Source organism: Lithobates pipiens, unplaced genomic scaffold, assembly GCF_037356315.1.
Source record: "Lithobates pipiens isolate NorthernLeopardFrog02 unplaced genomic scaffold, aLitPip1_a1.2 Scaffold_30, whole genome shotgun sequence".
Classification (NCBI taxonomy): Eukaryota; Metazoa; Chordata; class Amphibia; order Anura; family Ranidae; genus Lithobates; species Lithobates pipiens.
The window spans coordinates 148,538,043-148,610,131 of record NW_027507791.1 but is presented as its reverse complement, the minus strand read 5'-3'; positions in this window follow the sequence as shown (position 1 = coordinate 148,610,131).

The window sequence follows — 72,089 nt, the reverse complement described above, 5'->3', positions numbered from 1 at the left end:
CATTAAATCAAAGCACATGGAGCAGTATGAAAGCAATAATAATAATATGAACACTTGAAAAATACTTACTTTTTTTGAAGAACTCACTTGATCCTTCTGCACTGATCGTGCTCCCTCAGTTTCAGGTCTGACCAGCGTTTCCTCAGTTGATCCATGGATCGTCGTACCCCAAAATTCTTCTGAAGACTCTTCACAACTTTAGTCGTGATCTTGGCCTTTCTGATTTTTGGGTTTGGGTAAGGTCCATACTTCCCATCATAGTTGTTCCTCTTCAATATGTCCACCATCTCCAACATCTCTCCAAAAGACATATTTGAGGCCTTAAATCCTCCGGGATCGGACATTTCTGGCTCCAGCTTTCCTTGTCCCCCTTCTTAGTGGAATTATCATGCCCCTGCTGTGTCTCCGCCATGTGCTCTCCCCACTGCACTGAAAGAGAAGGGGCAGGGAATAGACTAGAAAGAACGTCAGGGGTGGGCAGAGTTTCACGCATGCGCACTATATATAAAACGCAACACGCGTGCGACGTAGGTACGATCTGTAAGTGCAGGAAGAAGCTGAAGCACCGATCATTAGAATGAAGGTACAATTTTAACTTGGTACATCACTAGCCTATAATGCTTCTAGATTGAGGCTTATATTGGGACAAAATTAGGAGAGTTTAGCCTGACATTAGGCCAAAATGGCCCTGGAGCCACTGTTGTCCACTGGGATTTGAATATTCAAGTAAGTTATTCGTATATTGATACTAGTTGCTCTCTCTGGGATAAATCCCAACTGGTCGGGGTGAACAAGCTTATAGATACATCTATTTAGATGGGCTACTAACACTTTTGCCAAGATTTTTACATCAGTGCATAATAGCGATATCGGGCGGTACGAGGAGGGGTCCATAGGATCTTTTCCCTCTTTCAGAATAACGACAATTGTAGCCTCTCTCATCGACACAGGCAGAGTCCTCATGGGCAATGCCTGACTTAGTGTTTTTAGCAATTCAGGCAATAAGATCTCACCATACCTCTTAAATATTTCAATTGGTAACCCATCAGGGCCTGGTGGCTTTGAGTTTGGCATCCCAGCAACATGCAACTCCTCAAGGGTAATTGGAGCCTCCATTATCAATTGATCGCTCGCTGGCAAGTTTGAAGTTTTTATATTGTCAAGGAAAGCTATGAATGAATGAATGAATGAATGAAATACTTGTATAGCGCACAATGCGAACTGAATCGCCTCTAGGCGCTGCTATAGTTTTTCTCTTCTCCACCCCCTCCTTGGACTTATATAGGGAACTATAGTATTGCCCAAATACTTTCGTTATGTCCATAGGGTGAGAGGAAATCTCCCCCTGTAGGGTCCTGACCGCCAGAACCGTTGAAGGAGGCGTATTCGCTCTGATCAGTAGGGACAGCATGCGGCCCACTTTCTCACCTTCTCCAAAATACAGTTGCTGCTGGAATATCTGCTTATCCTCCATCTTTCTCCTAATAATCATTTTATAAACTTGCTGTTTTCTAGCCACTTCTCTTGTGTCGCTGAAGTTGGATTACTAATATACTATTGTTCAGCTAACCCTGCTGCCTTTTTAGCTTCCCCCCCCTGTCCCTCATCTTGCCTTTTGATTCTTGCGATTTGCTGAATAAGGAGTCCCCTAAGGTAGGCTTTTAGGGCATCCCTGACCACTCCCTCTGGTGCCATGCCTGTATTAAAATTTATGAACTCTTTTAATGCACTCGTTAGTTCCTCAGGGTTATTAATTATCTCCAGCCAAGATGGATCAATTTTCCACTCTCTAGAGTGAGACTTCTTCCCAATGTTTAATACCAGCATCAGAGGGCTGTGGTCGGATACCCCCCTTGGGCGTATTCTATATTATCTATCCCAGCGAGGACATTGCTATTGACTAGAGCCATATCAAGTCTGGATAGGGTAAGAAAAGAACTTGAGAAACAGGAGTATTGTCTTTTCAGCGGGTGTCTTGTACACCACGCATCGATCAGCCCCATTTCTTGTAAGAAACCAGCTAATCTACCTTCTTCTCCAGTGACTGGCCGATTTACTGGTGGAAATCTATCAAGAGACCTATCCAAAACTTCATTGTAGTCCCCCACCGCTATCACTGGGACTCTGACTTTATCAATTGTAAATGCTATTAACTCATATAATATCTCAAATTTAAATGGGGGTGGGACATAAAATATTTGCTATCACATATGGTTTGTTTTCTATTGAACAGCATAGAAAAATATAGCAACCCATAGTATCTATTTGGCTCTTATAGCAAGAAAACACCACTTCTCTACCTATCAAAACATTCACCCCTCTTGAGTATGCTGAGTATACAGAATGGAATTGGGTTTGGAATTTCCGGCAAAGAGGCAGTGGTATCATCTCGGTAGTCAGATGTGTCTCCTGGAGACATAACACTCCAGGCCCCTTACGCTCCAAAGAAGACAGCACCAAGGCTCTCTTGGCCGGATCTCCCAAACCTCGAACAATCCACGATGTTACATTAATCTTTTTAGCCTGCATCGGATCCTACATAAATACAATATAGTTAAATCAGACAAAAAAGAAGAAAAAAAAAACAAAGAGAAAGTATATAAAATGCACCCAACTAGTGACGGTAAAAAATAAAACAAAATTTCCAAAAAAAAAAGGAGAAAAAACCCCCAAAGCACTAATGGACAATACCCCCTGCTTGTTTTTGGTGATTACCCCAGTATGTGTAGTTCCCTCTCATCTCACATCTCATAAAGTGACTATTTGGTGACATAAACATTTCTAATATCTGTTCATTATCTTCAACCTTAACCACCCTCCCACCCTTATCCCCTGATCCACCCAAATCCCACCCTCCCCACTCCCTCCCTTCCTGCCCATCAGGGCTTTCCCATAGGGGTGCGCCCATGGCATTTCCCACTCCCACCCACCTCTTACTTGAAAATGTCTTTCTTAGTGTACATAATACCAATTTGAACAATAATAGGAAGCTTAACTGCTCCCTTACACTCATACCTACATACATATAGCCTCACCTAGTGCTATTGGGCCCCCTCTACTCTTACCACTAATAATATTGTCACCCGTGCTTATATAATTATATCATTTAAGACCCCCTAGGAAAAAGAAGGAGAAAAAAAGGGGAAAAAGGGAGGGAGGAGAGCTGGCACGAGAACCGCAATGCTGGCTGCTCTCGACCAGCCCCCCAACCCTTCATATCCATAACCCCTTCAAAACATTAATGATCGCATATTTATCTCAGGGAGTGTCTCAATACAATAAGTTTATAGGTTCTTTTTATTCTTTTCAAGCCATTGGCTGCATCAGTTGGAGAGTTAAAGAAAAAAGTCCTGCCTAGTGCAGACACCCTCAAACGGGCCGGGCACAAGAGGGCATATTCTATCTTATAGTTAGTCATACTGCATTTAATTGGAGTAAATTCAGTTCTACGTTTCTGAAGATCAGGCGAAAAGTCAGGGTAGAGGGAGACCCTAGTACCCTGGAACCTAATGTCCCTGGCCCTTTGCAGCAAAGTCAGTTTGTCATTATAATTGAGGATTTTTATTAATATCGGCCTAGGATGATCCCTCGTATGTTGGATTCTTCATAGGGTTTGATGCGCTCTTTCAATTGCAAATAAGGGGCTAAAAAAAAGTACCCCCAAAAATTTCCCTAAACCACTCCTCTAAAAAATAATGTATTAGATTAGGACCCTCGCTTCGCTCAGGGAGGCCTATTATTCTGATATTATTTCTACGATTCTTGTTTTCCATCTCGTCCAGTTTGATAACTTGCATATTTATTGTGTCTTTAGGCAATTTAATTTCACGCTTTACTGTGGCTCAACTCGTTCTCAATAAGGCTTACACGCTCTTCCAGTTCGGAGGTTCTTTGTACCATTTTACATAAATCTTGTCTCATTGATAGTAATTCTTCTTTAATGAAACTTAATTGACTATTGAAACTGGAGATTGAGTCTTTACACTCATTGATTGCGTTCAGTATCTATCTTAGTGTGGGTCCCCCTTCGTCACTGCAAGGGCTGGAGTAGAAGTTGGTATAGAAGATGGTATAAGGGTTGATGTTAATGTAGGGGTTAATGCCATACTTGCAGCAGTGTTTAAGGTAGCAGGCTCGGTTTTACCTCCCTCCGATCCCTTGGTGCTTGCACTTTTAATGGCAGAGGGAGTAGGTGGGATGGAGGAAACACCCCCTTGGCTCTTTCTGTCTGCTGGAAGATTTTTCTGGTCCTTAAGCTGTGAAATCAGTTGTTGAGAACTCGATTTGCTGGGCGACCCTGATGCCAAGTGAGCGTATTTCTCCAATTTAGTAGCAGCAGCAGATGCCATCTGGTTATTTTTCTCTTTTGCGGAGCGGGTATTTTGGAGCCCTTCCTGGGGTAGATACTCCTCTGGCTGCCTTTTCCTAGTTATAGCAGCTTTGCTATGCAGATTGAGTGTCTCCTTTGCTCGTGCGATACCTCGACCCGGTTGTCTCTCCAACAATAGTGTACAGTGGTGTGAAAAAGTGTTTGCCCCCTTCCTCATTTCCTGTTCCTTTGCATGTTTGTCACACTTAAGTGTTTCGGAACATCAAACCAATTTAAACAATAGTCAAGGACAACACAAGTAAACACAAAATGCAATTTGTAAATGAAGGTGTTTATTATTAAAGGTGAAAAAAAATCCAAACCATCATGGCCCTGTGTGAAAAAGTGATTGCCCCCTAAACCTAATAACTGGTTGGGCCACCCTTAGCAGCAACGACTGCAACCAAGCGTTTGCGATAACGTGCAACGAGGCTTTTACAGCGTCCTGGAGGAATTTTGGCCCACTCATCTTTGCAGAATTGTCCTAATTCAGTTACATTAGAGGGTTTTCGAGCATGAACGGCCTTTTTAAGGTCATACCACAACATCTCAATAGGATTCAGGTCAGGACTTTGGCTAGGCCACTCCAAAGTCTTCATTTTGTTTTTCTTCAGCCATTCGGTGGTGGACTTGCTGGTGTGTTTAGGATCATTGTCCTGCTGCAGAACCCAAGTTCGTTTCAGCTTGAGTACACGAACAGATGGTCGGACATTCTCCTTCAGGATCTCTTGGTAGACAGCAGAATTCATAGTTCCTTTTATCACGGCAAGTCTTCCAGGTCCTGAAGCAGCAAAACAGCCCCAGACCATCACACTACCACCACCATATTTTACTGTTGGTATAATGTTCTTTTTATGAAATGCAGTGTTCCTTCTACGCCAGATATACTTGGACACACACCTTCCAAAGAGTTCCACTTTTGTCTCATCGGTCCACAGAATGTTGTCCCAAAAGTCTTGGGGATCATCAAGATGTGTTGTGGAGAAATTGAGACGAGCTTTGATGTTCTTTTTGCTCAGCAGTGGTTTTCTCCTTGGAACTCTGCCATGCAGGCCATTTTTGCCCAGTCTTTTCCTGATGGTGGAGGCATGAACGTTGACCTTAACTGAGGCAAGTGAGGCCTGCAGTTCCTTGGACGTTGTTGTGGGGTCTTTTGTGACCTCTTGGATGAGTCGTCGCTGCGCTCTTGGGGTAATTTTGGGCGGCCGGCCACTCCTGGGAAGGTTCACCACTGTTCCATGTCTTCGCCATTTGTGGATAATGGCTCTCACTGTGGTTCGCTGGATTCCCAAAGCTTTGGAAATGGCTTTATAACCCTTTCCAGACTGATAGATCTCAATTACTTTCTTTCTCAATTGTTCCTGAATTTCTTTGGGTCTCGGCATGATGTGTAGCTTTTAAGGATCTTCTGGTGGACCTTACTGTGTCAAGCAGCTCCTATTTAAGTGATGCCTTGATTGTGAACAGGTGTGGCAATAATCAGGCCTGGGTGTGGCTAGAGAAATTGAACTCAGGTGTGGACAACCACAGTTATAGTATGTTTTAACAAGGGGGGCAATCACTTTTTCACACAGGGCCATGATGGTTTGGATTTTTTTTCACCTTTAATAATAAACACCTTCATTTACAAATTGCATTTTGTGTTTACTTGTGTTGTCCTTGACTATTGTTTAAATTGGTTTGATGTTCCGAAACACTTAAGTGTGACAAACATGCAAAGGAACAGGAAACGAGGAAGGGGGCAAACACTTTTTCACACCACTGTATAATTGCGTGGGAAAGTAAAATAAAGATGTGTATGCGTATAGCTATAAAGACATAGATATACAGTCAATACAGCTGGCAGGTAAGGAGTCTAGATATCAGGCTAAGTTGTCCAGGCTTCTGAGAAAAAAAGACCCCAGAAGCAGAATATAATAAAATATTATTTATTTAAGCCAACTCTCCCCTCTTCTCTAAGGGGGTTATACTGCTAACCAGCTCTTTTGCAAGCACTCAGCATACCAATGGCACAAATATATCCTGTAGTGTTATCCAATACTGCCATGGCTCTTGAAGCAGCCTGCCAAGCACCAGCAATAATACAGGGAGTATTAACCCATTGTGGTATTGCAGTCTTATGTACTAATCCTTCCAATAAATAAATATAGCAAAATGGTGTAAACAGTTAGTGCACAGTGCTATCTACAGATGCCGCAAAAAAAAAAAATTGGCATACCCAGCTCTAGACAATGACTATATTTAGCCCAGCACACTTAGTTGACATATCATGCAATCCCTTTTTATTTATTTATTTATTTATTTATTTCTATTTCCACTTCAGCGAAATGCTGCAAGAGACTTATTTCAACTTTCTCAGTTCAAATTTTGGTCTCTTCTCGTTTTCACAACATTGTGGGTTCTCTTCCTTTATAACTTTATTAATCTTTCTTATTTCAATTAGAGTATTTTCAGTTTTTCATATAAAACAAATGGTGTTTCTCTTTTAGTTTATCTATTTCCCCAATTTGCCCTTACCCCACCCTCCCCATCCCAACCCCTGTTCCTTGTGCTCTCCTTCGTTCTACTTCCTTCGACCACTTTCTTTAATAATTCAATAGTTTTCTGTATACTTAAATATTTCCCAACTTTCCCATTTTTTGTTATTAATCCCCACTGTTCCTTTATCATTTCTCTCCAAGTTCTCCATTTTATTTTTTATGGTACTCGATTTTATCAAACCAGTCTCTCATCTCCGTTTTTTTGGGGTTCAGCCAGTTTTTGGAATCAGTCCTTTTGCCGCGCTAAGAACTATCAGTATAATTGTTTTCCCAATCTCCTTCTTCGAAGCTTTGAAATCTTGAAACAGGCATGTCTGTGTTTTATATTCTATACTTTCCTTTGTTAACTCATTTATAGTAAGCAGTACCTCTCGCCAGTACTCTTCTATCTTCGGGCACTTCCACCATTGCCTTTTGATTACATTTTCTCCAGCATAATGGTGAGCTCTCTGGTTGGTATCGATTCATTCTTACCGGCGTCAAGTACCATCTGGCTAATAGTTTATAGTTCATCTCAATGGAATTTATATCCCAGGGACCATCGTATACTGACCTTATTCGCTTGTTCATCATCTATTTTTGAGTTCAGTTCTTTTTCCCACTGATCTATATATGCCAGTCTTCCTTGGCCCTCTATTTCAGTAAGTATTTTATATATTTTAGATATTCCTTTCCTTACTGAATTTTGGGTATAGCAGAGCTTTTCCAAAGGCCTCTTTTCTCCTTCTCCTCTTATTGGCTGTGTGAGTGATTTTACAAAATGTGCTAATTGCAAATAATTGCAGTCATTTATTCTCCATCCAGTGTCATTTTCTATTTTGTGTCTTGTTTTTACTTTACCCTTCACCACTACATCCTTCAGTTGCAAGGTTTTAGTTACCAGGTGTTAAAAAATTTGGTCCCTGAGAGTACCATTAAAGGGGAGTTGTGATCCCAATTCTCTTATCGATTTATTGTATCCCAGACTTTAAACACATTTTAAACACATTTTTGGTTATAACATGTGTGTCTTATCCTAGTGACCTATATTTTTGTGGTACCCAAATGTTATTATGCAATGTGCAATCACTTAATGTGCTTTCAATCTCAACCCATTTTTTCTCAGTGTTCGCCGTCGTCCATTCTATCAACCGTGTCAGTATTATAGCTTTATAATACCTCTTTACGTTAGGTGTTACCAGTCCTCCATTTAACCTTGTCCTTGTGATTAGTGCATTTTTTATTCTCGACTTCTTATTCTGCCAGACATAGATTTTTTTTTATGATCCGAAAGAAGCTCTGCGGTACCCCTATTGGAAATCGATTGTAGTATATATATTATTTTTGGTAAAATTACCATTTTATACCAATTTATTCTGCCTATCCATGTCAATGTTCTATGGCCTATCTTTGTCAAGTCCGTTTTGATTTAATTGATCAGTGGATGTAGTTCGCCGCATATAATTTTTCTACGGTAGGGGTTATTTTTATTCCTAGGTATTTTAGTTCTTCCTTTACCCATGTAAATGGCAATGTTTTTTGAAACTTGCGTGCCTCCTCTTCCTCTACGTTTATATTTAAGATTTCTGTTTACACGGGATTTATTTTAAAGTTTGATAGTTCCCCGTATTTTGTTACCTCTTTCAAGATATTTCAAGATATTTGGTAAAGTCACCTCTGGGCTTGTCGGATACATCAGCACATCATCTGCGTATGCCGTTATCTTATGGATCTTTTCTCCCACTCTCACCCCTCCTATACCCTTGTTGTTTCTTAGGGTTGCCAACAATGGTTCCATTGATAGGATGTATAGGAGGGGCGAGAACGGGCAACTCTGTCGTGTACAGTTTCTCATCTCTATCCATTTCATTCTATTTCATTTATTCTAACCATCACAGATGGCCCATTATACAAGTTCTTGATCCATTGCATATATCTTGGTCCTATTCCCAAGTAACTAAGTGTTTCCATTATGAATCCCCAGTCTACCCTATCAAATGCTTTTTCCACATCTAAGGATAGGAGTAGCACTGGGGACCCATTCCTCTTTTGCTTACTTAACATAAGAATTGTGTTTAAACTATGATCTCTTTCTTCTCTTCCGGGTACAAACCCGGACGAATCAGGATTTTCCCAGTGTGGTATAAAAAATTGTAATCTAGTGGCCAGGATCTTAGCATAGATTTTGATATCCGTATTTAAAAGAGCAATAGGTCTATAACTATAACAATTAGTTTTATCCTTCCCCTCTTTTGGGATTATCGTGATATATGCCAATAGGGATTCTATCCTAGTCTTCTCTTTTTCTCCCAGATTGTTGAAATATTCATACATTCTGGGGGTCAGGGATTCTTGGAATTGCTTATAATATTTTATTGTGTAGCTGTCTGGTCCTGGGCTTTTTCCAGATGGAGTTTCTTTTAATGCTTGTTTTATCTCTTGTTCCGTTATATTTTTTTTTTTTCAAGTTCAAATAATTGCTCCCTTTGAATTTAGCTTTGCTTCTTTCAAGTAGTTTTGAATCTTCCTTCTTCTGGTTTCCCATTCATGAACCGACTCTTCTTTTCTTATTGTATATAGTTCACTATAGTAACGATGGAATGCTGCTGCAATCTGAGGTTTTGTTAACTATTTCCCCCTTTTCATTTTTGATCTTGGCGATAAAATGTATTGTCTTCTTTTTTCTTACTATATTTGCGACATATTTCCCTGGTTTGTTCCCCCATTTGTATCTCTCCTGGGCTACCCTGTAATAATTACTTCTTTCTTCTTCTTCTAGTATGGTCTTTAGTTTTCGTTTTCTCATCAGATCTTGTAATATCGCCTTTTTCCCTTGTTTTTTGTGTTTTTTTTTTTTGTTCTAATTCATGCAATCCCTTGATGCCAGGTAGCTGGGTTGCCTAATGCCGCGTACACACGGGCGGACTGTATGGCGTACTTAGTCCGTCGAAACACATTTCAGCGGACAGTCCGCTCGTGTGTGGGCTTCAGCGGACTTTTTCAGCGTGCAGTCTGGCGTACTAAGTATTTCGGATTTTTCGAAATTCTGTCCGTCGTACTTTGGTTTCAGCGGACAATCCGCTCGTCAGTAGGCTAGTTCGACGGACTAAGAATGGCGCATGCCCAGAAAGGATTTACACGGCGGAAGGGTGCTTTGCTGTGTATTGGACTTCCTATTTATAGTCCCGTCGTATGTGCTGTACACGTCATCGCGCAAGCTTTCGACGGACTGTTTGTGCATCCGTGTGTGGTCAAGTCCGTTCAGTCGAAAGTATGACGGACTGTCCGTCGGATTGTATGACGGACTAAGTACGCCATACAGTCCGCCCGTGTGTACCCGGCCTTATTTGCCTAGAAAGACAATATTTAGTATGCCAAAAAAAGAGGTTTATAGTCCAAAAATAAAAATAAAAACTTGATCAGTATACTCATTCTTGCACCTAGCACTTGCACATTTCAACTGCTGTGTATCCAGGCCCGGATTGGCCATAGGGCAAACCGGGCACTTGCACGGTGGGCCGCGGCCGCCAGGCTGCATGTCCTTGTGAGCTCATCCAGCCTCTCCTTGGCCGCCCGGCTGCCAGTTAAGCTCAGCCACTGGTGCCAGGGGGGGGGAGCTAGAAGAGACTCCTTCGGCGGCCTCTGAGCGGCTGCGCGTCCGCCCGTATAGGTCAGCCATCAGTGCTGGGAGGAGCCAGAGCAGACACCTTCGGAAGTGCCCCAAAAACCGTGAGTTCAGCCCCCCTGTAAACTGCATAGGAGGAGCGGTGGGGGCGGCTGCATATAGAAGAATAATTCTCTCCATCTTCCTCCTGCAGTAGCTGAATGCCTGCGAGAGGTAGAGGAGAAGCATTCAGAGACTGCAGGAGGAGGATGGAGAGAATTATTCTTCTATATGCAGCCGCCCCCACCTCTCCTCCTATCCTGCTTCTCTCTGCTGCTTCCCATGGACTCTCCACCGCACCCATGCTCTCTGCCACCCCCCCATGCTCTCCGCCTCCCCCCATGCTCTTTTCCATCCCCCCATGCTCTCTGTCACCCCCCATGCTCTCTACCCCCGTGCTCTCTGCCACCCCCCGTGCTCTCTGCCACCCCCCCGTGCTCTCTACCATCCCCCATAGTCTCCACCTCCCTCCCATGCTCTCTGCCACCCCCCCATGCTCTCTGCCATCCCCCCATGCTCTCCACTAGGGATGACCGAACACCCCCCGGTTCGGTTCGCACTAGAACTTTCGAACGGACCCCAAATTCGTACGAACGTTAGAACCCCATTGAAGTCTATGGGACTCGAACGTTCGAAATGAAAAGTGCTAATTTTAATGGCTAATATGCAAGATACTGTCCTAAAAAGGGTTTGGGGACCTGGCTCCTGCCCCAGGGGACATGGGTCAATGCCTAAAATGTTTTCAAAAATTTCCATTATGGCGGGAGCACTGATTTTAACCACTTTCAGACAGGACCATTTTGCTGGTCAAAGACCAGACCACTTTTTGCGATTTGGCACTGCGTCACTTTAACTGACAATTGCGCGATCGTGCGACGTGGCTCCCAAACAAAATTGACGTCCTTTTTTACCACAAATAGAGCTTTCTTTTGGTGGTATTTGATCACCCCTGCGTTTTTTATTTTTTGCGCTATAAACAAAAATAGAGCGACAATTTTGAAAAAAACACATTTTTTTACTTTTTGTTATAATAAATATCCCCCAAAAATATATAAAAAAACATTTTTTTCCCTCAGTTTAGGCTGATACATATTCTTCTACATATTTTTGGTAAAAAAAAATCGCAATAAGCGATTATTGATTGGTTGCGCAAAAGTTATAGCGTTTACAAAATAGGGATAGTTTTATAGCATTTTTATTAATAATTTTTTATTATTATTTTTTTACTAGTAATGGCGGCAATCAGCGATTTTTATTGTGACTGCGACATTGTGGGGGACCCAACGGACATTTTTGACACATTTTTGGGACCATTGTCATTTATACAGTAATCACTGCTATATAAATGCAGTGATTCCTGTGTAAATGACACTGGCAGTGAAAGGGTTAACCAGTGGGTGGCAGTGTAGGGGTTAAGTGTTCCTAGGGGTGTGTTACTAACTGTGGGGGGGTTGGGCTTTCATGTAGTGAACACTGATCTCTGCTCCAATCACATGGAGCAGAGATCAGCGTCACTAGTTGCTAGGCAGAATGGAGAAATGCTGTTTACACGGCATTTCCTCCATTCAGCCGTCTCGTGAGACGATCGTGGGTATACCCGCGGCGATCGAGTCCGCGGGTCCCGCAACCGGACTCACGGGGGTCCCGACCAGCGCGGGAGCGCGCCGCCGGTGGCGCGCTCCCGATGGCAGGGCGGCATTGAAGATTGGACGTACATGTACGCCAATAAGCCTGCCTGTGCCATTCTGTCGACGTACATCGTCGTGCGCTGGTCAGGAAGTGGTTAATGACAATTAAAGTGAAAAAAAAGTGAAATATTCCTTTAAATATCATGCCTGGGGAGTGTCTATAGTATGCCTGTGAAGTGCCACGTGTTTCCCGTGTTTAGAACAGTCCCTGCACAAAATGACATTTAACGGAAATAACGTCATTTAAAACTGCTTGCGGTTTTAATGTTGTATCTGGTTCCTGCAATATGGTTGAAAATCATTGAGAAAAATGGCATGGGTAGCCCTCCCTGCCCATTACCAGCCCCTTTGGGTCTTGTACGGATATTAAGGGGAACCCCATACCCATATTAAAAAAAGGAAATACGTGTGGCCCCCAGGCCCTATATACTCAGAACAGCAGTATACAGGCGGTGCAAACAAGACAGGGACTGTGTAGGTTTGTTGTGTTAAGTAGAATCTGTTTGTAATTTTCAACTGGTACATTTTTAAAGTGTAGCTCCAGTCAAAAAAACTATTTTTAAGCTTTTTGGAAAACATAGGGAAGGGTTATCACCCCTGTATAATTTGTTTTGCCGTCCGTCTTTTTTCATCTCACTTGCTGTTGTGTCCTTCCGTTTGCAAGTAGGAGATGTTTGTAAGTTGGATGTTTAAAAGTAGGGGCCTGCCCTATATGCTCTGCAGAAATGGTGGAACAAGGTGTTGGTTTTGCCACAACATCGTAAGCCCTCAAAGTGACTCTTGGTGGGCGCTGGAGCGCCCTGTTGTGAACGATTATATCAAGAATTGTAATTACATGCCATTGTTGAACAGTGGTTGAAAAATTGACATTTGGTGATTGTGGTGCTGGTGCCACAACACTATAAGTCCTCACAGTTACTCTAGGTGGACACAGGAACGGGCCCTCCTGTGAAATATAATATCAAGAATTGTAATTACATGCCCCTGTTAAACAGGGGCTGAAAAATTGGGCTGCTGGTGCTGGTGCCACAACACTGCAACCTTTCCCATATACTCTAGTTGTAGTGCAGGAATGAGCCCTGCTGCAAAGCATTGCATCAAAAATTGTAATTAAACGCCCCTGTTAAACAGGGGCAGAAAAATTGGGCTGATGGCATCACCCAGAACCAAAAATGTTCTTCCAACATATCAGCGGAGGAGGAAGAGGATAGACAATCAACTTAACAGGACAGTCACTCAGCATCAGCAAAGGCAGTCTTGAAGGGATGTGATATTTAAAAAAAAATTATTCGGTTACATCAGCTTCAGGTGCTTAGTAGCTGTGGGTGATCCAAGACTGATTCATCTTGATGAAGGTCAGTCAATCAACTGATTCGGTGGACAGGCGCACCCTGTGATCGGTAACAAAGCCACCAGCAGCACTGAAGGTGCGTTCCGAAAGAACGCTGGATGCAGGACAGGTCAGTAGCTCAATTGCATACTGTGCAAGCTCTGGCCAGTGATCCATCCTCAAGACCCAGTAAGCCAGAGGATTTTCGGTGGGAAAGGTGTCCAAGTCTGACCTTGCCCCTAGGTATTCCTGCACCATGTAAATCAGACGCTGGAACCGATCATACCTTGGGGCTGCGGACTAAAAAATTGTCTGAAAGCATCGGTCAGACGGCCACCTTCTCCACCACTCCTTCTGACCGATGCCTCAGCAACACGTTGTCCAGGACCAGGAGTTTGTAACCTCCCAGTCTCTGGGAACGCGTTGCACAGACCTTTCTGCAAGGCCTCCCGGAGATGTCTCATCCTCTGCTCCCTCTGCGACGGGAAGATAAGGTCGGCAACCTTACCCTTGTACCGTGGATCAAGGAGAGTGGCCAGCCAGTAATGGTCCCTCTCCTTGATCCGAAGAATACGAGGATCCTTCCGCAGGCTTTGCAGGATCAGGGAGACCATGCAGCGTAGGTTAGCTGAGGCATTCGGTCCGGAGTCCTCTGGGTCACTAAGGACAACATGATCCACAGCTACCTCCTCCCAGCCACGTACAAGTCCTCGGGTTTCTTGGGACTGTAAATCATTCCTACAAGACTGCTGCTGCTGCTGATGCTGAGTGCCAGCCTCCACCTCCATGCTGACACAATCATCCTCCTCCTCCTCCTCCTCCTCCTCCTCCTCTTCTTCCTGTGTGATGGGTGGCACAGCAGGAACACTGTCTGGATAAAGGGGGCCTTGAGAGGCAAGGAGGTCCTTCTCTTCCTGCCTCTGTTCTGCCTCAAGTGCCCTGTCCATTATTCCACACAGCGTATGCTCCAAGAGGTGGACAAGAGGTACAATGTCACTGATGCATGCACTGTCACTGCTCACCATCCTTGTGGCCTCCTCAAACGGTGACAGGACAGTGCATGCATCCCTGATCATGTCCCACTGGCGTGGTGAGAAAAAACCGAGCTCCCCTGACCCTGTCCTGGTGCCGTAGTCGCACAGGTACTCATTGATGGCCCTCTGCTGCGTGTGCAGCCACTGCAGCATGGCCAACGTTGAGTTCCACCTGGTGGGCATGTCACATATAAGGCGGTTCTTGGGCAGGTTCAACTCCTTTTGGAGCTCAGCCAGCCGAGCACAGGCATTAAATGATCAGCGGAAATGCACACAGACTTTCCTGGCCTGCTTTAGGACATCCTGTAAGCCCGGGTACTTGCCCAAGAACCGCTGAACCACCAGGTTAAGGACGTGAGCCACACAGGGCACATGGGTCAGTTGTCCCCGCGGAGGGCGGAGAGGAGGTTGGTGCCATTGTCGCAAACCACCATTCCTGGCATAAGCTGGCATGGCGTCAACCACCTCTCGGCCTGCCCCTGCAGAGCTGACAAAACATCCGCCATAGTGTGGCTCCTGTCCCTCAAACAAACCAGCGCAAGCACGGCATGGCATTGTTTTGCCTGCGTACTTGCGTAGCCCCTGGAACGCCTACGGAGCACCGCTGGTTCTGAGGACAGAGCACTGGAAGAGGCCATGAAGGAAGAAGAAGAGGAGGGGGTGGAGGAGAGAGGTGTGTCACAACCAAAAGTAGCATTTTGGAGGCGTGGTGGCGGAACAACCTCCAACACTACTGCACCTTGTCCTGCATCCTTCCCAGCTGCCAGAAGAGTCACCCAATGGGCCGTGAAAGACAGGTAACGTCCCTGTCCATGCCTGCTGGACCATGAGTCAGTGGTAATATGCACCTGTCCAGAGAGGCAAGGACATTGCCTTCCACATGCCAGTAGAGAGCCGGAATCGCCTTCAGTGAGAAAAAGTGGAGTTTGGGGACCTGCCACTGAGGAACCGCACATTGTACAAACTCACGGAAGGGGGCCGAGTCTACCAACTGAAAAGGCAGCAGTTAAAGTGCTAGTAATTTAGCCAAGCTAGCATTCAACTGCTGGGCATGTGGATGGCTGGGAGTGAACTTCTTTCGCCGGTCCAGCAGCTGGGGCAGGGACATTTGCCTGCTATAATCGGACGTGGGTGTACTGCTAGCAGAGTGCCCGGAAGCACTTGGCTGTGACACACCTAATAGTACACCTTCATTCCTCTCAGAGCAGGTTTCAGAGAGGACTGAAGGTCTAGTGGGGTTGGAGATCCCAGCTGATGAGGAGCAAGGAGAGGTCCGCTTTGTTCTTTGGTGTGGGTCTTTGAGGTATGCTTGCCAACGAGCTGCATGGCAGGTCAACATATGTCTGGTCAAGCATGTGGTGCCCAAGCGGCTGATGTTTTGGCCACATGAGATACGCTTGAGACATATGTTGCAAATAGCAGCGGTGCGATCTGATGCACTCGTCTCAAAAAAGGCCCACACCAAAGAACTTTTAGAATAATGTACAGAGGCAGCGCCCTGTAGAGGCGGAGCTCTGCAGTGTGATTCAGTCGGTGTGCTGCCCCTAAACTGGTCCCCGGAGGGCATCCTGCCCTGTTGGACATGTGCCGCCTCCTCCTCCTCCTCTCTCCTACCAGGCACCCACGTGGAGTCAGTGCCCTCATCATCCCCTCCCTCTTCATCGCTGGAGCAAACCTAGCAGTATGCTGCAGCTTGTGGAACATGACTGCCACATTGCTGTCCTTCTTGAGCATCCCCTCTCTCTGCATTCACGCTACTGCCTTCCTCTAGCTGAGTATCATCATCAGAGCCTACAAAACACTGGGCATCCTCCTGGAGCATGTACCCAACACTGTGCTCAAAGAGTTCGTGAGACTCCTCAGGAGAACGTGGTGGGTCTACGGAAGGAGTCACTGATGTTGACATTGAGAGGAGGGAAGATGATGCTTTGGCAGCTGCTTTGCTAGTACCCTGAGCCTGGGTGAGAGAGGATGAGGAGGATAAAGAGGGCTTGGTCATCCACTCTACCAAGTCATTGGCATGTTGCGGCTCAACATGTTCAGCTGCCGAAAAGAAGGACAAGCGTGTCCCATGGCCACGTGCTGATTACGACGATGCACCGCGTCCACGACCAGCACTGTTGTCTCTAGACACAGAGCCTGCTTGCCCTCTTTTATCGGCTCGCGCCTGTCTGCCTCTCCTTCCTGGCCTTCCAGACATGGTAATGGCCTGAAGGGAGTTGGGAAAACCAGCAATTGAGTAGTGTATATTGTGCTGGAGGCACACACAACATCCACTAACTCCTGCAGATGGCAGATGGCTCAATTAGAGAAGAGCTATATAGATGGATATAGCGGTGTATACTGGTTTCAGAGCACGCAGACAGCACACACAATATCCTACCACTGACTGCAAGCTCTATTTAAAACGAGCAAGATAGCTAGCTATATAGATAGATATAGCGGTATATACTGGGTTCAGAGCACGCAGACAGCACGCACAATCTCCTACCACTGACTGCAAGCTCTATTTAAAACGAGCAAGATTGTTAGCTATATAGGTGGAGGTTTTTATTTAAAAAAAAAAAAACTGCTGTCAGTTGCATTTACAAAATAAAGACATAAATACTCTTCTTGAAAAGAAGAAAGGAAAACCAACTTAAACAGACTTAATAAAATAGAAAAGAAAACATGCTTTTTTCACCAGCTTAAAAGAAAAGTCACTCGGATTAGAACAGTTTATCTACAATAACAACCTATCTATATACACTACACACCCTTTATAGACAGGAACGTAACGAAAACCATCAGTGCCTACCATGCTTTTAAAATTAGATTGCCCAAAAAAACTAATCGCGAGGGACAGGACAGACAGACCAACCACCTAGGGAAAAAGTAGGGGGAGGATCATCAAGGTGGCAGGAAAGAAAAGCCTCTCCACAATCTGGCACACCTTTCCCTGCCCGTTCTTTCTCCTTCAAGATACCTCACCTTCACCAATTCTGGAAAGATATCACCCGCCACCTCATGCACGGGCAGGAACTTGCCCCTAGTGGACACTAAGCACCGTGCGTGCCAGGTGTAATAAAGGCAAACTGTACTAACTAAAAACAGTGACGATAACTCATGACCCCTCCGGACCCTGAAGTCGCCGTACACCTTCTCAGAATAATTTTCAAAAAAAGCTGCGCTAGAAAATGATCCAAAAAATATTTGTGAAAAATAAATAAAATAAATAGAAGAATATATCTAACAATATTTAAGCAAAATATAATCCAAAGTGTGTGTATATTCAAAAGTTAGTCCATATCACCATCTACACCAAAAGATTATGTTGTATAGTGAATATATTCTTTTTGATTGTAGTCTCCACCGTGTATCACACCACACCGGTAAAAGAAAAGGTGTCCTCAAAGATGCAGAGACAGATTTCTACCACCAATATTACTGCCGCTTACCAGCTAGACTGGTCCCATCACAGAGACCAGATATGGCCAAAAGAGAAACACTCCTTCTGCGCATGGACCACCAGGAAGATAAATCTCAGTTCAGGTGTTTGGAAAGGTCCTACGGCCACACCACTCATTGCCCGGCACATACAGAAACAAAAAGGGTCGTCATAGTGTAGTAAATTATTAAGTTTAATAAAATAGATAAAAGGTTGCACTTACATCAAGCTGAAAAAACAATTCGCTGTGTTACAAACAAGTTTGCCGGCCGGCTTCGTAAACGCTGCCCGTCGCTTCCGGGTTCAGCGTGGAACGCGGTGACGTCAATACGCCACTCCTCCCTACGCCGTTTCGTTAAAAGTAACGTCTTCCAGGGGCCAAAATAGGTAAGGGCCCGGAGACGGGGATAGCCAATGGCATCCCCAACCTCCCCCAGAAGCTCCAAGTTGAAAGGACACTCAACCAAAAAGTGGTCCATGGTCTCCAGTGCCCCTCCACACTCGGGACGAGGACAGCCCCTGTCCTCAAGACTCCGGTACTTTAAGTTCATAGGTGAACAAAATGAGCTGCGCTAAAAACAATGAAACTAGAAAATAATCAAACACCAAAAAACCTAATCAACCTATACCAATAGACGTAAAAACAATATTAAATTGACAGAAAAATGTGATTAGTGAATAGTATACATGAATACTAACGTATCGTCATAAAGTGAATAAAGTGTATACTAGACCTAAAATGACATTGATGTGAATATTACAAAGAAAACCCCCACAATAATTAATGTAGATTGACACAAAAAAAGGGTTATAATGTGTGCTAGATTTAAACGAATAGTATTAACTACAATAATATTCAAAAAACCATAAAAAGTTCATATGTGATGAAAAAGATATTTTTATATAGTCCCAAGATTAATATTGGTTCTTCAAACTTGACATAAAGGTGCAAAAATATCCACAAATGCGTGTATATAAAAACAAAAAAATTTTTCAAAACAATCCTCCACCAGTGAGAAGAGGGGCCGCTTACCAGAGCTTTAGATCCCAGTGTTAGTGAGATCAGTAAGGCAACAGCACAGAGGTTTCTGGGTGAACCGTCACAGGCATCCCACCATCTCCATCTCCAATATGAAGCCTCCAATCGAGAAACGAAGGTGTCGTAGATTGCTGACACCACGCTGTCTCTATCTCCAATACGAAGCCTCCAGTCCGGGAACGAAGGTATCGTGGATCATATAAAAAATCAAAGACACTCGCATAGCGTAAAACCACTTGGTTTAATAAAGTAAAGTTTAAAAGATTTACACTCACATGCGTAAAGAAAAAACGATCATATAAAAACGAGCCGGCCGGACTCGTGTGCCGCCCGCACTTCCTGGTTGGGCGTAGAACGCGGAGACGTCAGAACGCCTATCTCCCTACGCGCGTTTCGTCACGAACGGACGTGTTCACGGGATGCGGGACGGCGTTCTGACGCACCGCCTATATACAAATTCTTAAACGGACAGCCTCGGTCTGAGCTCCATGCTGTCCTCTCAATCCACCATGTTGGGTGAGGGAAAGAGGACTGGAATGCCCATATTAACCCCCAGTCCACCATTTTACATAAGAAAAAAAGGGGGTAAAGATTTTTGCCCTACCATTACGCAGAGGCAAACCCATAATAATAACCCTCCCGATTCTTTTAGGAACCATAAATTAAAAATACAAAATTGTTATAGAAGTACATAAAAAGAAATTAAAAAAATTTCTTTCAAATACCAATTGAAAAATATATTTATCAAAAGGTATCCAATAAAATAATAAAACAATATTAAACACAAACAAAACAATCCAAACGGATAAACAAGACAGCTTCTGTAGTAAAGATATATACTGTCTCGTATGTCCAGATACTAATACGTTCTTAATTGAAAGAATTATATACCAGTGGAAATTGGAAACTTTTTATAGTAGTAAAACCACTGATATGGCATGTCAAAAAATGATAAGGGCAAAAAACCTCATTGGGGACTCATGGAACTCACACCAAGTTTACAGTTGAAAAAGCAACAACTACCACAGGGAGCTTAAGCTATGTAAATTATTCCAACCAATCATATACTATTCAAGAATTGTCAATAAACGCATTTACGTCTACTTCAATATTAAGACCATGAGGAACATAACTTTTTAATCTGTGTATCCACATCATTTCAAGCTTGGAAATGCTTCTTACCAAATGGGTTCCCCTCCAATGGGGGTTGAACTTGTCAATTCCCATAAATATTGTGTTGGTAGGGTCTCTATTGTGTGCCAGCAGGTAGTGTTTGGAGACCGAATGCTGGGTATATCCTCTACGAATATTCCCAATATGCTCGTTCAAACGTACATGTAAAGCACGTTTGGTCCGCCCTACATACTGGAGGCCACAAGGGCACTCCAGCATGTAGACCACTGCCTCTGAACAGCAGGTAATAAAGGGTTCTATGGTATAAGACCTAGATGTGACCGTAGATCTAAAGGTAGTACTTCTCCTAGACCGACAGCCATTTAAGCTACATACCGTGCACTTCCTGCATTGATAGTACCCAGTAAGGTTCGAGAAAAAATGCGGACGATTCGTGGGTGGGTCCAAAACATTAGGGGCCACCCTATCCCTCAAAGATTTTTTCTCGAACCTTACTGGGTACTATCAATGCAGGAAGTGCACGGTATGTAGCTTAAATGGCTGTCGGTCTAGGAGAAGTACTACCTTTAGATCTACGGTCACATCTAGGTCTTATACCATAGAACCCTTTATTACCTGCTGTTCAGAGGCAGTGGTCTACATGCTGGAGTGCCCTTGTGGCCTCCAGTATGTAGGGCGGACCAAACGTGCTTTACATGTACGTTTGAACGAGCATATTGGGAATATTCGTAGAGGATATACCCAGCATTCGGTCTCCAAACACTACCTGCTGGCACACAATAGAGACCCTACCAACACAATATTTATGGGAATTGACAAGTTCAACCCCCATTGGAGGGGAACCCATTTGGTAAGAAGCATTTCCAAGCTTGAAATGATGTGGATACACAGATTAAAAAGTTATGTTCCTCATGGTCTTAATATTGAAGTAGACGTAAATGCGTTTATTGACAATTCTTGAATAGTATATGATTGGTTGGAATAATTTACATAGCTTAAGCTCCCTGTGGTAGTTGTTGCTTTTTCAACTGTAAACTTGGTGTGAGTTCCATGAGTCCCCAATGAGGTTTTTTGCCCTTATCATTTTTTGACATGCCATATCAGTGGTTTTACTACTATAAAAAGTTTCCAATTTCCACTGGTATATAATTCTTTCAATTAAGAACGTATTAGTATCTGGACATACGAGACAGTATATATCTTTACTACAGAAGCTGTCTTGTTTATCCGTTTGGATTGTTTTGTTTGTGTTTAATATTGTTTTATTATTTTATTGGATACCTTTTGATAAATATATTTTTCAATTGGTATTTGAAAGAAATTTTTTTAATTTCTTTTTATGTACTTCTATAACAATTTTGTATTTTTAATTTATGGTTCCTAAAAGAATCGGGAGGGTTATTATTATGGGTTTGCCTCTGCGTAATGGTAGGGCAAAAATCTTTACCCCCTTTTTTTCTTATGTAAAATGGTGGACTGGGGGTTAATATGGGCATTCCAGTCCTCTTTCCCTCACCCAACATGGTGGATTGAGAGGACAGCATGGAGCTCAGACCGAGGCTGTCCGTTTAAGAATTTGTATATAGGCGGTGCGTCAGAACGCCGTCCCGCATCCCGTGAACACGTCCGTTCGTGACGAAACGCGCGTAGGGAGATAGGCGTTCTGACGTCTCCGCGTTCTACGCCCAACCAGGAAGTGCGGGCGGCACACGAGTCCGGCCGGCTCGTTTTTATATGATCGTTTTTTCTTTACGCATGTGAGTGTAAATCTTTTAAACTTTACTTTATTAAACCAAGTGGTTTTACGCTATGCGAGTGTCTTTGATTTTTTATATGATCCACGATACCTTCGTTCCCGGACTGGAGGCTTCGTATTGGAGATAGAGACAGCGTGGTGTCAGCAATCTACGACACCTTCGTTTCTCGATTGGAGGCTTCATATTGGAGATGGAGATGGTGGGATGCCTGTGACGGTTCACCCAGAAACCTCTGTGCTGTTGCCTTACTGATCTCACTAACACTGGGATCTAAAGCTCTGGTAAGCGGCCCCTCTTCTCACTGGTGGAGGATTGTTTTGAAAAATTTTTTTGTTTTTATATACACGCATTTGTGGATATTTTTGCACCTTTATGTCAAGTTTGAAGAACCAATATTAATCTTGGGACTATATAAAAATATCTTTTTCATCACATATGAACTTTTTATGGTTTTTTGAATATTATTGTAGTTAATACTATTCGTTTAAATCTAGCACACATTATAACCCTTTTTTTGTGTCAATCTACATTAATTATTGTGGGGGTTTTCTTTGTAATATTCACATCAATGTCATTTTAGGTCTAGTATACACTTTATTCACTTTATGACGATACGTTAGTATTCATGTATACTATTCACTAATCACATTTTTCTGTCAATTTAATATTGTTTTTACGTCTATTGGTATAGGTTGATTAGGTTTTTTGGTGTTTGATTATTTTCTAGTTTCATTGTTTTTAGCGCAGCTCATTTTGTTCACCTATTTAGTTTGATATCGGAGTATTACGATTAGGGTTGCTGCTTATAGGTTGCTTTCTTTTGTTGTTTGAGTAGCGCGGTTTACCTTTTGTACCGGGTACTTTAAGTTCGACCTCACATAGAGCCGTCCATGGAACGCCCTCCATGCAAGATCCCAGAACTTGGCCGGAATTCTCTTAGAATTTAGAAGGGCTAATCCCTCCCTGAGAACCTTGTCCGGACAATCCCTTAAGGCTAGTGGCCTCAAAAAGTCTGAGGTCATGACCCACTGGTACAGCTCGCGCCGACCCAACGAGCCCACCTCCAGGGCCGTTATCCTCCACAGCCTCAGTACCCTTAGGGCAGTTGGAACATAGGTGGGGAGGTACCCATGGGATCTCCGTAGATCACCAGGGCGACCACCCCCCTCCCACCCACTCAGGAAAACCAGAAACCAGTTCTTACATGAGCGTTCCCACAGGGAGGGTTCGTCCTGAAAAATGGATTGTAGGTTGAACTTAAGAAACACCACGGTAAAGAAAACCGTGGGATTAATCATGTCCAACCCACCCTGCCTCCTCTGTCGGTACATGACCTCCCTCTTTATCAGATTCAGCCTGTTTCCCCACAAAAGCAGAAAGAACAGACCGCAGATCCGCGCATAGAGCAATCTTGGCAGAAGACAAACGTAGCTGACAAAGAGGAATTCGGGAAGCAAATAGGTTTTGACCAGGCTCACCCTTTCCCTCAGTGACAGCTTCCAGCCTTTCCAGGCATTAACCTTTTGGGTGGCACTCACCAGCCTGCGCTCCCAGTTTAGTTTGGGATAGTCACCCTGGCCAAAAAGGATGCCCAGAATTCTAATTTCTGGCCGGGGCGTGGGGAAGACGTCCGGGAGGGCAAACTGCTCACCCTCCCTCCCCAACCAGAGAACTTCACTCTTAGTCCAGTTGACCAGCGAACCAGACGCCTCGGAGTAATCTCCAATCTGTGTTTCCACAAACTGGGCCTCCTTTCGGCTAGCCACTATTATCGAGATGTCGTCCGCATAGGCAACCACCCTTACCGCCTTATCCGGGCCACTGCAGGTGTCCCTCAGGTGTCCGCAGTTTAGCCTCCTTATGAAGGGGTCAACCGCAAAGACGTAGAGCAGGGGACTCGGCGGGCAGCCCTGCCTAACACCAGAGTCCACCGGAAAGGTAGGACCCACCCAACCATTGACAAGAGGGAAGCTTTCAGCCCCCCGTACAAAACTCTGAGCCAATCGATGAATTGATCAGGCAGACCGTATCTCCCCAAGAGAAGCCAGAGATACTCATGGTTCACCCGGTCAAAACCTTTCGCCTGGTCTAATGCCAACAGATAACGCCCATCACCCGTTGCCCTGCACCTTTCCACAGCCTCCCGGACGTTGAGGACAGCACTAAAGGTGCTGCGGCCAGGAACCGTGCAGTGCTGGGAAGCAGACAGTAGCTTGCCCGCGACTGCAGACATACGCACAAACAGAATCTTCACCAGGATCTTTCTATCCGTAGAGAGAAGGGCGATAGGGCGCCAATTCTCCACCAGGGATGGATCTTTCCCCTTTGACAGAAGGATCAAGGACGACCTTCTCTTCGAGGGAGGAAGCAGGCCAGATGCCAAACACTCGCTGAACACCTCCCTCAGACAAGGAGCCAAGAGGCCCTTAAAGGTCCTGTAGAACTCCGCCGTGAACCCATCGGGTCCCGGCGACTTCTTTAGAGACAAAGAGTCTATGGCCTGTTCAACTTCGGCCACAGAGATCTCCTCTGTCAAAGAGCCAAGGGGGTCAGACCCCACCTCAAGTGGAGTCTCATCAAGAAATTTCTTGGCTCTTCCCAGGTCCAAAGGCTTCTTCTTCAGGAGGGTCCCCCACCCGCCCCCAGACTGGTGCTGGGCTGAGGGTCCTCGCCACCCTCCTTCCCCAGGAACTTCCTCTTCCGTTTTTTTGTCTTTTTCTTAACCCAGCCCGACTTGGGGGGCTCTCTCCCACTCTCGCCGTCCGACCTCCCACTAGACACCTCCTAGGGGTGCTTATTCACCCCCTTACCCACCTCAGAGATGTCCATTGGGATACCATCCTCCAGGTCAACCCGCCGACCACCCACCACCTCCGTGGAAGCGGGAGGAGGCATGAGAAGGGTCACCGGATCCGGAGGCGGACATGGTACATCTGGGGGGGGGAGAGGCGGACAGGGAAGGAGAAGAAGGGGGGGAAAGGGAAGGTGGCGGGGGATGGGAAGGGGAGGCAGGGAGAGGGGAAACAAGGGGGGGAGGGGAAGGGGGGGGACTGGGGGAGGATGCTTCTTAACAGAGGGCTTTTTTGGTTTAGCCTGAACCTCTGCTGGATTTCCTACCGTCCCCCCATCGGGCACAGAACCGGATGGGGCCGGAGAACCTGCTGACATACCCATCCCTGCAGTACCCGCCCCCTGCTCACGCCTGGGGGGTCTGACCCTTTGAGGGAGGGGGGCGCCCTCATTCTGTGATCCAGAAGGATTGGGGCCCCCACTTTGTCTAGGGACTCGCCCACCCTCCGGGCCTGGAGCACTCTCCTTAGCCTGGCACCCCCTAAAAGCTTTGGGGCAGCGGCTGAAGGGGTGCCCCATTTCCCTATAAGTCTGCAACCCTCAGGTGAGTGGCCAAAACCATTACACCTCACGCAGCGAGGCATAGTGCAGTCCGCGCTAAGGTGTGTGGGACTGCCTCATTTGAAACAGCGATGGGGCTGGCCAGGGTAGAAGACCAGGATCCGGTCTCTCCCTATAAACGCACTCCCGGGTACGTGCGCCATGGTGTTGTTGTGGCGCTTGAGCCGGATCCTGACCAACCAAGCACCTGTCCAGACCCCACGCTCGTCCAAATTCTTCCTCAACCCTATCTGGAGCTGTCCATACCGCGCCAGCCAGGTTGCGATGTCCTCAGGAGGAAGGGACTCGTTTCTAACCAAGACGGTCACGTTCTTTATCTCCTCCTGCCTCGAAAGAGGTACTACACGGAAACCTTTCCACGGATCTGACTTCCTGACGATCTCGTACAGGATCAGGAAAAGTTCCATAGAGACCACGGAGACGACGCTCACATCGAACTCCTTGCTGTTCGCAGGATGTATGACCGCGAACAAGTCAGAAACCTTGAAGCGTAATCCCAGCAGGTAGTCAATTACTTGACCCCTACTGGGACACGCGGCCGTCCCCTCCCACCTGAGCTGCACCACATTCCGCCTGCGCCTCTCCGGACCCCCCGTACCCCTTGACCAAGCCTGTGCCCCCTGGAGCTGTTCCTCAGGGGGGGCCCTGAAGCTCTGGGCACCAAACTGGCCATACAGGGGGCCCAAAGTAACAGAGGAACCCACCACCTGGGCAAATGAGCGCCCAGCTTTCAGGGCACCTAAGAGGTTTGCCTCTTCCTGCGTGCCCAAGATGGGATTCGGGACTGTGGGGGAAGGGTCAGACCCCTGCTGAGATGAGCCCATGGGCTCTGACGGAGCAGCACACATCCCCCACTCCCACCCTCTATCCCTCCCCCAACAGGTGCCTTGCTCCCAACCACCTCCGCAGATGGAGACATAGCCACACCCCCCCACAGCGGCGGGGGCCTGAGAGGAAGCCACTTCCATTCCCCATGCCATATCCTGCTCCTGCCTCTGGGACCCCTCCAGTTCCCTGATGAAGTCCAAGGCCGGGCATTCTCCCCTTAGTTCCCCCATAGGGGACTCCCCCCCAACTTGTCTGTCCACCCGGTAAAGCTCCACTGGAGGATTCCGGGGTACCCAAGGCAGTAGCCACCAGAGGAGCCCCCGAGACCCCCAAAGCCCCTACCTGACCCAGAGAAGCAGGAGACTTGGTCACCGAGGCCCGGGGTGTCCCCACCTCCTCAGTACATTCTTTCACAACCTCCAGGGTCACCGCAAGTGGTACTTCCGGTTCACGGAGGTCACTTCTGGCCACACCTCCGGAAACAGGAAGTGACACATCCACCTCCCCGCCCCCACCCTCCCTGGTGTCTGCAGAGGATGTTTGTCCAAGGTGTTTTTTCTGAACACAGTGGTCTTCTTCACCCATTGAGATTACTTCCTCCACCGGGGTTCGCAGCTTCTCCTCCGATTCCAGCAACACTCTCTGGTAAGAGCCTCTCCTCCTGGCTGCCTGGGATCCTTCCTGGCTCACCCTCAGGAGTTCTTTTTTAACTTAAGAGAGGAAGCCCCTCTCACCAACACCGTGTTCGCAGAGACCGCCCAGCAGCCACCATAGGTCTCTGCATTCATGTTTCAGGCCCTCAATGGCCTCCCGGTACTCCCCCCTTCTCCTACTGGCTGAGGGGTCTCTGCGATTCCGCAGGTCCGCTAGTCTCTCAGACTTTAGCACATAGGCCAACGTGGCCTTCTGCACAAGGGCTTTGATCCTTGACCGACGCTTCTGCATCCTTCCAGGGTCCTCTGCCGGCTGGGCCCGGGTCCAATCCAGCAGCTCAAACTGTGTTTGCAGGAACAACCTCTCCTCCCTGGAGAGGTCTTTCACTCCAGGGGGATGAACTGTGGCCCCAGGCCGGGAAGAGGGCCCCGAACCTGGGCTGGCCGACGCCATCAGCTCCCTCTCCTCCTCCACCTCTCTGGAAGCTCTCACAGTCACAGGACAGGTCAGAGCACGCAGCCAGCACGCACAATCTCCTACCACTGACTGCAAGCTCTATTTAAAACGATATAGCGGTGTATACTGCAAAGACAGAGCAGGGGACTCAGCGGACAGCCCTGCCTAACACCAGAGTCCACCGAAAAGGTAGGACCCACCCAACCATTGACCAGAGGGAAGCTCTCGGCCCCTCTGTACAAAGTCCTGAGCCAATCAATAAATTGATCAGGCAGGCCGTATCTACCCAGGAGAAGCCAGAGGTACTCGTGGTCTACCCGATCAAAAGCTTTCGCCTGATCTAATGCCAGCAGATACCGCCCATCACCCGTTGCCCTGCACCTCTCCACAGCCTCCCGGACGTTAAGGACTGCACTAAAGGTGCTACGGCCGGGAACTGTGCAGTGCTGGGAGGCAGACAGCAGCTTGCCCACAACAGCAGACATACGCGTAAACAAAATCTTTGCCGGAATCTTTCTATCCGTGGAGAGAAGGGCGATAGGACGCCAATTCTCAACCACGGACGGATCCTTCCCCTTGGACAGAAGGATCAAAGCCGACCTTCTCATCGAGGGAGGGAGCAGGCCAGACGCCAAACACTCACTGAACACCTCCCTCAGACGAGGAGCCAAAAGGCTCTTAAAGGCTTTATAAAATTCTGCCGTGAGCCCATAAGGCCCTGGCGACTTTTTTAGAGACAACGAGTCAATAGCCTGCTCAATTTCAGCCACCAAGGAGTCCGGGGGGTCGGCCCGAGACTTCCCAGAAGAAGCCCTCCGATCTCTTCTTCACCACTTCCCACCATTCCTAGTGGGAGCAGCCGCTCTCAAGGAGCGAGGCTTGTTCTAAAAAGAAGTCCTCATAGGCCGATCTGATTTCAGGCTCAAGTCCTCAAGTAGCGACCCGTTTAGTCGCCACAGACCCCTTCCTTTCTGAGGGGTGTCCGCCACATTCAGAGTAACCGACACCATACGGTGATCAGAGAATTCAACCGCATGCAGCGCAGGAGCTGCAAAGGACGAATCCTCCTTCAAAAAAAACTAACCTACTCCTACAACTACCTCTGGAATATGTGAAACCAATGAGGTTGGGGAAGTGGCGAACGTGCACATCCACCAACCCAGCTTCCCTCACTATTCTATTCAAAAAGATACTATCATATCCCAGAGGGCCTGAGGTGCCTGCCCGAGGAGGAAAGGATCCCGCATCTGTTCCATAGGGCCAGTGAGGAGCCCCCCCCCTGCCCCTGAACTAGTACTGGGCTGGGGGTCCTCACCACCCTCCTTCCCCGAACTCTTCCTCTTCCTCTTCTTTTTGGTTTTCTTCTCCCATTCCACTTTGGGAGGCTCCCTCCCACTCTCTTCATCGGACCTCCCACTGGAGATCTCCTTAATTCTCTTATTAACCCCCTTACCGGCCCCTGAGATGTCCATCGGGGCCACCCCTCCTTCACCAGCTTGCTGACCACTCACGACCACCGAAGAGGCTGGAGGGGGCATTAGTATAGCCGCCTGATCCAGGGGTGGGTGTGGCTTACCCACAGATTTAATTACTGAAGGGGGGGAAGGGGGCAAAGGAGAAGAAGGGGAAACTGGGAGGGGGGAGACCAGGGGGGGAGAGGGGAAGGGGGGGTGGGGGAAAGGGAGGAGGACAGGGGGGAAACAGGGGGGGGTAGGGTGATTTTTGGGTGAGGGCTTTTTCGCCTTGGCCGGCTTCCCAGATGTTTTTGTTGCCCTTGCCCCATCTGACACAAGTCAGACGGGGCCGGAGAACTCGCCGGCTCCCTCACTACGCCAGTTCCTGTCCTTGATCCGCGCCTGGGGGGTCTGACCCTTTGAGGGAGGGGGGAACCCTCCCTCTGTGACCCTGAGGGATTGGGATCCCCACTTCGTCTAGGGACCCACTCACCCTCCGGGCCTGGGGCACCCTCCTCAGCCTGGCACCCCCTGAACCCCTTGGGGCACCGACTAAAGGGGTGTCCCATTTCCCCACAGAGGTTGCAGACAATAAGCCTGCAACCCTCAGGTGAGTGGCCGAAGCCATTACACCTCACACAGCGGGGCATTGTGCAGTCCGCGCTGAGGTGCGCGGGACTGCCGCATTTGAAACAGGGACGGGGCTGTCCAGGGTAGAAAACCAGGATCCGGTCTCTACCTATGAAGGCGCTGCCAGGTACATGCGCCACGGTATTGTTGTGGCGCTTGAGCCGGATCCTGACCAACCACACACCTGTCCAGACCCCGCGCTCATCCAAACTTTTCCTCAGCCCTGTCTGGAGCTGCCCGTACTGCGCCAGCCAGGTCGCGATGTCCTCAGGTGGGAGAGACTCATTCCTGACCAGTACAGTCACATTCTTTACCTCCTCCTGCCTCGAAAGAGGTATCACCCGGAAACGTTTCCATGGATCTGACTTCCTGACGAGCTCGTACAGTGTCAGGAAAAGCTCCATGGAGACCAAGGAGACGAAACTTACATCAAACTCCTTCGAGTTTGTGGGATGTATGACTGCAAATAAGTCCGAAACTTTAAAGCGCAGCCCCAGCAGATAGTCGATGACCTGACCCCCTCTCACCGACACTGCGTTCGCAGAGACCGCCCAGCAACCGCCATAGGTCTCTGCATTCATGCTTCAGGCCTTCAATGGCCTCCCGGTATTCCCCCCTTCTACTACTGGCTGAGCGGTCTCTGCGATTCCGCAGGTCCGCAAGTCTCTCAGACTTCAGCACGTATGCCAATGTGGCCTTCTGTATAAGGACTTTAATCGTAGTCCAGCGTTTCTGCATCCTCCCCGGGTCCTCTCACGGCTGGGCCCGGGTCCAGTCCAGTAGTTCAAACTGTGTCTGCAGGAACAATCTCTCCTCCCTGGAGAGGTCTTTCACTCCAGGGGGATGAACCATGGGCCCAGGCCGGGAAGAGGGCCCCGGACCTGGGCTGGCTGACGCCATCAGCTCCCTCTCCTCCAACTCTCTGGAAGCTCTCACACTCTCAGGACAGGTCAGAGCATGCAGCCAGCACGCACAAGCTCCTAACACTGACTGCAAGCTCTATTTAAAACTAGCAAGATAGCAAGCTATATAGATGGATATAGCGGTGTATACTGGGTTCAGAGCACGCAGATTCTCCTACCACTGACTGCAAGCTCTATTTAAAACGAGCAAGATAGCTAGCTATATAGATGGATATAGCGGTGTATACTGGGTTCAGAGCACGCAGACTAAAGTGTTTGTACACCAATGCCAGAAGTCTGCCAAGCAAAATAGGTGAGTTGGAAGCTGTGGTGCATGAGGAGAGCTATGATGTAATCGGTATTGCTGAAACTTGGCTTCAATCCTCATGACTGGGCTATTAATATTCCTGGCTATGCACTCTTTCGGAGAGACAGGGTAAAAAGGAAAGGTGGCGGGGTCTGTCTCTATGTGAGAAGTGATCTCAAAGCAAGTGTGAAAGAGGACCTGGTGGATGGAGAGTGTGATGAGTCCGAAGCATTATGGGTGGAACTGCATTTAGATGGGTGTAGTTCAAAGTTAATCGTTGGAGTTTGTTATAGACCACCCAATGTGAATGAGGAGGTGGAGACTCAGCTCCTTGCACAGATGGAAAGGGCTGCAAGGGCTGGGACAGTGATAATAATGGGGGATTTTAACTACCCAGAAATTGACTGGAGTAATGGCACTGCTGGGACAGTTAAAGGGCAAAAAATGATAAACCTATTACAGGACAATTTTATGGTCCAGTTTATTGAGGCCCCAACTAGGAATGAAGCTCTGTTGGACCTGGTAATCTCAAACCATGCATAGCTTATTACTAATGTCCAGATAAAGGAACACCTGGGTAGCAGTGATCATAACATCATTTCCTTTGATGTTAGCGCTAAACAAGAAATACATACGGGAAAGATAAAAACACTTAACTTCAAGAGAGCAAATTTTCCAAGGATGAGGGCTACTCTCCAGGACTTAGACTGGGAGAGAATATTCGCTTCAATGGGCACAGAACAGAAATGGTAATTCTTCAAAAAGACTATTTGGGACCTCACTGCAAAGTATATTCCCATGGGCAATAAGTTTAAAAGGCTGAAAACAAAACCTATGTGGCTCACGGCCAAAGTTAAAAAAGCTATAAACTGTAAGAGAAGAGCTTTTAAAAAATATAAAAATGAAGGATCACTAGTGTCATTTAAATGTTACAAAGAAATTAACAGAATATGTAAAAAGGAAATCAAGGATGCAAAAATTCAAAACGAACGACAGATTGCAAAAGATAGTAGGACAAACCCCCAAAAATTCTTCAAATATATTAATAGTAAAAAGGTCAAGTCTGAGCATGTAGGCCCTTTACAAAACAATCTAGAGTTGGTGACTGGGGACAAAGAGAAGGCTAATTTATTAAACACTTTCTTCAGCTCTGTGTACACAAAAGAGCATGGGGGAGCGCATGTCCATAATGGGGGATGATAGTGACACAGCCCCAAATGATCCACAATGGCTCAAAAGTGATATGGTCCAGAAATACTTAGACGGAATAAAGGTGGATAAAGCACCTGGCCCTGATGGCATCCACCCACGGATCCTAAAAGAATTGAGCTCTGTAATTTCAGAGCCATTGTATCTAATTTTTAGGGACTCATTAATGACGGGAATAGTCCCACTGGATTGGCGCAGGGCGAACGTGGTGCCTATATTTAAAAAGGGATCAAAGTCTTTACCAAGTAACTATAGACCTGTTAGCTTAACTTCTATAGCTGGGAAGATACTGGAGCGTTTAATAAAAGACCACATCGACGAGTTCTTGCTGAACAAGAACACTTTAAGCAACAGACAACATGGATTCATGAAAGACAGAAGTTGTCAGACAAATCTGATTTCTTTTTATGAGGAGGTAAGTAAAACTTTGGACAGAGGGGTGGCAGTGGACGTGGTATACTTGGATTTTGCAAAAGCATTCGATACAGTTCCCCACACACGGCTCATGTGTAAGGTAAAGTCTACAGGTTTGGAAATATCAGTTTGTAAATGGATAGAAAATTGGCTAAAAGACAGAATTCAGAGAGTAGTGGTTAATGACTCTTAGGCCGCGTACACACGGGCGGACTGTTCGCCCAACCTTGTCCGCTGAACAGTGTTTGGGCGGACAGTCCGCCCGTGTGTGGGCTTTCAGCGGACAGTTTCAGCGGACAGTTGGACGGACAAAGTCTTTCGGAAATTCCGAAAAACTGTCCGCTGAAACTGTGTTTGAGCGAACAGTCCGCCCGTGTGTAGGCTACTTTCGAAATGAGCAAACTGTTCCCGCTCGGAAAGTCCGCCCATTTCGAGCGCGTGTGAAGGTAGGCGGGGCCCGCGACGGAGCCGTCGCGGGCTCCGCCGCCTGGTATGGGCTTAAAGGGGAACCCCAACGCCGAAAAAAATCGGCGTGGGGGTTCCCCCAAAGTCCACACCAGACCCTTGTCCGAGCACGCTACCCGGCCGGCCAGGAAAGGGGGGCGAGCGAGCGCGCCCCCCCTCCTGAGCCGTACCAGGCCGCGTGCCCTCAACATGGGGGGGTGCCTTGGGGAAGGGGAGGCCGCGTGGCCCCCCCACCCCAAAGCACCTTGTCCCCATGTTGATGAGGACAAGGGCCTCTTCCTGACAACCCTGGCCGTTGGTTGTCGGGGTCTGCGGGCGGGGGGCTTATCGGAATCCGGGAGCCCCCTTTAAGAAGGGGGCCCCCGGATACCGGCCCCCCACCCTATGTGAATGAGTATGGGGTACAATGTACCCCTACCCATTCACCTGTGAAATAAAGTACAAAAAAAAACACAACACAGGGAAAAAAGATTTTATTGCACAGCTCCGGGGGTCTTCCGTCTTCGGGGGTCTTCTCGCCGGACTCCTCCGCTATCTGTGTGTAGCTCTTTTACTAGCGGAGGAGTCCGGCTTTCTTCCTCCCCGCCGCCGGCCTCTTCTCCCGACTTCGGGGGTCTTGTCCCCCTCTTCGGTTCTTCTGCCGGGCCACCGCGCCTTCTTGTAGCTCTTTTGCAGGCGGTGGCCCGGTCTTCTGTCGCCGCTGCCTTCCGTTCTTCTGTCGCCGCCTTCGGTTCTTCTGCCGGGCCACCGCGCCTTCTTGTAGCTCTTTTACAGGCGGTGGCCCGGTCTTCTGTCGCCGCTGTCGTCGCCGCCGCCGCCGCCTTCCGTTCTTGTTCTTCTTCTTGTTCTTCTTCTTCTTCTCCTGGAGATGTTGACTCGACGAGCTCTCCGGCCGGAATGCCAGAGCCGCGCTGTGCGGTCACTTATATAGTGACAATGGGGCGGTGTCACATGGTATATGTCACATGGGTTGGTCACATGGGTTGATGTCACATGGGGACTATGACATCGTAAGGGGGCGGGGTCACCATGTGACCAACCCATGTGACATATACCATGTGACACCGCCCCATTGTCACTATATAAGTGGCAGCGGAGCGTGTCCCTGGCATTCCGGCCGGAGAGCTCGTCGTGTCAACATCTCCAGGAGAAGAAGAAGAAGAACAAGAAGAAGAACAAGAACGGAAGGCGGCGGCGGCGGCGACGACAGCGGCGACAGAAGACCGGGCCACCGCCTGTAAAAGAACTACAAGAAGGCGCGGTGGCCCGGCAGAAGAACCGAAGAGGGGGACAAGACCCCCGAAGTCGGGAGAAGAGGCCGGCGGCGGGGAGGAAGAAAGCCGGACTCCTCCGCTAGTAAAAGAGCTACACACAGATAGCGGAGGAGTCCGGCGAGAAGACCCCCGAAGACGGAAGACCCCCGGAGCTGTGCAATAAAATCTTTTTTCCCTGTGTTGTGTTTTTTTTTGTACTTTATTTCACAGGTGAATGGGTAGGGGTACATTGTACCCCATACTCATTCACATAGGGTGGGGGGCCGGTATCCGGGGGCCCCCTTCTTAAAGGGGGCTCCCGGATTCCGATAAGCCCCCCGCCCGCAGACCCCGACAACCAACGGCCAGGGTTGTCGGGAAGAGGCCCTTGTCCTCATCAACATGGGGACAAGGTGCTTTGGGGTGGGGGGGGCCGCGCGGCCCCCCCTTCCCCAAGGCACCCCCCATGTTGAGGGCACGCGGCCTGGTACGGCTCAGGAGGGGGGGCGCGCTCGCTCGCCCCCTTTCCTGGCCGGCCGGGTAGCGTGCTCGGACAAGGGTCTGGTGTGGACTTTTGGGGAACCCCCACGCCGATTTTTTTCGGCGTTGGGGTTCCCCTTTAAGCCCATTCCAGGCGGCGGAGCCCGCGACGTCTCCTTCGCGGGCCCCGCCTACCTGTACACGCGCTCGAAATGGGCGGATTTGCCTCCTCCTTACGTGGGCGAGTCCGTTCATTTCAAAAGTTGAGCGAACTGTTTGGCAAACAGTTCGCTGAAACAGTCCGCTCGTGTGTGGGCAAGTCCGCTCATGCAAATTTTGAGCGGACTGTTTGCCGAAACTGTTTGACCAACAAGGTTGGGCAAACAGTCCGCGCGTGTGTACGCGGCCTTACTCTGAATGGTCTAAGGTTATCATTGGTGTACCCCAAGGTTCAGTGCTGGGACCCTTACTTTTTAACATCTTTATAAATGATATTGGGTCTGGGATCAAAAGTAATATTTCTGTCTTTGCAGATGACACCAAGATATGCAGTGGAATAACGTCCTTACAGGATGTCTCCAATTTACAAGCCGACCTCAATACACTGTCTAATTGGGCGACTATGTGGCAGATGAGGTTTAATGTTGATAAATGTAAAGTTATGCACTTGGGGCCTAAGAATATGCATGCATCATACATGCTAGGGGGAGTACACCTGGGGGAATCCATAGTGGAGAAGGATCTGGGGGTTTTGGTAGACCATAAGCTCAATAACAACATGCAATGCCAAGCTGCTGTTTCCAAAGCGAGCAAAGTCCTTTCTTGTATTAAGAGAGGTATGGACACCAGAGAGAGAGATATAATTTTGCCCCTGTTCAAATCATTAGTAAGACCTCACCTGGAATATGCCGTGCAGTTTTGGGCACCAGTTCTCAAAAAGGATAGCAAGGAACTGGAAAAAGTGCAGAGAAGGGCAACCAAACTGATAAGAGGCATGGAGGAACTCAGCTATGAGGAGAGATTAGAGGAACTAAATTTATTCACTCTTGAGAAGAGGAGATTAAGGGGGGATATGATCAACATGTTCAAATACATTAGGGGTCCATATAGTGAACTTGGTGTTGAGTTGTTCTCTGTACGGTCAACCCAGAGGACACAGGGGCACTCTTTACGTCTAGAGGAAAAGAGATTTCATCTTCAAGTACGGAAAGGTTTCTTCACAGTTAGAGCTGTGAAAATGTGGAATAGACTCCCGCCAGAGGTGGTTCTGGCCAGTTCAGTAGATTGCTTTAACCACTTTCAGACCGGACCATTTTGCTGGTAAATGACCAGAGGTCTTTTTACACTTTGGCACTGCGCTGCTTGAACTGGTAATTGCGCGGTCATGCAATGTTGTACCCAAACAAAATTTGCGTCCTTTTCTTCCCACAAATAGAGCTTTCTTTTGATGGTATTTGATTGCCTCTGCGATTTTTATTTTTTGCGATAAAACGCAAATTTTGAAAAAAAATGATATTTTCTACTTTTTGTTATTAGAAAAATCCAATAAACTCAATTTTAGTCATACATTTAGGCCAAAATGTATTCAGCCACATGTCTTTGGTAAAAAAAAAGTCAATAATTGTATATTTATTTGTTTGCGCAAAAGTTGTCACATCTACAAACTAAGGTACGTTTTCTGGAATTTACGCAGCTTTTAGTTTACGACTGCCTATCTCATTTCTTGAGGTGCTAAAATGGCAGGGCAGTACAAACCCCCCCAAATGACCCCATTTTGGAAAGTAGACCCCCTAAGGAAATTGATAAGAGGCATGTTGAGCCCATTGAATATTTTTTTTTTTTGCCTCATGCGATTGAATAATGACAAAAAAAAATTTTTTTTTTTTTTTTTTTTACACAAAGTTGTCACTAAATGATATATTGCTCACGCATGCCATGGGCATATGTGAAATGACACCCCAAAATAAATTCTGCTGCTTCTCCTGAGTACGGGGACACCACATATGTGGGACTTTTTGGGAGCCTAGCCGCGTACGGGGCCCCGAAAACCAAGCACCGCCTTCAGGCTTTCTAAGGGCGTAAATTTTTGAGTTCACTTCTCACTACCTATTACAGTTTTGAAGGCCATAAAATGCCAAGATGGCACAAAACCCCCACAAATGACCCCATTTTAGAAAGTAGACACCCCAAGCTATTTGCTGAGAGGCATGTTGAGTTCATGGAATATTTTATATTTTGCCACAAGTTGCGGGAAAATTACAAACTTTTTTTTTTTTTTTTTTTTTTTCACAAAGTTGTCACTAAATGATATATTGCTCATGCATGCCATGGGCATATGTGAAATGACACCCCAAAATAAATTCTGCTGCTTCTCCTGAGTACGGGGATACCACATATGTGGGACTTTTTGGGAGCCTAGCCGCGTACGGGGCCCCGAAAACCAAGCACCGCCTTCAGGCTTTCTAAGGGCGTATATTTTTGAGTTCACTTCTCACTACCTATTACAGTTTTGAAGGCCATAAAATGCCAAGATGGCACAAAACCCCCCCAAATGACCCCATTTTAGAAAGTAGACACCCCAAGCTATTTGCTGAGAGGCATGTTGAGTCCATGGAATATTTTATATTTTGCCACAAGTTGCGGGAAATTTACAAACTTTTTTTTTTTTTTCACAAAGTTGTCACTAAATGATATATTGCTCACGCATGCCATGGGCATATGTGAAATGACACCCCAAAATAAATTCTGCTGCTTCTCCTGAGTACGGGGATACCACATATGTGGGACTTTTTGGGAGCCTAGCCGCGTACGGGGCCCCGAAAACCAAGCACCGCCTTCAGGCTTTCTAAGGGCGTTACAGTTTTGAAGGCCATAAAATGCCAAGATGGCACAAACCCCCCCCAAATGACCCCATTTTGGAAAGTAGACACCCCTAAATTTAGGGGTACACTAGTGAGACTAGGTAATAAATGGCGGGTGCCCTGAAACTATAAAAAAATAACTAACCAACCAGCGTCACCTGTAACAGTTATATGGTGATCACTGGTGAAAGGGTTAACTAGGGGGCAATCAGGGGGCTTTATGCGGTAGTATATGGGGGTCCCTGGCGCTATAAAAAGCTGCGGCGAACCTAAATACCTACCTGCCTAACTAGCGTCACCTGTGACACTAATACAGCGATCAGAAAAACGATCGCTTATTAGGCTGGGTTCACACTGGAGCGATGCGGGAACGCCACGAATGCGCGGCGGGTTCCCGCATCGCATACCTCCCAGCGGCAGTTCACACTGCCCTATGCGAACTGCTGGGAGTGTCAGTGAAATGTTACTGACACCCCCAGATCAGTTCGCATATCGCAGTGCGATCTGCAAACTCGGATCGCATGGTGTGAACACCCATGCGATCCGATTCTGCTGCGGGCCAAAAAAAGGGTCCCGTGCGAATTTGCGGCGGGTGTGGCGGGTGCGGCGAATGGCTGAACTCGAATCGCACAGAGATCGGATGTGATTTGCACTGCAGTGCGGTGCAAATCACATCCGTTCTCATAAACCGCTGCAATGTGAACCCAGCCTTAGTGACACTGGCGACGGGGGGTGATCACGGGGTTAAACCTTTATTGGGGGGGTTAGGGGGGTACCTTAGAACTAAAGGGGGCTAACCCTAACTGCCCTAACAGTTATTAGTCACAAATGACACCCGCCGGGTGATCAGGGGGTTAAACCTTTATTAGGTAATAAATGGCGGGTGCCCTGAAACTATAAAAAAATAACTAACCAACCAGCGTCACCTGTAACAGTTATATGGTGATCACTGGTGAAAGGGTTAACTAGGGGGCAATCAGGGGGCTTTATGCGGTAGTATATGGGGGTCCCTGGCGCTATAAAAAGCTGCGGCGAACCTAAATACCTACCTGCCTAACTAGCGTCACCTGTGACACTAATACGGCGATCAGAAAAATGATCGCTTATTAGGCTGGGTTCACACTGGAGCGATGCGGAAACGCCGCGAATCCGCGGCGGGTTCCCGCATCGCATGCCTCCCGGCGGCAGTTCACACTGCCCTATGCGAACTGCTGGGAGTGTCAGTGAAATGTTACTGACACCCCCAGATCAGTTCGCATATCGCAGTGCGATCTGCAAACTCGGATCGCATGGTGTGAACACCCATGCGATCCGATTCTGCTGCGGGCCAAAAAAAGGGTCCCGTGCGAATTTGCGGCGGGTGCGGCGGGTGCGGCCGGTGCGGCGGGTGCGGCGAATGGCTGAACTCGAATCGCACAGAGATCGGATGTGATTTGCACTGCAGTGCGGTGCAAATCACATTCGTTCTCATAAACCGCTGCAATGTGAACCCAGCCTTAGTGACACTGGCGACGGGGGGTGATCACGGGGTTAAACCTTTATTGGGGGGGTTAGGGGGGTACATTAGAACTAAAGGGGGCTAACTCTAACTGCCCTAACAGTTATTACAGTCACAAATGACACCAATGCAAAAAAAAAAAATGACATTGGTGTCACTGTGACTGGGGGGCAGGGGTAATTGGGGGGGTGATCGGGGGGGTGTGAGTGTGCCTGGCATGTTCTACTGTGTGTGTAGAGTGTTGGTGCAACTCACCGATCCGCTCTCCTCCGTGTCGGAACGAAAAATACCGACACGGAGGAGAGAATACATCACTTCCTCTCCTGTGTTTACATTACAGGAGAGGAAGTGATGTCACGGGGGATTTCTATTCGTCGGGAGCGATCGCGAGGGGGTGGCCATGAATGAATGGCCGCCCCCTCGTCCCGGATCGCTCCCGGACGAAAACCGACCGCCGCAGGCACCGGGCGGGGGCCCGATCGGGCCCCCGACCCGCGGGAGGCAAGGGACGTACATGTAAGCCCTTATGCCTGCCCGTGCCATTCTGCCGACGTACATCGGCGTGCGGCGGTCGGCAACTGGTTAAGAAAGGCCTGGATACTTTCCTGATGGTACATAATATAACTGGGTACTAACATAGGTAAAGTTGATCCAGGGAAAATCCGATCGCCTCTTGGGGGATCAGGAAGGAATTTTTTTCCCCTGCTGTAGCAAATTGGAGCATGCTCTGCTGGTTTTTTTTTCGCCTTCCTCTGGATCAATTGTGGGCATAAAATTGGGTATCTGGATTGTACGATTATTTTTTATTTTATTTATTTGTTTTTAAGGTTGAACTGGATGGACTTGTGTCTTTTTTCAACCTGACTAACTATGTAACTATGTAACCTACTATGCAGACAGCACGCAAAATCTCCTACAACTGACTGCAAGCTCTATTTAAAACGGGCAAGATAGCTAGCTATATAGATTGATATAGCAGTGTATACTGGGTTCAGAGCACGCAGACAGCATGCACAATCTCCTACCACTGACTGCAAGCTCTATTTAAAACGAGCAAGATAGTTAGCTATATAGGTGGATATAGCGGTGTATACTGGGTTCAGAGCACGCAGACAGCACGCACAATCTCCTACCACTGACTGCAAGCTCTATTTAAAACGAGCAAGATAGCTAGCTATATAGATGGATATAGCGGTGTATACTGGGTTCAGAGCACGCAGACAGCACGCAAAATCTCCTGCAACTGACTGCAAGCTCTATTTAAAACGAGCAAGATAGTTAGCTATATAGGTGGAGGTTTTTATTTAACCACTTGCTTACTGGGCACTTAAACCCCCCTCAGTCCCAGACCAATTTTCAGCTTTCAGCGCTGATGCACTTTGAGTGACAATTACGCGGTCATACAACACTGTACCCAAATGAAATTTTTATCATTTTTTTCCCACAAATAGAGCTTTCTTTTGGTGGTATTTAGTTACAGCTCGGAGTTTTATTTTTTGCTAAACAAACAAAAAAAGATGCAAAAAAAAAAAAAAAAAATCATGTTTTAATAGTTTGTTATAAAATTTTGCAAACGGGTCATTTTTCTCCTTCATTGAAGTGCGCTGATTAGGCGGCACTGATAGGCTGCATTGGTGGGCACTGATGGGCTGCATTGGTGGGCACTGATGGGCTGCATTGGTGGGCACTGATAGGCTGCACTGGTGGGCACTGATAGGCATAGTTAAGGCGGCACTAATAGGCACAGATAAGGCGGCACCGATGGGCACAGATAAGGTGGCACTGATGGGCAAAGATGGGCACAGATAAGATGGCACGGATGGGTGGCACGGATAAGTGGCACGGATGGGTGGCACGGATGGGCACTGATAGGTACCACAGATAGATGGGACTGATGGGCACTGATAGGTGGCACTGATAGGTGGCTCTGATAGGTGGCACTGCTGGGCACTGATGGGCGGCACTGCTGGGCACTGATGGGCGGCACTGCTGGGCACTGATGGGCGGCACTGGGGTGCAGCACCTTTGAGGCAGATTTTGGGTGGCACTGTGGGTGGCACTGCTGGGTGGCACTGTGGGTGGCACTGTGGGCACTGCTGGGTGGCACTGTGGGCACTGCTGGGTGGCACTGTGGGCACTATGGGCACTGCTGGGTGGCACTGACACGGGGGCACTTACTTTATTTCAGGATGGCACTGCGGGTGGCAGGTGGGCACTGGCAGGGGGCAGGTGTCCGCTTGAATTGCTGGCCGTGATCGGGACTGATGTCCCGAACACGGCCGCCGGCGATCGGCTTTTTTTTTTTCTCCTCGCGCTGTCAGCGCGAGGAGGAATACTAGCCGATTACCGGCTCCGTTTTATCACATGATCAGCTGTCATTGGCTGACAGCTGATCACGTGATAAGGGGTCGGGATCGACCCCTTACACGGATCGGTGATCAGGCGAGTCTCACGGACTCGCCGATCACAGAGCGCGCCGCGCGCGCCCCTCAGGGGGCGCGCAGGCCGCTCGTAACCGGGACGACGTCAATAGACGTAGTCCCGGCAATCTAGGTCCGCGCTAATGCCGTCATTCGGCAATAGCGCGGTACCCAAGTGGTTAAAAAAACTGCTGCCAGTTGTATTTACAAAACAAAGACATAAATACTCATTCTTGAAAAGAAGAAAGGAAAACCAACTTAAACAGACTTAATAAAATAGAAAAGAAAACATGCTTTCTTCACCAGTTTAAAAGAAAAGTCACTCGGATTAAAACAGTTTATCTACAATAACAACCTATCTATATACACTACACACCCTTTATAGACAGGAACGTAACGAAACCATCAGTGCTTACCATGCTTTTAAAATTAGATTGCCCAAAAAACTAAACGTGAGGGACAGGACAGACAGACCCACCACCTAGGGAAAAAGAAGGGGGAGGATCATCAAGGTGGCCTGAAAGTAAAGCCTCTCCACAATCTGGCACACCTTTCCCTGCCCGTTCTTTCTCCTTCACGATACCTCACCTTCACCAATTCCCGAAAGATATCACCCGCCACCTCATGCACGGGCAGGAACTTGCCCATAGTTGACACTAAGCACCGCGCGTGCCAGGTGTAATAAAGGCAAACTGTACTAACTAAAAACAGTGATGATAACTCATGACCCCTCCGGACCCTGAAGTCGCCGTACACCTTCTCAGAATAGGTAAGGGCCCGGAGACGGGGATAGCCAATGTCATCCCCAACCTCCCCCAGAAGCTCCAAGTTGAATGGGCACTCAACCAAAAAGTGGTCCATGGTCTCCAGTGCCCCTCCACACTCGGGACGAGGACAGCCCCTGTCCTCAAGACTCCGGTACTTTAAGTTCGACCTCACATAGAGCCGTCCATGGAACGCCCTCCATGCAAGATCCCAGAACTTGGCCGGAATTCTCTTAGAATTCAGAAGGGCTAATCCCTCCTTGAGAACCCTGTCCGGACAATCCCTTAAGGCTAGTGGTCTCAAAAAGTCAGAGGTCATGACCCGCTGGTACAGCTTGCGCCGACCAAACGAGCCCACCTCCAGGGCCGTTATCCTCCACCGCCTCAGTACCCTTAGGGCAGTTGGAACATAGGTGGGGAGGTACCCATGGGATCTCCGTAGATCACCGGGGGTGACCACCTCCCTCCCACCCACTCAGGAAAACCAGAAACCAGTTCTTACATGAGCGTTCCCACAGGGAGGGTTCGTCCTGAAAAATGGATTGTAGGTTGAACTTAAGAAACACCACGGTAAAGAAAACCGTGGGATTAATCATGTCCAACCCACCCTGCCTCCTCTGTCGGTACGTGACCTCCCTCTTTATCAGATTCAGCCTGTTTCCCCACAAAAGCAGAAAGAACAGACCGCAGATCCGCGCATAGAGCGATCTTGGCAGAAGACAAACGTAGCTGACAAAGAGGAATTCGGGAAGCAAATAGGTTTTGACCAGGCTCACCCTTTCCCTCAGTGACAGCTTCCAGCCTTTCCAGGCATTAACCTTTTGGGTGGCACTCACCAGCCTGCGCTCCCAGTTTAGTTTGGGATAGTCACCCTGGCCAAAAAGGATGCCCAGAATTCTAATTTCTGGCCGGGGCGTGGGGAAGACGTCCGGGAGGGCAAACTGCTCACCCTCCCTCCTCAACCAGAGAACTTCACTCTTAGTCCAGTTGACCAGCGAACCAGACGCCTCGGAGTAATCTCCAATCTGTGTTTCCACAAACTGGGCCTCCTTTCGGCTAGCCACTACTATCGAGACGTCGTCCGCATAGGCCACCACCTTTACCGCCTTATCCGGGCCACTGCAGGGCTCCGCCTGGACCCCCCTCAGGTGTCCGCAGTCTAGCCTCCTTACGAAGGGGTCAACCGCAAAGACGTAGAGCAGGGGACTCAGCGGGCAGCCCTGCCTAACACCAGAGTCCACCGGAAAGGTAGGACCCACCCAACCATTGACAAGAGGGAAGCTTTCAGCCCCCCGTACAAAACTCTGAGCCAATCGATGAATTGATCAGGCAGACCGTATCTCCCCAAGAGAAGCCAGAGATACTCATGGTTCACCCGGTCAAAAGCTTTCGCCTGGTCTAATGCCAACAGATACCGCCCATCACCTTTCCACAGCCTCCTGGACGTTGAGGACAGCACTAAAGGTGCTGCGGCCAGGAACCGTGCAGTGCTGGGAAGCAGACAGTAGCTTGCCCGCGACTGCAGACATACGCACAAACAGAATCTTCGCCAGGATCTTTCTATCCGTAGAGAGAAGGGCGATAGGGCACCAATTCTCCACCAGGGACAGATCTTTCCCCTTTGACAGAAGGATCAAGGCAGACCTTCTCTTCGAGGGAGGAAGCAGGCCAGATGCCTAACACTCGCTGAACACCTCCCTCAGACAAGGAGCCAAGAGGCCCTTAAAGGTCCTGTAGACCTCCGCCGTGAACCCATCGGGTCCCGGCGACTTCTTTAGAGACAAAGAGTCTATGGCCTGTTCAACTTCGGCCACAGAGATCTCCTCTGTCAAAGAGCAAAGGGGGTCAGACCCCACCTCAAGTGGAGTCTCATCAAGAAATTTCTTGGCTCTTCCCAGGTCCAAAGGCTTCTTCTTCAGGAGGTCCAAAAAATGGGCTCTGACGATCCCTAGGATTCCCGGCCTGGACCTCACCAAAGAACCCGAGGGATCCCTCAGTCCGTGTATGACCTTCCCACTCACCGCGTCACCACAGCTCTTGTAGGGGTCCGGGTTGGTGAACTTCCCGTAATCCCTCTCAAGAACCAGGGAGGCGAGATGGTCATACTGACACTCCTTCATCTGAAGCTTCAGACCTGAAATCTGGTCCTGAGGGCCACCATCAGAAACCAAGCGGTCAAGCCGCCTGCACAACTTCTGGTAGGCCTGGTACCGGGAAGCTGCCCGACGACCAGAGACTTCACGGAAGAAGCCTTCCGACCTCTTCTTCACTACTTCCCACCATTCCTGGCGAGAGCAGCCGCTCTCAAGGAGCGAAGCTTGTTCCATAAAGAAGTCTTCATAGGCTGATCTGACTTCAGGGTCCTCAAGTAGAGACCCATTTAGTCGCCACAGGCCCCTACCCTTCTGAGGGGTGTCTGCCACATTCAGAGTGACCGACACCATACAGTGATCGGAAAACTCGACCGCATGCAGCACAGGAGCCGCAAAGGATGAGTCCCCCTTAAAAAAAAAACTATCTATTCTACTCTTACTACTACCTCTGGAGTATGTGAAACCAGTGAGGTTGGGGAAGTGGTGAACGTGCACATCCACCAACCCGGCCTCCCTCACTATGCGATTCAAAAAGATACTATCATATCCCAGAGGGCCTGAGGTGCCTGCCCGGTCCTTTGACCTGGTGACTAGGTTAAAGTCACCACCAAAGACCACCTGCTGGGATGTAAACAGGTATGGTTTCAGCAGCGCAAGAAGGTCCTTCCTCCCTCTCCTTGACTGGGGACCATAGAAATTTATGAGGCGGAGAAATTCCCCTCTCACGACTGCATCCACAATCAAACACCTACCGGTTTCTAATTCAATCACTCGTCGACAAGCCACCGAACCAGTCTTAAAAAGGACCGCAACACCACTGCAGGGATCAGCCACAAGAGACCAGAGGGAGGGCCCATGTCTCCACTCCCTCTTTGCTAGGTGCATCTCTGCCACAGATGCCAGCCAGGTCTCTTGCAGAAACAAAATGTCGGCTTCAACGCGGCCGAGAAAATCAAAGGCTGAAAACCTAGCCACCGCAGAACGCACACTTGCAACATTAATCGTCGCAAGGCGTATTGGAGCAGGTACCGTCATCCTTAGGGATTAAAGTTTACGTTCCTCTCTATATTACAAACCTAAGTTAATCCTCCTCGGAATCGGAGGATAGGACCCCAAAATGGTTCCAGAGGGCGAGCGAGGGTCCCCCACCCGCCCCCAGACTGGTGCTGGGCTGAGGGTCCTCGCCACCCTCCTTCCCCAGGCCCTTCCTCTTCCGTTTTTTTGTTTTTTTCTTAACCCAGCCCGACTTGGGGGGCTCTCTCCCACTCTCGCCGTCCGACCTCCCACTAGACACCTCCTTGGGGCCCTTGGGGAACTCGGGAAGCAAATAGGTTTTAACCAGGCTCACCCTTTCCCTCAACGACAGCTTCCAGCCTTTCCAGGCGTTGACTTTCTGGGTGGCACTTACCAACCTGCGCTCCCAATTTAGCTTGGGATAATCACCCTGGCCGAAATAAATGCCTAAGATCTTAAGATCTTAACTTAACAATCCAAAGACATGCAGGTAGGTAAATTGGCTTCTGTTCAAAATTGGCCCTAGGATATGAATAGGGACCTTGGATTGTGGGCTCCTTGAGGGTAGGGACCAACATGAGTGTGCAATGTACAGGGATGGGGACAATTGTAGACACTCACTCAGGTTGAACTGGATGGACTGGTGTCTTTATTCAACCTAACTAACTATGAAACTATGAAACTTCTGGTCGGGGCGGGGGAAAAACGTCCGGGAGGGCGAACTGCTCACCCTCCCTTCCCAACCAGAGAGCTTCACTCTTGTCCCAGTTGACCAACGAACCAGACGCCTCGGAGTAGCCTCCAATCTGTGTTTCCACAAAATGGGCCTCCTCTCGGCAAGCCACCACCACCGAGACGTCGTCCGCGTAGGTCATCACCTTATCCGGGCCACTGCCTGGCTCCATCAGGACCCCCCTCAGCTGCCCACAGTCTAGCCTTCTTACGAAGGGGTCGACTGCAAAGACATAGAGCAGGGGACTCAGCGGACAGCCCTGCCTAACACCAGAGTCCACCGGAAAGGTAGGACCCACCCAACCATTGACCAGAGGGAAGCTCTCGGCCCCTCTGTACAAAGTCCTGAGCCAATCAATAAATCGATCAGGCAGGCCGTATCTACCCAGGAGAAGCCAGAGGTACTCGTGGTCTACCCGATCAAAAGCTTTCGCCTGATCTAATGCCAGCAGATACCGCCCATCACCCGTTGCCCTGCACCTCTCCACAGCCTCCCGGACGTTAAGGACTGCACTAAAGGTGCTACGGCCGGGAACTGTGCAGTGCTGTTAGGCAGACAGCAGCTTGCCCGCAACAGCAGACATACGCGTAAACAAAATCTTTGCCGGAATCTTTCTATCCGTGGAGAGAAGGGCGATAGGACGCCAATTCTCAACCACGGACGGATCCTTCCCCTTGGACAGAAGGATCAAGGCCGACCTTCTCATCGAGGGAGGGAGCAGGCCAGATGCCAAACACTCACTGAACACCTCCCTGAGACGAGGAGCCAAAAGGCTCTTAAAGGCTTTATAAAATTCTGCCGTGAACCCATCAGGCCCCGGCGACTTCTTTAGAGACAACGAGTCAATAGCCTGCTCAATTTCGGCCACTGAGATCTCTTCCACCAAGGAGTCTAGGGGGTCAGACCCCACCTCAAGTGGAGTCCCGTCAAGAAATTCCTTGGCTCTCCTCAGATCCAACGGCTTCTTCCGAAGGATGTCTGAAAAATGGGCTCTGATGATCCCCAGGATGCCTGGCTTGGACCTTACCAGGGAACCCGAGGGATCTCTCAGTCCATGTATGACCTTCCCACTCACCGCGTCCCCACAGCTTTTGTAGGGATCCGGGTTGGTGAACTTCCCGTAATCCCTCTCCAGCACCAGGGAGGCGAGACGGTCATACTGACACTCCTTCATCTGGAGCTTCAGATCCGAGATCTGGTCCTGAGGGCCACCATCAGAAACCAAGTGATCTAGCTGCCTGCGTAACTTCTGGTAGGCCTGATACCGGGATGCTGCCCGACGGCCCGAGACTTCCCGGAAGAAGCCCTCTGACCTCTTCTTCACCACTTCCCACCATTCCTGGCAGGAGCAGCCGCTCTCAAGGAGCGAGGCTTGTTCTAAAAAGAAGTCCTCATAGGCCGATCTGATTTCAGGGTCCTCAAGTAGCGACCCGTTTAGTCGCCACAGGCCCCTTCCTTTCTGAGGGGTGTCCGCCACATTCAGAGTGACCGACACAATATGGTGATCAGAGAACTCGACCGCATGCTGTGCAGGAGCTGCAAAGGATGAGTCCCCCTTCAAAAAAACCTACTCCTCTAACCTACTCCTACAACTACCTCTGGAATATGTGAAATCAGTGAGGTTGGGGAAGTGGCGAACATGCACATCCACCAACCCAGCTTCCCTCACTATTCTATTCAAAAAGATACTATCATATCCCAGAGGGCCTGAGGTGCCTACCCGGTCCTTTGACCTGGTGACCATGTTAAAGTCACCACCAAAGACCACCTGCTGGGATGTAAACAGGTATGGTTTCAGCAGCGTGAGAAGGTCCTTCCTTCCCCTCTGGGACTGAGGTCCATAAAAATTGATAAGGCGGAGGGATTCCCCCTCACGACTGCGTCCACAATCAAACACCTACCGATTTCCAATACAATCACTCGTCGATAAGCCACCGAACTAGTCTTAAAAAGGACCGCAACACCACTGCAGGGCTCAGCCGCAAGAGACCAGAGGGAGGGCCCATGTCTCCACTCCCTCTTCGCTAGGTGCATCTCTGCCACAGATGCCAGCCAGGTCTCTTGCAAAAACAAAATGTCGGCTTCAACCCGGCCGAGAAAATCAAAGGCTGAAAATCTAGCCTCCGCAGAATGCACACTTGCGACATTAATGGTCGCAAGGCGTATTGGAGCGGGTACCGCTATCCTTAGTGATTGAATTTTACGTTCCTCTCTATTTTACATTTCTAAAAGAATCAATCCTCCTCGGAGTCCGAGGAGGAAAGGATCCCGTATCTGTTCCATAGGGCCAGTGAGGAGCCCCCCCTTGCCCCTGAACTCGTACTGGGCTGGGAGTCCTCACCACCCTCCTTCCCCGAAACCTTCCTCTTCCTCCTTCTTTTTGGTTTTCTTCTCCCATTCCACTTTGGGAGGTTCCCTCCCACTCTGTTCATCGGACCTCACACTGGAGATCTCCTTAATCCTCTTATTAACCCCCTCCCCAGCCCCTGAGATTTCCATCGGGGTCACCCCTCCTGCACCAGCCTGCCGACCACTCATGACCACCGAAGAGGCCGGAGGGGGCATTAGTATAGCCGCCTGATCCAGGGTTGGATGCGGTTTACCCGCAGATTTAATTACTGAAGGGAGGGGGGGGAGGGGGCAAAGGAGAAGAAGGGGAGGCTGGGAGGGGGGAGACCAGGGGGGGGAGAGGGGAAGGGGGGGGCAGGGGAAAGGGAGGAGGACGGGGGGGAAACAGGGGGAGGGTGATTTTTGGGCGAGGGCTTTTTCGCCTTGGCCGGCTTCCCAGGTGTTTTTGTTGCCGTTGCCCCATCTGACACAGGGTCAGACGGGGCCGGAGAACTCACCGGCTCCCTCACTACACCAGTTCCTGTCCTTGATCCGCGCCTGGGGGGTCTGACCCTTTGAGGGAGGGGGGAACCCTCCCTCTGTGACCCTGAGGGGTTGGGATCCCCACTTCGTCTAGGGACCACCTCACCCTCCGGGCCTGGGGCACCCCTCACAGCCTGGCACCCCCTGAACGCCTTGGGGCACCGACTAAAGGGGTGTCCCATTTCCCCACTGAGGTTGCAGACAATAAGCCTGCAACCCTCAGGTGAATGGCCAAAACCATTGCATCTCACACAGCGGGGCATTGTGCAGTCCGCACTGAGGTGCGCGGGACTGCCGCATTTGAAACAGCGACGGGGCTGTCCAGGGTAGAAGACCAGGATCCGGTCTCTACCTATAAAGGCGCTGCCAGGTACATGCGCCACGGTATTATTGTGGCGCTTGAGCCGGATCCTGACCAACCACGCACCTGTCCAGACCCCGCGCTCATCCAAACTTTTCCTCAGCCCTGTCTGGAGCTGCCCGTACCGCGCCAGCCAGGTCGCGATGTCCTCAGGTGGGAGGGACTCGTTCCTGACCAGTACAGTCACATTCTTTACCTCCTCCTGCCTCGAAAGAGGTATCACCCGGAAACGTTTCCACGGATCTGACTTCCTGACGAGCTCGTACAGTGTCAGGAAAAGCTCCATGGAGACCAAGGAGACGAAACTTACATCAAACTCCTTCGAGTTTGTGGGGTGTATGACTGCAAATAAGTCCGAAACTTTAAAGCGCAGCCCCAGCAGATAGTCGATGACCTGACCCCTGCTGGGACATGCAGACGTCCCTTCCCACCTGAGCTGCACCACATTCCGTCTGCGCCTCTCAGGGCCCCCCGTACCCCTTGTCCAGGCCTGCGCACCCTGGGGCTGATCCCCAGGGGGAGCCCGGAAATTCTGGGCACCAAACTGGCCGTACAGGGGACCCAGGGGGACAGAGGAACCTGCCACCTGTGCAAACGAGCGCCCAGCCTTCAGGGCACCTAAGAGGTTTGCCTCCTCCTGTGTGCCCAAGATGAAAACTGGGTCTGTGGGGGAAGGGCCTGACCCCTGACGGACCGGACTCCCTGGCTCAGTACCTCTACCCACCGCATCCCCACCAACCGGCATCTCACTCCTTACCGCGGGGGAAGGAGCAGTACCCCCTACAGCTATATGATCCTGGGGGGGGAGCCACCTCCATTTCTTCAGGACCCCGCTCCTGTAACCCCTCCAAACCCCGTATGAAATCCAGGGCCGAGCACTCACTCCTCAAATCCCCCATCGGGGACTCACCCCAGCTTGTCCTGCTGGAAGAAAATCCCCAGAGGACGCTAAAGCTGTTATCTCCAGGGAGGTCTCCGACACCACCGCCTCCTCTCCCCCAACGAGCGACACCAACAGCCCCCTAGCTGAAATTCCGGTGTCCCCACTTCCGTTTTAGGCCCTCCCGGGACTTCCGGGGTCACCGCTGACATCACTTCCGGTTCCCGGAAGTCGATGAGGTCACTTCCTGTCTCGTCACCCGGAACAGGAAGTGATGCACCCGCCCCCATCCCACCACTCCTCCCAGTGTCAGCAGAAGATGCTTGTCCACATTGTCTATCCGAGACCGCACATGTGTCCGTTCCCATCAGCACCTCCCCCTCTCTCCATGCGGCCGCGGCGGGGGCCGCCATTATGGCCGGTTTTCCTCGCACCGCTATGGGTCTGGCGGGAGCCGTCGGGGTCACCGATGGGGCCCGGGGGGGGGGGGGGGGTCGGACTGCACTGTCCACTGGGGACTTCTGACCATTGGCCTTCACTGGCCCCTCCGACGGCTCTCTGGTGAGGACCACCATCAGTTTCTTGTGACTTGCGATTCCACCGGAGCTTTTACGTGCTTCATCGGGTACCCTACCCGGATCCTCCCGGACTGCGGCCATAGGCATGGCAGGTGTTAACACAGGAATCCGGGGACCCTCCGCACTGACAGCTCCGGGGGTCATACATTCCTGACCGACCATGGATTGGTCGTCCCCGAGAAACGTTGCTTCCACTGGGGTCTGTTGTACTGCTACATCAGGTGAGAGTTTCAGGGGGGACTTCAGGGGGGCATTTCCTCGTCTCGCCGCCTGGGTTTCTTCCTGGCTGGTCTTTAGAAGTTCTTTCTTCACCTCTGCCAAAAAACTTCGCTCACCCTTTCCACGCTCGCAGAGACCGCCCAGCAGCCGCCAGAGGTCTCTGCATTCAAGCTTCAGGCCGTCTATGGTCTCCCTATATTCACCACGCTTGCTGCTGGCTGAGCGGTCCCTGCGATTTCGTAGGTCGGCCAGTCGCTCTGAGCGCTGTGCATAAGTCGCCACGGCCTTCTGTATAAGGGTTTTTACCGTCTCTCTCCTTTTCTGGAGCTTGCTTGGGCCCTCTCCCGGCTGGGCCCAGGTCCAGTCCATTAACTCAGACTGTGTGACCAAGAACAATTTCTCCTCCCTGGAGAGGTCTCTCACCCCAGTGGGGGTTGTCTGAGACCCAGGCCGGGAAAGAGGCCCCGAGCCTGGGCTGGCCGACGCCATAAGGCCGGATGTCCAAGACAGCTGCGGTTCTCCACAGAGCTCCTCCACGTACGTCTGCTCTCCTGGGATGCCTCTCCTGTGTGCTGGGTTCAGAGCACGCAGACAGCACGCACAATCTCCTACCACTGACTGCAAGCTCTATTAAAAAAGAGAAATATAGCTATCTATATAGGTGAATATAGCGGTGTATACTGCGGTCAGGGCACGCAGACAACAACCACTACAGAAGAGCAAGAATGAAAAATCGGCCGATAACGATCGGTATATACTGTGTTGAAGGTACACAGAACACCCACTAACTCCTAGAGACGCCAACACACTACACAAGGCCGCCGCGCAGGCAGCCTTATATAGTGTGGGGCGTGTACTATACAGCCTGAGCTATGATTGGCCACAGGCATTCTGCCTGTGGCCAATCATGGCTCTCCTCGCTGCCGGCGCTGTGATTGGCCAAGCATGCAGGGTCACAGTGCATGCTTGGCCAATCATGAAGCAGCAATGCACTGCGATGGCGCAGTGCATTGTGGGCCGTGAGCGCCACACGAATTTGGCGCTAACGGCCCATAATTTTCGGAATTCGCCGAACGGGCGAACAGCCGATGTTCGAGTCGAACATATGTTCGACTCGAACACGAAGCTCATCCCTAATCTCCTACAACTGACTGCAAGCTCTATTTAAAAAGAGCAAGATAGTTAGCTATATAGGTGGATATAGCGGTGTATACTGGGTTTAGAGCACGCAGAAAGCATGCACAATCTCCTGCAACTGACTGCAAGCTCTATTTAAAAAGAGCAAGATAGTTAGCTATATAGGTGGATATAGCGGTGTATACTGGGTTCAGGGCACGCAGACAGCACGCGCAATCTCCTACAACTGACCGCAGTATACACCGCTATATCCACCTATATAGCTAGCTATATTTCTCTTTTTTAATAGAGCTTGCAGTCAGTTGTAGGAGATTGTGCGTGCTGTCTGCATGCTCTGAACCCAGTATACACAGCTATATCCATCTATATAGCTAGCTATCTTGCTCGTTTTAAATAGAGCTTGCAGTCAGTTGTAGGAGATTGTCCCCCATGCTCTCTGCCATCTCCCATAGTCTCCATCTCCCCCCGTGCTCTCTGCCACCCCCCATGCTCTCTACCTCCCCCCGTGCTCTCTGCCACCGCCATGCTCTCCGCCATCCCCCCATGCTCTCCGCCACCCCCATGCTCTCCGCCACCCCCATGCTCTCCGCCACCCCCCATGCTCTCCGCCACCCCCCCTGCTCTCCACCTCCCCCCTGTGCTCTCTGGCACCCCCTCATGCTCTCTGCCATCCCCCATGCTCTCTGCCATCTCCCCATGCTCTCTGCCATCTCCCAATGCTCTCTGCCAACCCTCCTGCTCTCTGCCACCCCCCATGCTCTCCGCCATCCCCCCATGCTCTCCGCCACCCCCCATACTCTCTACCTCCCCCCATGCTCTCTGCCACCCCCCATGCTCTCTGCCACCCCCGTGCTCTCTGCCACCCCCTCATGCTCTCCGCCACCCCCCCTGCTCTCTGCCACCCCCCGTGCTCTCTGCCACCCCCCGTGCTCTCTGCCACCCCCCGTGCTCTCTGCCACCCCCGTGCTCTCTGCCACCCCCGTGCTCTCTGCCACCCCCTCGTGCTCTCTGCCACCCCCTCATGCTCTCTGCCACCCCCCGTGCTCTCTGCCACCCCCGTGCTCTCTGCCACCCCCTCGTGCTCTCTGCCACCCCCTCGTGCTCTCTGCCACCCCCTCGTGCTCTCTGCCACCCCCGTGCTCTCTGCAACCCCCGTGCTCTCTGCCACCCCCTCATGCTCTCCGCCACCCCCCCATGCTCTCCGCCACCCCCCCATGCTGTCCGCCACCCCCCATGCTGTCCGCCACCCCCCATGCTGTCCGCCACCCCCCATGCTCTCTGCCACCCCCCCATGCTCTCTACCACCCCCCCATGCTCTCCATCTCCCCCCATGCCATCTGCCATCCCCCCATGCTCTCCACCTCCCCCCACGCTCTCCACCTCCCCCCACGCTCTTCACCTCCCCCCATGCTCTCTGCCATCCCCTCATGCTCTCCATCTCCCCCCATGCTCTCTGCCATCCCTCCATAGTCTCCACCTTCCCCCATGTTCTCTGTCATCCCCTCATACTCTCCACCTCCCCCCATGCTCTCTGCCATCCCCCTATACTCTCCACCTCCCCCATGCTCTCTGTCATCCCCCATGCTCTCTGCCGCCTCCCCCATGCTCTCTGCCGCCTCCCCCATGCTCTCTGCCACCCCCCATGCTCTCCACCTCCCCCATGCTCTCTGCCATCCCCCCACACTCTCCACCTCCCTCCATGCTCTCTGCCATCCTCCCACACTCTCCACCTCCTCCCATGCTCTCTGCCATCCCCCCATGCTCTCTGCCATCCCCCCATACTCTCCACCTCCCCACATGCTCTCTGCCATCCCCCCAGACTCTCCAACCCCCCCATCCCCATGCTCTCCGCCGCCCCGTGCTCTCCGCCAGCCTCCCTGTGCTTTCTGCTGCCCTCCCTATGCTCTCCACCTCCCCACATGCTCTCCAATGCCCCCCTGTGCTCTCCACCTCCCCCTATGCTCTATGCTGCCCCCTTGTGCTCTCCTCTTCCTCCCTGTGTTTTCTGCCTCCCCCTGTGCTCTGGCCCCACCCCATGTTCTCAAGGTTCTTCCCTGTGCTCTCCAACCCCAAGCTCTTTCCTGGTCCCACCTTGCCCCTCCCCCACACCTCTGGTGGGTTTTCCCTTCCCCTCTCAGGGGATCTGTCAAGGAGGAGAGAGGGGAAGGGGCCGGTTAACATGTCATGGGCTGCTACATTGCAAAATGCCCGGGCCTATTTTTTGTCCCAGTCCGGGCCTGTGTGTATCTGCTATATATCTGGCATATCCTTGCTGGTGCCTTACTGAATGAGGTTATGTCACTCTCCCCTGAGCCAGTCCTCAACCCCCCATTAGGGGACACAGCTCATACCTCGATCCTGGAGTACTGGAGTACACTCCGCTGCTGTTACTGTGCTGCTGTGATATTGTTACCTCTGTGTGTCTCGCTCGGTTCCCGTACTGCCTCGTATGGTATCGCTAGGAGGGTCAGGTGATTTCCTCCTTCCTCTTGTGGGATTTGTTGGGCTTTATCAGCTTAGCCTGTCACTCGACTATCTTCCACAGCTCAGAAACTCAGCAAGCAGACACCGCCACCCCACTGCAGTTCCACACAGAGGCACGTTCCGCCAGAAAGCCGAGTGGATCAATCAGGGCGTTTTCGTGCCCACCGCTCCTGCCATCAGGTACCAGCTCCAGCTGCCCCGAGTGCAAGTGTCTCCGACTGCCATACTTTTAGCGCTCTAGTGGGAGTAATAGAAGAGAGTCAATGCACATCCTGCATTTAAATAATTGGTGTCTGCCCTGGGGGCCAAAGGCTTCTCTTTATTTGTTTATGACACCTAATAAAGGTTTTTTTTGGTTCACAAAATACTTGCCTATGTGTTTTACTTCAAAAAGGACAGTTTATTTGTATGTTGGCAGCTACATTTCAAAAATACAAGTCAAATTAACAAGGGGCACCAACACCAAACAACCTCCTAGAGATTAAAAAATAAAACAATAAAATAAAAAGATAATAATGGTGTTGTGGTAAGTTGACACACAGAAAAATGATGAAGATGAGAAAAATGTCAAAAAAATTAGATCTTGATTAAAAAAGCAACCACAAAGTTTAATCAAAGAAAAAAAAAATTATTCGGGAGATCTGTCAAGTAAAAAAAATTATATTCATTAAATCAGGAAAAAGAATAAAGAAATACATTTTGGAGAAGTGTGTGTGAATATGAGCAGCAAAACAACTTCATTCTTCTAGCAGTATAAAGAAAAAGAATGCACTGCATGAAACAATTTTTAACATTGCAGTGTGACGAATGTGCTATATTCATTACGAACGCTAGTTTTACCTGATCGATCGCTTCCATCTCAGAATTTATTCTGAGCATGCATGGCACTTTCTTCGTTGGACTAGGCTGCAGACGATCGGAATTGATGCGATCGGATCATGTTGTCGGAAAATTTTAGATCCAGCTCTCAAACTTTGCTGGTCGGACATTCCGACGGAAAAAGTCAGATGGAGCCCACACCCAGTCGGATTTTCCCACAACATGGTCCGATCGGACATTTTCCACCAGAATTTCCAACCATGTGTACAAGGCATAAGTCTGCCGGATAGTCCGATCGTGTGTACAGGGCATGAGACTGCAGACAGTTGGATTCTTAGGGTATTACACTGAACAAGAGTATTTGTTAGGTGAATTGTCATTGTTTTATAGCTACAGCATGGAAGATTATATCCATGAATTGATTTCCTTTGGATCCTCCCATAAATGAGATTATGGGGTTCAGTAAAAATGAAAAATATCTAAAGGCTAAAGGCTCCAGTAATGGGAATTCAGCCTTGAGCAAAGTATAAGGTTGATGTGGGACTTTAATTTGTAGCCACCGTTTATTTTAGGGGTGTCTGGTATTTACCTTTCCTGGGTTGTAATTTGCCTGGAACAATTTGTAGCTTCTCATTTGGCTTCTCCCCATGTGTTGGAGTTGCTGCAGTAAGCTTCTGGCTGTCACTGGCACTTAGGGCTATAGTTATGGGACAGTAGTAAATCTGGTGCTATTGAGCCATTATGCCCGTTCTAGCTACCACTAGTAGTCAGCGGCGGCTGGTGCTCAAAATTTTTTTTTTGGGGGGGGGGGGGGGGGGGGTGCAAACTGAAAAAAAAAAAAAACATCAATTGCAGCCTCACTGTGCCCATGAAACGCAGCTAATGTGCCCATGAAAGGCAGCTACTGTGCCCATGAAAGGCAGCTACTGTGCCCATCAAATGCAGCCACTGTGCCCATCAAATGCAGCCACTGTGCCCATCAAATGCAGCCACTGTGCCCATCAAATGCAGCCACTGTGCCCATTAAATGCAGCCACTGTGCCCATTAAACGCAGCCACTGTACCCATAAATTGTCACCACTATGCCCATTAAATGCAGCCACTGTACCATCAAATGCAGCCACTGTACTCATAAATTGTCATCACTGTGCCATCAAGCGCAGCCACTGTAACCATCAATTGCTGCCAGTTTTCCCCATCAAATGCTGCCAGTGTCCCCCCCCCACCCAGCACTTACCTGTCTCGGGTCAGCACATTCCTCCATGCTCCCTCGGAGTCCTCGATGTCTTCTCCCCTCCTCTTATGCTATAATTGGACGCCCGATTGGCATCCAATAACAGCGCCTGTCGCTTCAGCCAATCAGGTGACAGGTACAGCAGTGGTTAGCACTCTCGCCTAGCAGTAAAAAGGGTCGCTGGTTGGAATCCCAACCATGACACTACCTGCCTGGAGTACGCATGTTCTCCCTATGCCTGCATGGGTTTCCTCCCACACTCCAAAGACATGCAGGTAGGTTAATTGGCTTCTGTCCAAAATTGTCCCTAGTATATGAATGGGGACCTTGGCTTGTGGGTTTCTTGAGGGTAGGGACCGATGTGAGTGTGCAATGTACAGGGCTAGGGACAATTTAGACACTCACTCAGGATGGACTGGTGTCTTTATTCAACCTAACTATCTAACTATGTAACCAGACCCAGTGCATCTGATTGCCTGAGAGGCGGGTTAGTGTTAGGGAAGCGAATTATTCCCTAACAGCACTACATAAGAAGCAAACGCACAGCAGTGCACCCACTGTTTACCAATTTGGAAGCCTATTAGAGCCCACGGCTCTAATCAGGCACTTCCGAAAACACCCCCGCCACTGTAATTCAGATGCCCGGCACCCAACAAGGGGCCAGACACCTGAATAGGGGGCGGCAGCGGCGACAATAGATAGATTCATGCATTGCATGAATCTATCTATTGAAGATTGACGGGTGCAGCAGAGTGAGGGCGGTGCTCCTGCACCCTCTATGGATGCACCGCCATTGCTAGTAGTGTCTTTCAGTGGAGCATTCTGGGGGAAGCTATTAAACGTTTGGGAGTGGCCTGGTAATCTCTCTTTCTTGTGGGCTTTGGCCTGGAGAGGATGTGCGCAAGTGTTTGGGCTGTGTAGGCCTGAGTCCTATGGGGCCTAACACAATTTTCTTTAGGCCGCCATGCCTGGCTGAGGAGGGTGTGCTTTCTAAGGTGGAAAAGCTTATTGGACATCTGCTGGAGGGGAATCAGTGTCTGTACTCAGAGTACAAAAATATGGAAAATGGCACAATACAATGAGCTTAGTGTTGTTATGCTATCTGTATATATAGTCCACAAGTTGCTACTGAAACAGTCTATGGCATAGTAGAACCAAGGATGGAGTCACAAAGCCACAGGGATGTCAGCACATCAGGGCAAGCCTCTTGTGAGCAGAAGCAGTCTCAGGATACATGCAAAAGGGAGATAAAAAGGTGCCTCTAAGTGCAGACTGTAAACAATTTATTTAATAAAAGAAGGGTATATCCACTCACATTAGAAAAGATAAAACAGGCACTGGTTAGACTTAGCCCTTGTCAGGTAAGATGCCACTTGTCTGGGTCCAAGAAGCTGGCTAGTCTGTAGAAGGGAGCCAGCACGAGGGCTGGAGCTTTCATGGAGTGCAGCATGGAACACGATGCTGTCACTGAATGTAACGAGTTTCAGAGCGTGCGCAATAAGGGCCGGTTCACACTGCGGGCGATGCGAGGCGACACGACTTGCCTCGCCGCGATCTGACAAGTCGCCCCCGTTCTGTACAATGGAACCGTTCTGAGAGGAGCGACTCGAGTCGCTCCGACTCAGAAAAAAGGTTCCTGTACTACTTTTGGGCGACCTCGGGGCGACTTGCATTGACTTCTATACAGAAGTCATTTGCAAGTCGCTGCTGAGGTCGCTGCAGGTCGCGGCGAGGCAAGTCGGTGTCGCCTCGCATCGCCCGCAGTGTGAACCGGCCCTAAGTATCCTGAAAACAGGCGCACTCCTTTGTCAAGCTAATAAGATGGGACTGGGACTGCTAATATATAGCACACTATCTAGTGGCCATAATTGAGAACACATGCTGTGCACTACATATACAAGTTACATAAAATAACAATTAAAATCGATAATAAATAATTCAACAAGATTGTTAACAGCACTAAACAAAACAAAATTTGACAAAATTGTTAAGGAAAATTAATGAACAAAACAGAATTAATACATGATTAATTTGTTACTATTAGATGAAAACTATTTATAAATATCTAAAAAAATATAATTAATTCATATTCATGACGTTGATTAATAACATTAGGCTTCTAGGATAAATCTTCTAAATAGAATCCTCTTATACCAAAAAAACACAAGACAACTCCATTGTTTAAATACAGTTAAATCTTCCATTGCGAGCATAATTCATTCCAGAAACATGTTTGTAATCCAAATCACTAGTATAACAAAACAAATTTCCCCATAAGAAATAATGGAAACTCAGATGATTTGTTCCACAACCATTTCTTCATAGGTCCTTCAGTTTGTAGTGGATATAAAAAGATTATAACAATGTGTCAAGGTTGTGTAATCATAAAATGTCCATCCACAAATGGAAGCCTCCACATGGGGAATAGAAGCAAAATCCATCAGGAGCTACAGAGGGGCCGATTTACTAAGATGAATGCACTGCGCCGGTTCATACCTCAATTTGTGCGCCAGATAAATTATTATTAAGTGAGCGTATGAACCAGCACACCCATAAGCGCAACAGATGATAATATGCTGGCGCACACGATAATAATCTCCCATTGATAATAGCGCATGCCGTATCATTAACAGTCTATTCACACAGGGGCAACACGACTTCCAGCGTGACTTTGGGATGCAACTTGGACACGACTTGAGTGTGAATCACAGCGCGACTTGGGGCGACTTACAACACGACTTTAAGTCGCCCCCAGGCTAGACGACTTTAATTAAAAAAAAAAAAACGGCATGGGTTTCCCTCCAAGAGCATACCAGGCCCCTTCAGGTCTGGCATGGATATTAAGGGGAGCGCTCCCCCCCTCCTGAACCGTACCAGGCCACATGCCCTCAACATTGGGAGGGTGCTTTGGGGTCCCCCCCAAAGCACCTTGTCCCCGTTTTGATGAGCACAAGGGCCTCATCCCCACAACCCTGGCCGGTGGTTGTGGGGGTCAGCGGACGGGGGCTTATCGGAATCTGGAAGCCCCCTTTAACAAAGGGACCCCAGATCCCGCCCCCCCCCATGTGAAATGGTAAGAGCCATTTCACCAAAAAAGTGACAAAAGTGTTAAAAATGACAAGAGACAGTTTTTGACAATTCCTTTATTAAAGTCTTCTTCTTTCCATCTTCTTTCTTCTGGTCTTCTTCCTTCTTCTTTCCTTCATCCTTCGATTTCTTCCTCCATCTCCTTCTTCCTCCATTTTCTTCTTCCTCTGATCCTCTGCTTCTTGCTCCGGTGTTATCCTCCGGGCATCTTCCTCCATGGCGTCTCTTCTTCCCCGCTTCATTCTCGGGCCACTCCGCGCAATGGGAGGCTCCCCCTGTGTGACGCTTCTCTTCTTCTTCTGCAATAGAAAACTGTGTTACATCAGAGGAGAGAGAGGAGAGAGGGGTCACCCACACGTCATTGGGGAAACCAGGCTTCCCCACTTGCATCAGAGGGGGGCAGGGTCAGGTGACAGGTGGCCCCGCCCTCCTCATATAAGAAATGTCAGGCTGCCGGGATCCCTGCAGTGTCTCCGCCAGTGGAGACAGAGGATGGATGGATGCGCTGCACTGGAGGGAGAGATCGCCCGTCGCTGGATCAGATCAGCCATCGCTGGACCCCAGAGAGATGATCATCCATCGCTGGATAGCAAGAGTGGATTACCACCGCTGGAATCTTTTTTTATTTTTAATAAAATAATTTTTCAAAAGTGCGTTTGTCTTATTTAACTATTTTTTACACTTTCTTTGTGAAATGGTAGGGCTACTTTTGTACCCCCTTACCATTTCAAACAGGGGAGTCGGAATCTGGGGGTCCCCTTGTTAAAGGGGGCTTCCAGATTCTGATAAGCCCCTCGCCAGCAGACTCCCACAACCACCGGCCAGGGTTGTATGGATGAGGTCCTTGTCCTCATCAACATTGGTACAAGGTGCTTTGAGGGGTCACAGACCCCCACAGTATCCTCCCAATGTTGAGGGCATGTGGCCTGGTATGGTTGAGGAGGGGGGCGCTCTCTCATCCCCCTCTTTTCCTGCGGCCTGCCAGGTTGCATGCTCGGATAAAGGGTCTGATATGGATTTTTAGGGGGAACTCCACGCCATTTTTTTTTAAATTTGGCATGGAGTTCCCCTTAAAATCCTGAAGGGTCTGCTATGGATATTTAGGGGGAACCCCACGTCATTTTTAAAAAATTTGACGTGGGGTTCCCCTTAATATCCATACCAAACCTGAAGGGCCTGGTAATTGAATTTGGGGGAACCCCACGCTTTTTTTTTTTTAATCAATGACTGTTCTCTGTATTACGGGGAGCCGACAATTCATTATAGCTGCGAGTGATTTTAAATTACTTTTTCCTGCAGAAATTACACTTTGTGCAGGGACAGTTCTAAGCACGGGAAACATACGCCCCTTTACATGCATACTATACTGTATGAAATTGAACGGAATATTACACTTTTATTGTTTCACTTTAAGCATTATTAAAATCACTGCTCCCGAAAAAAACTGCCGTTTTTGAAAACTTTTTTTTGCATGGATACATGTTCCCTGTGGCAGGATCCAGGTCCTCAAACACTTTTTAGGACAATAACTTGCATATTAGCCTTTAAAATTAGCACTTTAGATTTCTCCCATAGACTTGTACAGGGTGTTCCACGGCTTTTCGAATTTGCCGCAAACACCCCAAATTGTTCACTGTTTGCGCTGAACATGAGTTTGACTCAAACTCAAAGCTCATCCCTAGTAGGGACATGGAGATGGTTAGAAGCATAGGATAGCAGAGGGATACTAGCAAGTGGCAGGATGAGAGAGAGAGGAGAGAAAGGTGGACTAAAAAACAAAAATAAATAAAAATAAGTGCTCAAAAATAAACTGTGTATAAGATATGTAAGTGTGCCTAAACAAAGTAAGTATCAAAAGGTGGATATAGCAAGTACATGAGTATGGTGACTATCTAAAGTATAAGAGTAATGGAACACAGCAGGCAACCTCCATAGCTGTGTGTGTCCTCAGTAAAGAGTGAGATTGAAATCCAAGCCTTGCCTGACCTCCAATTTAACCCCAGAAGAGCCCAGGAGGCTCCACCCCCAACACCATGTGTGGATTACTGACATGTGAGTGCAGCAGTCACCCACCGTCATAAGGAGGCACGCAAATGCGGACACATCCCCAAGCCATCAGATGATGTAGTGCATCCAGCTGCTCTGACATCCGCAAAATCGCAGATGCCACGCCTCTGGCACCTGAACATGGTGCCAATGTGTAGGTGTCCCCATCCGCCCAAAAGCAGATGGGGACAGCGGGAGACACAGAGAAGCCTCCCTTTGTACACATCGCAGCTTCCAATGCAGGACAGATAACGCTAACACCAACCAAAGAATCGCACAAAGAGCCAGGGTATAGAACAATACTGGGATAAAAAATATGTTGGAGGATGATTAGCTAGTATAGCATAAAAGTGTCATGGTTGTTTGTACATGCAAATACTGGCGGGGGTGACAACAGACCAGGTTTGGGCTAGTGGGTGTCTTTCACCCGGTTTCAATATAAAGAAAAAGGAAAAGTCTGGTGTCCCCAGTAACACACTTCCATCCCTGTAACATATAGTAAAACAAAGGATTCGCCCCGGGACTTTAAATGAGCTGGGTACCGTTTCCGCCAGAAAACATAACAGTAGTAAATACAGTATATGGTTTATTAAAGTAAAATTGTTTACAAGCATAGATATCACCAACAGTTGCCAATTCACCCCTGAAAAGCGAGCTGGATCTCGCAAATCTAGTCGGGTAGTATGATGCCCGTGTACTATGACTACTGTTATATTTACCAATATTTCAATATTCCTGGTTTATGTATCTTTTTTAAATTGGCAACCATTGGTGATATCTATGCTTGTAAACAATTTTACTTGAATACGTGAATAAACCATATACTGTATTTACTATTGTTATGTTTTCTGGCAGAAACGGTACCCACTTCATTTAAAGTCCCGGGGCGAATCCTTTGTTTTCCTATGTATCCTTTCTGTCGGTTCTCAAGGAAACCAGACCACTCTCGGACCTTTCTGGTTGGGTAACATGTGTGTGTGAATTCAAAAAAGAAGGCTCCCACTGTGTCAGAGACGACAGTGTGATGGTCCCATCCCTGGATTAGATAGAACAAAACAATACCCCCTAAATGGGACTCTTGACAGACCACCAACACATTAAATAGGACTGATATAATTTTAATGATACAAAAAGTCAAAACTTCACAGGATAAAAAAAGACTAGGTGGCTTGGCACCGTGAGGAGATGGACGCCTGAACCAGAGCTCCCGGTCCTCGAGGTCCAGCGATATTCAGCCAGGCAGGTTTCCTTCGCCGCAACATGGGAAGCACGAAGCCGAAGGCACCGCCGCTCCGTTCCGGTTCCCCGCGGGCTGTTGAACACCCCCCTTCCCAGCACATTCCGGACATTTTTCGCTCCAGGTCTCGAGGTGCGTCCCAGGAAGTGCAGGCCGCAGCGCTCGAGGCCTCCTCACAAGGTAAAGCGATGCCTCGCTCTAGGAGCCGCAGCCCACAACATCCCCCCTCTGCCTCTGAGACGCAACAGACTCTCTGCCTTGCTGATCTAAGAGCGGTTGCTGCTGACATAAAATCAGCTATGTCAGCAGCCATATCGGAATTGAGGGAGGACTTTCACAGCATGGCCCTCAGAATGGAAGAGGTGGAAGAGACACAGGCCCGCCAGGATGCGTCCCTGTGTCATGTGCAACAGCTTACTGAATCGCATGCCGTTCACCTGCGAGACATGAACCGTCATTTAGAGGACCTCGACAATCGAGGGCGCAGACGGAACCTGAGAGTGAGAGGTCTCTCGGAAGCTATAGATTCCTCACATTTAATGCGGGAAGTTACCGCCATTTTCAATGGCCTACTGGAACGCCCCCCTGATACAATCATACAAATGGAAAGGATCCACAGAGCTTTGCGCCCCAGGGGCAGGGAAACTGATCCTCCTAGAGATGTCATCTGCTGTCTCTCTGACTTTATCATCAAGGAAGAAATTATGCGTAAGGCCAGATCCACTGACAGACTCATGCACCTAGGCTCAGAAATCAGGATTTTTCAGGACCTATCTGCCATCACGCTACAAAGACGGAGGGAGCTTAAGCCCTTGCTAGAGGTCTTGAGAGCCAGAGGGATCCCTTACAGATGGAAGTTCCCCTTCTGTCTGTCGGCTACGGTCAATGGTCACATATTCCACCTCAAAGTCCCTGAAGACATGGAACATTTCTGCGACTCTCTTCACATCCCTCTGGTAGAGGTGCCAGATTGGTACAGCGACTTTCGCATCTCCCCACTGCACAGAGAAGACCCTATGGATGGAGTCGCTGAAGCAGGGAACTTCAGTATGAGTCGGCGCAGGAGACTGCATCACCCTGCCTCTCCGACGAGACCAGCCAGTATGCCGAGGAATTCGAGCCCTACCGCATCGCCAGTCCACAGATGGCAAAGGAGAACCTGAAGATGAACCACTCTACATTCCTAACCCACTTCTAGTTAGGTTCCAGATGAGTACTGTCCCTATACCATTGTTGCTTGTTCTGTTGCTTCCTTTGCATTTCGCTACCTTCATCGTGACAACACCTTGTATGGAGACTTTGCTCTTCTCTCCCACTTATTGGAGCAATCCTGTTGGAAGTTGGAGCCAGCCTCATTAACTTTTCCTGGTTTAGAATACCATGTCTACAGTTGGCTTTTAAGCTATTTATAAACCAGGTCAGTTTTTCTACATATCTGTTCCCTGGGTGATTTTCTCTGTCAACCTACACTAGACTGTGAGATTCCTGATCAACTTCTCACGCTTTGACCTCCCTGACTATTTTGTCGTTTGGTTTCCCCTCTCACGCTAAAAGTTGGATTTATTTAGTTCCGTTATTTTCTGAACTAAACGCAACACAAGCTTTATATGGGTAGCTGTACACGTTTTGTTGATTTTATGTTATGCAGTACTATATATGGCTCTCGGGAGATGTCAAGGTTCATTCTCTCATAGGTGGCTGTGGCTTCCACGGCGGGTAGACCCAGATATGGCTTGTTATCGACCTTATTATATATGGCGGTACTTTTACACGCCTCATTACCAGGGAGGTGAATGCTATCTGCCTGTTTTACGTATAAATCTTTAGTCTCTAGACTGTTTTTGGTTCTGTTATAATGGTCGCTTGTGTTCCGCCTGCTTCTTTTACCCTGGTGTTCGTCATTTTACTGATTTGCTCATATCACAGTCTGGTTCTCTATTACTAGACTGGTTCTATAAGTAATTTTCTCCACTCTTGCCTGAAAGGTGATATTCTCCTTCGGTAACACAGTGGTAATGTCCGCTCTCCTTCTCCATCTGAACACCGGTATTGATTTCAGTTGAACACAACCGACCATGTTTCCTATTGATCTTTGGGATAATACTCTGATATCCAGAGATTGGCTCACTGGCTCATATAGAATACTAAGTGTGCTTTATTCTAAGGTTTTACTTAATCGCACCTATACTGAACTCCCTATGTTTGCAACAGTTTTTTTCTGTTCTGAATGTTTTCTTTGTCCTATTGAAAACTCACTTTTTCACTAGATTAACAATACAGTTTTGTTATCCCTCTCTGCTGGGCTCTTTTAGAGTTTTTTTTTGGATAGGGCTCTAGATTTTGAATTATATTTTCTGAGTTAGATTTTTAGTATGCCCTTCCCTTTTCTACCCCTCCTGTTAGTTTACATATCACCACCTCGGCTGCGATTGCCTTCCTGATAAACATCCTGCCCCCATCGCTTCCCAACAATCACTCATGTTATAATATTTCCTCCCACGTTCATCCGCTCTTTTGACCTCACCGGACCTCAGACTCGTCACTTATTAAAAACTTTCTCTTCTCTGACTGCCAATCACGCCCACACTCAGAGATCTCATTGGAGACTCTCTTGACACCTTACTGGATCATACATTCGGTCCTACCTAATAGTAGTTACCGACTCCAGAGCCGAACCCCCCCCCCTTCCCCTCCAGGGAATATCCCCTACATATCTGACGGAAACTTGAGGGTTAGAAACGCGATATCTCCCACCCCTCCCCTCCCGTTCGTGTCTCTCTTTCCCACCAGAACTCTTTCCACTCCACTCTACTCCCCCCCGTTCCTTCCCCTCCCTGTCCCATTTAGCTCCACATTCGGATTTGCACCATTTATCTGACTAAAACTACGACTGATAAGTGTAAGCCACATCTAATTGCCTATCTCTCCCAGGACTATAGCTAATTAACTAAGATGACTTCCTCCAAGACTATTCCTGTGCCCATCACTTTGAAACTCGTCTCTTTAAACGCAAAGGGATTGAATATCCCAGAAAAAAGGTCTCAGGTTTTGAGCGGCTTGAGAGGGTCTCGTGCAGATGTAATTTTTCTGCAGGAGACTCACTTTAAATCCCAGGCCGTTCCAAAACTCACAAATTATTACTACCCGACCTGTTATCATTCGACCTCGCCAGACTCCAAGACCAAAGGGGTATCTATATTATTAAAGAAAAAGAAGAGAACTGCGCAATCCCTAATACTTCTATTAGGATGTAAACCACTCTACCTTAAAGAAGTGTATCTTGTGATCTATTATTCTAACACACCAAACTAATGACTAAATAAACCATAAGGCATTACTTATAACTAAATACAGTAAACATATATATTGCCCCTCATAGGTTATGAACCAAAAGGAAAAAATGTACAATTCTAAGTCAGCGATTCAAAAACAAGAAACATATAAAGTAGAATCAAACAGTACTGAAAATGTATGTGATAACATAAAGTCCATTAAAAGTCCAACTGGAGAAACACCCTGTGTAGAAGGGATCTATTCAATCGTAAAACTTTTCAATCAACGTGAAGTAAAACCAGGTGCACCTCCACCAGACAAGTAATAATAGCCCCTTACCAGACGTCCCAGTAGGGAGCGCTTAATCACAAAATGGGTCTGAAGATGGATCAAACTTGAGCCCTCCAAATGGAACACTTTTACGTAGGGCAGGTTAGGAGATACACCAGTCATAAACCATCCAGCAGGGGAAAACACTGTTTGAAGCGGGACTCAGATGTGTAGCATTGTAGGATCAAGGAAGGTTCACCATAGGGAGGAAAAGATGCTCCAAATAGTGTAAAATCATTTATTAAAACAAGTCTTTATTACCCTTCGTTACTACCTTCTCGATGCAACATCAGAAGGTTAAACAGCTGATCCGTAGACACTGGCATATTTTGACCAATGACCAAACTCTTGGAACTATCCTACCGGAAGTCCCTAGAGTAATTTTTAAAGGAGTCTCTTCACTAGGCAATATGATTGCTCCTAGTGTACAGAACCCCCCTGTGAAGGACAGATGCTTCTTTCAGAACCTCAAAGGGTTCTATAGGTGTAGGAATTGTCAGGTGTGCTCCTACAATAAGAACAAAAATTCTAAAATCCTTGAATTCGTCTCCACCAGCACCCAGAGAAGGTATATAGTGGAGCCGTTCATCACATGCTCGTCAGAAGCAGTGGTTTATCTCATCCAATGTCCTTGTGGGCTTCAGTACGTGGGGAGAACTAAGAGAGCCCTCAAGGTCAGATTGAATGAGCATATCGCCAACATTAAACGGGGTTTTGACAAACATCCCCTTTCTAGACATTATGACGAGAAACATGGAAGGGATCCGTCTAACACCTTGTACATGGGGATTGATAAGTACAAACCCCACTGGAGGGGGGGAGCTCTGGTCAGAGAGATCTCACGGCTGGAGATGTCGTGGATCCATAGACTAAAAACTTACACCCCTTACAGTATGAACACAGATACAGACGTTAATGCGTTTATTAATAATGCTTAACGTGTTGTTCCTGCCAGTGTTCTAGGCACAGACGTAAAGCATTTATGACTTTTTCCATCAGACATTGTGGGATCTGGATATTTGTGGATTTTTCTACCTCAAAGTAGCGTTTGATGGTTTTTCTTGTAAGCTCCCATTCTTTCCATTTTGAGAGAGAAATATCTTTTTTCTCATCTTTTTTCTCATAATGTATTGAGTTCTACATAATACAGTTGTGTATGCCCCTTTCACTTTTTGCTGTGGGTGAACTTTGTAGCTTAGTTAATACCGCTATCTTAATATTATGAAGTGTTTAATCACATATTGAGTTAGCTATGTATTACAAAGTGCCTTGTATGTTTTATCCATTTTTGATTATTAAGTGTTAGTTAACAATTTTTAATTTTGTGGTTGGACTAGTCCCCTCCTCCCTTTTTAATTGAATTTTATTTGAGGTATATATATATATATATAATTCTTTATTCTTCCTCCTTCATGATATGGAGGAAGATTTATTTGCTATGGAGGTCTGGAGCCATGACTACACTGTATTGAAAGCGAGACATGGCACCAGATGAAACGCACACACTTCCCTGCAGGGGGTGATGTGCGCCGCCCATCCGCCCGCTACGTACGGTGTGTTGTCATCCGCTCGTTACGTACATTGTATTGAAAGCGAGACTTGGCATCAGATGGAGCGCACATACTTCCTTGTAGTGGGTGATGTGCGCCGTCCATCCGCTCACTACGTATGACGTGTTGTCATCCGCTCGTGATGTACGATGTGGCGTCATCCGCTCGTTACGTACGGCGTGTTGTCACGCCGTTGTAAGGAGCGTCGTTTTACAGTCATAAACAGGGAGGGGCGGGTGATTGCATGGATCATTTCAGCCGCCTTGGCTCTCTGACCTTGCACTCTATTGGATATGAGAGTGAGGCCTGGTTCTTTGATCCCGGAAGTGAAATAGGCTTGCACTCTATTGGATATGAGAGTGAGGCCTGGTCCTTTGATCCCGGAAGTGAAACAGGCTCTCACTCTATTGGATATGAGAGTGAGGCCTGGTCCTTTGATCCCGGAAGTGAAACAGGCTCTCACTCTATTGGATATGAGAGTGAGGCCTGGTCCTTTGATCCCGGAAGTGAAACAGGCTCTCACACAACGGAGGAGGTGGCTTGTTCCAACATTCACTATATAATGGAGGCAATATGGCGTGTCACCCATACCCCAGACGACGTGAATTTTTCACGAAACGCGTTGGGTGGCGTGACACGCTGACTTGCCTCATGTGAACTGGTACCAGAAGGGATATCGATTGGTGTTCGCGATCGGCCGACGCTTGCCCAGTTTGATGATATGCCTGATGTTCTTTCATGTTTGTAAGTGCATCTCTTGTTTTATATTTTTGTTTTAATAAATGATTTTACACTATTTGGAGCATCTTTTCCTCCCTATGGTGAACCTTCCTTGATCCTACAATGCTACACATCTGAGTCCCGCTTCAAACAGCGTTTTCCCCTGCTGGATGGTTTATGACTGGCGTATCTCCTAACCTGCCCTACGTAAAAGTGTTCCATTTGGAGGGCTCAAGTTTGATCCATCTTCAGACCCATTTTGTGATTAAGCGCTCCCTACCGGGACGTCTGGTAAGGGGCTATTATTACTTGTCTGGTGGAGGTGCACCTGGTTTTACTTCACGTTGATTGAAAAGTTTTACGATTGAATAGATCCCTTCTACACAGGGTGTTTCTCCAGTTGGACTTTTAATGGACTTTATGTTATCACATACATTTTCAGTACTGTTTGATTCTACTTTATATGTTTCTTGTTTTTGAATCGCTGACTTAGAATTGTACATTTTTTCCTTTTGGTTCATAACCTATGAGGGGCAATATATATGTTTACTGTATTTAGTTATAAGTAATGCCTTATGGTTTATTTAGTCATTAGTTTGGTGTGTTAGAATAATAGATCACAAGATACACTTCTTTAAGGTAGAGTGGTTTACATCCTAATAGAAGTATTAGGGATTGCGCAGTTCTCTTCTTTTTCTTTGTTTTTATATGTATATTTCACTTTGGGTATATATTAGAATTGCTGCATCACACATTTTCGTTAAGTATACACTGTAGCACAGATTTCCTCTTCCTTTTTTCTCTGTATCTATATTATTCTCTAAACATGTCCCTATACAAATTACGGACTCTCTGATCGACCCCCAAGGGAGATTCCTTTTTCTGAAGGGCACATGGCAGAATAAACCTATTACTTTTGCCAATATATACAGTCCTAATTCAGGTCAAGTCACCTTTTTCAGAGAAATTACTGCCCTACTCACCTCTTTTCAATCTGGACTGGTTTTAATGGGCGGAGACTTTAATGTCCCATTGGAACCTCTCCTTGATACTTCAACGGGATCTTCCCACTTGCCATACAAAGCCCTTCGACAGATCCGACTGTCTCTGCAATCTCTAATGCTGCACGATACTTGGCGCACCCTGAACCCCACTGTAAAAGACTTTACCTTTTTCTCGTCCCCTCACAACCGTTATTCCAGGCTAGACTATATCTTTCTGTCTCAGACTGATCTTCCCCTTCTATCTTCATCCACTATTGAACCCATGAACCTTTCTGATCATCATCCTGTTTCTATCACTCTAACACTTCCTAAATTGCAGGAACGTACACAAGTATGGTCAATGGATTCTCAAATCTTAACGAATTCACTATATGTGTCTGAAGTACAACAATGCCTTACTGAATATTTTGCACACAACGATACTCCTGATACGTCCCACATGACGCAATGGGCGGCCCACAAGTGTGTGGTGAGAGGCAAACTTATCGCCATTTCCGCAAAGATTGCGAAAGACAAAAAAGCTGTTCTTTCCAATCTCTATGCTAAACTCAAAAAACTGGAATCTGTCCACAAACGTACTTTAGCCTCTCACACTCTTTTAGAATTGCAGGAGACTCGATCATCCATCCAGACAGAATTAAACAAGAGAGTGAAAAAACGGTTTCTTCTAACTAAAAGACAATTTTATGAATTTGGCAATAAGAGCGGTCGGTTACTAGCTAGAGCGTTGCAATCTCACAAATCCAGAGTATCTGTGCATTGCTTACACTCCCCAACGGGCTCAAAATTAACGGCTAATAAAGAAATAGCGACAGAATTTAAAAATTTCTACTCTAGTTTATATAATTTACACAATGATAATGGGTCGATTAAATCCTGCGCGAAGCGTTCCCAACTAATTCACAAATTTTTGGAACAATTCTGCCCCAAATTACACAATGCAGACCTGGCAGACAGTTTAGAGGGGCCTATCACCCAACAAGAATGGGACTTAGTTCTTAAACAAATCAAAGTAGGCAAAAGTCCTGGTCCGGACGGGCTCCCGACGGCTTACTATAAAACATTCTCGGACATTTTGAAAAACCCCTTCCTGAAAGCGTTTAACTCTCTGTCTACACATGACCACATCGCTCCTGAAATGCTCCAAGCTCACATTGTGGTAATACCCAAAGGTGATAAAGACCCCACACAAACGGCCAATTACAGACCAATCTCTCTACTCAACGTGGACATAAAAATTTTCTCTAAAATACTGACGAACAGAGTATTAACTATTATTCCCAATATTATTTCACTGGATCAAGTTGGCTTTGTCCCAGGTAGGGAGGCCCGGGACAACACCATAAAGGCGGTCAATATCCATCATCTTATTAACATAACCAAACAAAAAAGTTTTTTCCTGTCCCTTGATGCTGAGAAGGCGTTCGATAGGGTTGCTTGGGACTATATGCAGGCTGTTCTTGGTCATATTGGCCTGGGACCTCAGCTGCTCAACTTCATTCAATCCTTATATCACAATCCAACAGACAGGGTTAGAGTTAACCGTACCCTATCGAGCGCCTTCTCCATCCGAAACGGAACCAGACAGGGCTGCCCCTTATCCCCTATTTTATTTATACTGACCCTTGAACCCCTGCTGAACAGCATCAAACAAAACCCTGACATCACTGGGATACGCACAAGATCTAAAACTAGCAAACTTGCCGCGTACGCGGATGATATTTTATTATTCCTCTCTGACCCGCACACCTCGCTCCCTGTCCTCTTAAAAACTTTTCGCCACTTTGCATTACTCTCTAATTTCAAAATTAACTTTGACAAGTCATATGCTCTTAATATTTCCCTTGACTCAGATTCGGTTGCCCGTTGTAAAGCGAATTTTCCTTTCCATTGGAATGAAAAGGAAATTACATATTTAGGAATCAAAATACCCAGTGATTTATCAAAACTATATCAAAGCAATTACCCGCCTATACTTAAAAAACTCAAGGAGGATCTCAAACATTGGCATAACCTCCCCGTTTCCTGGTTTGGCAGAGCTGCCATTATCAAAATGAATGTCCTACCTCGCATTCTGTATGTCCTTCAAGCCATCCCGGTCCGCCTCCCCTCGGCTTTCTTTAAGGAATATAAGTCCATATGTGTTAAGTTCTTGTGGGAATCGCACAGGCCCAGAGTTAAGTATACTCAACTCACCCTTCCTAAACACTCAGGTGGGATTGGTTTACCTGATCTCTTTAACTATTACCTAGCTACACATCTGACTAGAATTGTGGATTGGAACGTACATGGGAGCTACAAGGATTGGGTTTCCTTAGAGGCCTCCTTCACCAAGTCCCCTTTAGGCTCCCTCCCATGGTTGCAACATATCCATTACAAATCTGAAGTTGACTCGCACCCATTTATTGTACCGACGCTACATTGTTTTCGCACCGCATGCTCGAGATATTCT